The 70,725-nt window shown below is 33.2% G+C and overlaps 7 protein-coding genes across 10 annotated transcripts in view; 5 read left to right on the top strand and 2 right to left on the bottom strand.

Annotated features, from left to right (window-relative positions):
- LOC130806142 (uncharacterized) overlaps positions 1-5,033 on the top strand; it is a 5,293-nt gene extending 260 nt beyond the window's left edge. Inside the window, exons 1-4 of one of the 3 annotated variants that reach the window (XM_057671092.1) lie at positions 1-8; positions 105-185; positions 3,451-3,643; positions 4,594-5,033. The exon at positions 1-8 is cut by the window's left edge and continues 259 nt beyond it. In XM_057671092.1, the coding sequence (XP_057527075.1) occupies positions 132-185; positions 3,451-3,643; positions 4,594-4,724 (378 nt within the window). In that variant the 5' untranslated portion in view covers positions 1-8; positions 105-131 and the 3' untranslated portion in view covers positions 4,725-5,033. Of the gene's footprint in view, positions 186-3,450; positions 3,644-4,593 lie in introns of all 3 variants that reach the window. The other 2 variants (XM_057671090.1, XM_057671091.1) reach the window with 2 other exon arrangements.
- Positions 5,034-7,022: 1,989 nt separating this feature from the next.
- On the bottom strand, positions 7,023-13,131 carry LOC130806204 (ubiquitin-conjugating enzyme E2 variant 1C). Its single transcript, XM_057671200.1, has 4 exons — positions 12,942-13,131; positions 9,557-9,696; positions 8,233-8,358; positions 7,023-7,510 (listed from the first exon to the last, which is right to left on the bottom strand). Exons 1-4 carry the CDS (start codon positions 12,973-12,975, stop codon positions 7,370-7,372), a joined length of 441 nt encoding a protein of 146 aa, XP_057527183.1. The 5' UTR covers positions 12,976-13,131; the 3' UTR covers positions 7,023-7,369.
- A 5,346-nt stretch (positions 13,132-18,477) lies between these two features.
- LOC130806840 (nuclear pore complex protein NUP133) lies at positions 18,478-37,700 on the top strand. 2 transcript variants are annotated; one of them, XM_057672060.1, is made up of 9 exons: positions 18,478-18,880; positions 23,003-23,127; positions 23,223-25,025; positions 26,703-27,424; positions 27,582-27,728; positions 30,476-30,806; positions 30,902-31,001; positions 32,475-32,542; positions 36,508-36,646. In XM_057672060.1, the coding sequence occupies exons 1-8, from the start codon at positions 18,672-18,674 to the stop codon at positions 32,512-32,514; spliced, it is 3,477 nt and encodes a 1,158-aa protein (XP_057528043.1). In that variant the 5' UTR covers positions 18,478-18,671; the 3' UTR covers positions 32,515-32,542; positions 36,508-36,646. The 2 variants fall into 2 exon arrangements, with proteins under 2 accessions (XP_057528043.1, XP_057528042.1); XM_057672059.1 differs by lacking the exon at positions 30,902-31,001 and having other exon boundaries at positions 36,508-37,700.
- Positions 37,701-37,961: 261 nt separating this feature from the next.
- Positions 37,962-47,658, bottom strand: LOC130806841 (short-chain dehydrogenase TIC 32, chloroplastic-like). The gene is made up of 8 exons (XM_057672061.1): positions 47,396-47,658; positions 45,131-45,362; positions 44,892-44,971; positions 44,583-44,736; positions 44,311-44,389; positions 39,222-39,306; positions 38,766-38,812; positions 37,962-38,671 (listed from the first exon to the last, which is right to left on the bottom strand). The coding sequence occupies exons 1-8, from the start codon at positions 47,508-47,510 to the stop codon at positions 38,498-38,500; spliced, it is 966 nt and encodes a 321-aa protein (XP_057528044.1). The 5' UTR covers positions 47,511-47,658; the 3' UTR covers positions 37,962-38,497.
- LOC130806842 (uncharacterized) lies at positions 41,987-43,043 on the top strand. Its single transcript, XM_057672062.1, has 3 exons — positions 41,987-42,132; positions 42,219-42,404; positions 42,524-43,043. Exons 1-3 carry the CDS (start codon positions 41,987-41,989, stop codon positions 42,636-42,638), a joined length of 447 nt encoding a protein of 148 aa, XP_057528045.1. The 3' UTR covers positions 42,639-43,043.
- On the top strand, positions 42,614-43,942 carry LOC130806843 (uncharacterized). The gene is made up of 3 exons (XM_057672063.1): positions 42,614-42,810; positions 42,929-43,027; positions 43,525-43,942. The coding sequence occupies exons 1-3, from the start codon at positions 42,718-42,720 to the stop codon at positions 43,657-43,659; spliced, it is 327 nt and encodes a 108-aa protein (XP_057528046.1). The 5' UTR covers positions 42,614-42,717; the 3' UTR covers positions 43,660-43,942.
- Positions 47,659-59,384: 11,726 nt separating the features above from the next.
- On the top strand, positions 59,385-68,597 carry LOC130805869 (cellulose synthase-like protein G3). Its single transcript, XM_057670685.1, has 6 exons — positions 59,385-60,202; positions 64,725-64,874; positions 65,124-65,252; positions 65,542-65,985; positions 66,610-66,957; positions 67,639-68,597. Exons 1-6 carry the CDS (start codon positions 59,603-59,605, stop codon positions 68,191-68,193), a joined length of 2,226 nt encoding a protein of 741 aa, XP_057526668.1. The 5' UTR covers positions 59,385-59,602; the 3' UTR covers positions 68,194-68,597.
- The last annotated feature ends 2,128 nt before the right edge of the window (positions 68,598-70,725 follow it).

The raw sequence follows: 70,725 nt of genomic DNA, 5'->3' as shown, positions 1-70,725 counted from the left end.
TTTCTTCGGTAGTTAATTATTCCTTTTAATTCTTGGTATTTGTCTTTTTGTTGCTGCTTTTTGTGTGTGATTTTGATCTGATATAGAATTTTTATGATAGTAAGTTAGGGTTTAGTTTGAGGTTTCGGGAAATGAATAAAGAACGGCCGCCTGAACCGCTGGATTTCTTCATCTGGACTGTTGAGGTACTGATTTTTGTGTTTGGATTTTTACTGGAATTTAGGAATGGGATCTTGTTTTTTTTTTTCTACTGTTGATGGTTTTTTCTCTACGTTATTTGTTTTTGGATTGATTAATTTTGGACGCTGAATTTGGTAGCGTATGATTTGTTGTAATGAATTTTCGTAAAAACTATGTTAACTAGGGTCAATTGATGTGATCAGAGCCGTCTTAAACAATCTTTACACATTCTTGATGTTTATTTACATTATCCTTAATGCTTATCTACCGTATCTTTAATATATTTACATTATCCTTAATGTTTATTTACCGTATTTTTAATATCTTAATGCTTATTAATATTTATAATGGGCCGGCCCATTTAAATGTCTCTAACAAGAATTTATGTTACAATTTTAGTATTACCAAATACTAAAGAAAAAATGATCAAAAACTCATTATTATTTAATTATAATGGTAAATCATGTTTCAATACAACTCAAAATCTCCAAGGCAAATATACAATGAAAACCTACAATAATAAAAATAAATTGACTAAACTAATTAAAGACATTTAAAATTAAAATTATAGATCAAGATGATAAAAATAAAACCCTCTTTCTTCCCAAATCCCACTTGCCAAAACCTACTGCAATTTAAAGGCAAAAAAATAACTTAGAAGATTCTGCCATGGGATTTACCCGTTGTTCTTGATGAACCTATGCCACTGGTCAAAAGAGTATTTAGAAAATGAGAATTTCTTTTGAAATTTCAAATACAGAAAACACAATAACATCAACCACCTACCCATTTCCCAAATGAAAATGTTGTGCCATCGTTAGTGTGAATATTCTTATACCCAACAAATCCCAAAAACAAAGTACTCCTAAATACTTACTCCATATCAAAAAATACAATGTAATTTTCTTTGAAATTGAGATTTCGAAGTCATATAAAAGAGATTACTATAAATAAAAGGAATTCACATGATTTACTTACTTGAAGAAAGATAAAATAGCTTTGGCATTTGATAATCACTGAAGCAATGAGAAGAATCTTGAAGAAGAAGATAATCAAGAATAGAAAAAATCAATTTTGGAAACAAGAAATAATCATACAGATAATTACTTACATTAGAAATTTTGGGCCCTCAAATTTTTGGTGATTTTGGGGCCCTGTGCCGGCTTATTAGCCGGCTGGGATGTGATCCTCTTCGTTAGGAATACTTTTTACCAGTGGTTAATGGGGAGAGATTGAATTGCTAATTGTGTCTGAAGTAGTATCATTATCTGTCGAGCTGAATTTGACTCTACAGAGTATTAAATTGTGTAGTTTGGGTACGTTTCTTAATGCCTATTCATGTTAGATATGTCACCGAGGACAATATGGGGTACTCCATTTAATTTTTTTGTTATGATTTGTAGATTACTTTTCACTCCTTAGTCCCGTTAAATTTGATACATTTTGTCAGTTTTCCCTCTTCATGAAATGATTGGATTGTTGGGATGATGTCATGATGAGATAAGAATTTTGATATGTTTAGATGGTCTAAAAAGAGATATGAATCATGTCAATGAAATATAAAACCAAATGTGGCAAAAACATTAAGACATCTCAAATTGAAAAATCTAGCAAATTGCGAGGGACCGTGGGAATAGCTCAATGCCTATACCAAACTTATTGGCTTAGTGCAACCTAGGAGAATGCTTTGGAAGGACTATAGAATGAGGCAATCCTTGAAGTTCTGAAAATTGGAGATAAACCAGAAAAGCTTAAGCCAATTTGATGATTATGGTTCCATTTGGTGTAATGAAAACCTTGAAAGAATTAATTTCTTTTTCCTTAATAAAATTAAGGAAAAGGAATTATTTTCTTGAAAATTCTACTAGTGTCCTCTTTGTTTATGTTTGAAGAAGGTTATGAATATTTTTTGAGTTAAGCATGTAATCATTTGAGGTTAAAATGCTATCCAATAGATTTGTCCTCTAAATAGGTGAATAATTTTTTGCTGTCAGTGGAATAAGCTGTTTTCTTTCCTTGTACGCGAATAGTTATGTTTTGTTAATGTATTTCTTATTTTATATACCTATTAACGATTGGGATACAAGGGGTGTTAAAGCTAGGAGTTTAGAGTGGATGTTCTGAATCAAATTGAGTGTAATATGTTCTGAATCCAATAAAACTTTGAATGAAAATACTTCGTCTAGACCCAATGCTTATCCAATACAGTATAGAAAGTCTAGTGCACTAGTTATTTTCTTCTTAATTGCATCCCAAACCCATTTTTGGATTTTGGATTGAGAAAGTGTAACTACGTCTAGCAGACATCATGTACTAAGATAAAAACTGGAATTGTTGGCCTCTCATCGTACATGAACTTGTGAGCAATTGAAAATTTTAGACTATATATTTTTAATTTCTGAGCTTGACACTTGAAGTTCTTGTTGGAAATACTTCATGTTAGACAAGGAACATCGATAAAATAGTAGGTTGTGGACTTGCATATACATTGGGTGAGCTAATCCTCCTACTACCATATGGTTTTGGAAAACAATGAACCTCACCGAGTGTATGTGCAAGTCAACGCTCTTGACCCGCGGGTTTGTGGGTCCGAGCCCACGGGGTTTCCCATGTCCACACGAGTGGGCCAAGGTGAGATTATGTGACAATTGTCACGGCCTAATAGTTCTTTCGATATGGGTACATGGATTTGTGAACAACTGAGTTTGAGTTTTACATTTTATGATTTCTGGCTTGAGTAAAAGAGGCCAATCCATTGAAAACATAGAATTGTTGAAAAAAAGACTAATTTTGTCGGCTTTTTAAATCTAGTAGCTTGAGATTAATAAGAACTCTTCACTTTGGTTTCTATCCCGTGGTATGATCTGTGCATGCCATTTCAGTTATAATCAACCATCAGTTTACACTTTACTCATATATAAGTATAAAGTCTGTACTTATTCAATTTGCATGGATAAAATGCAATTATAATGAAGTCACCTATATTGTTTGACTGTGTTTGTGTTCACACTCTAGAATTTGTTTGTGTTTGTTTGTTACTGCATCCTTTACTGGTTCTTCTTTGACAATACTATTACTCTCTGTAGCCGAAGGGAAAATTTGTATGCCAAATGACTTTGACTAAGAAATTGACTCAATTTTCAGTTAAGAGTTTCATTTATCTTCACACCTTCTAGCAGTTCTGAAAAGAATGTGAATTCCATTTTACTTCAAAGAATTCTGTAACTATTAGTTCTCAAACGCATAACTCTTGGGTTTCTCTTTTGGCAGGATGTTGGTATGTGGTTAGAAGAAATAAATCTTGGTAACTACCGTCAAGCTTTTAAGCAAAATGGTGTTAATGGAGAGTACTTGGAGGGAATGTCCATGTTTACAACCGAGCAAATACTTAGGTTTATTAGGCGCTGCCACATGAAATGGGGGGACTTTATCACACTTTGTAAGGAATTAAGGCGGATAAAAGGTTTCAATCTCTTCTGCCTTGTTATATTCCCGATCGTAAGTTAGTGCTAGTGGGAGTAAGTAGAACATTAATTTATGAAATCCATCTTGATCACGAGTTTAAGAATTTTTTAAATTATCAATCCGCTACCTTCAATATTTCCTAAGAGCAAAAGAAAGCTACATAATAAGCTTAGCTAAAATGCTTGGAAAACCAATAAGAAATATTTACAATATAGATTATAGAGTGTAAATTTAAAAAATTAACTGAGGTGCAAATCTTTGGCCTTCTTTTCATTGATCTCACCTTTTCAAAAATTATAAAAACCATTATATAAACATTATTGGATGCCGTACATTTGTATACAATATCCAATGAATCAATAAATTGTAAGATGCCTGTTGTTGCTGTACTAGCTTGGTCCATTGTGCTCATGATTGTGGTTAATGATATACTCCGTTCACTGGAAAATTATAACATTCCCTCTGAGAAGGAACATTTGGATGCTCGAGATTGTGTTTCTCTTTCATTTTTGCCTTTTTTAGATGTGTTCACTTGAGTTTTTAAAGTGCAACCCGTCTTGTATGAGACTGTCTCACAGTGAGAAGACCTCGAAATAAGAAGCCTATAAGCTAAAAGTTTCTATTATTGGGCTATTTAACCCAAATATGAGGCATGTCTCACGGTGAGACCGTCTCATACAAGATTTTGTGTTTAAAGTGTGGCAAACCTGCAATGACATTGTTTCAATTATATCTTGAAAAGTGATTGTTCTGTGCTCCAGTCTAGTTCTTTACAACTGAAAACATGGAGTGAGATAAGTATATATCACACTAGTAAAAGGCTCAAGTTTAATTTTACCACAGAAATACAAAGTTTTTGGCCGGCATCAACTTGATTGAGGTCAACAAAATTTTCTATTAGTACTTTTAAGTTAAGGTTAATCTGCTGACGTGTTGTTCATTGTTCAGTGGCGTGTTTGAAAGGCGAGCAAAAGGTTCGTCAGCCATGGTGGGCGCCATCCTGTTTTTCTCCAGTGTTTGTGAATGCAGCCAAGCGAAATAGACAGTGTCGCGTTGTATCACTGAAACTTGAACCATGATAGTGGGCGGTACATCTTGTATGTATATTTTTACAGATTTTCGCTTGGTGAAAAATGATGTAAAACAAGGAAAACTTCAGCTTCTTGTCTTCCAAGTTGAGCATCAATGTAGCGTCAGTTCTTTGGGAAGCACTTTTCAAGGAAGTTTTCTATAAATGTCAATGATTTGTGGTTGTATGATTATGTATGTAGCTAAAGAAGGATGATGATTGCAAAGCTTTTCGCTAAACGTAGAAAATACAATACTGGCCCTGCACTTTGTATCTGTTCCAATTGCACCTTACCACAGTAATGCATTCCCATTAAGTGCATCAGTGTGTTACTCTTTTTTTTATAAAGCATGATATCCCAAATTGTCATTTTTGGGACAGGAAAAGTGCGAATAATGTGGCTACAATCTACCAAGGAAGTTTTATTCAACAAACTGTATAAAATCATAAATTCTTGAAGCTTTATTCAAGGAAATAGACCATAAAGCCTCTTTAAAATCATTATCAGAAAACTTCATCTCCAAGAGCTTCCAAAGATCAAGAATAAGGATCTTTCCTTGCAAAATAAACAAAGAATCATTCGCTTTCTTGTGACTAAGATTCAAAAAAAATGTCAGTAAAAATCATGAATAGATTTATATAAAATCAGATTAAGTGGTAGCCCCTGAAAAGCCATGATAAACACTAATTTAGTTAATGGTTCTCTATTTAGGCCATGGAAGAAGATCTTAAGTTTACATCAATAAAATTGCATTTCACCTTAGTTTTTTTGTTAAAGAAAGGAGCCATAAAACTAGGGGTGCATACGCTTTAGTTTGAATTGATCTGACGCTAAAATCAGACCAAACTAAAATTTTTAGTATAGAAAATTTTCAAATCAAACTCAACCGTTTAAATTCTCCAAATTAATACATTTATTTATGCAAATATTTCGTATTTAAAATTACCAAGTATAATAATTTGTAATTAGTTGATTGCATCAACACCATTCAAGGATATATTACCATAAATAATAACTACACCTTGAAATATAGGCAACAACTTATTTTTTTTAAAAAAAATTATGGTTTTCGATCATAGTAGCATACGGCCTAATGTAGTCAGAAAAATTAAAAATCCGAGACCAGACTGAAAATCGAATTTTAAAAAAAAACTGAGCAAACCATTTAGACCATAGACCAAACAAATACTAAAATTACTTATTGGTCCAATTTGATTTGCGGTTTAGACCAAACTAGCCTACATACAGCTTGATGGCCTTATAAAATTCTAAAATTGCCTTCTCAAAGGAAACAAGGTTAGGATTCTAAGGGTCGTTATGAAGATCATCTTGAGCGTTCTAAAAGGAAATATTAATAGGTAGATAAGATTAATGCAAATTAGGAAAACACTTATGTAAAGTACAAATTGTTGTGAGAGGCGGTCTCTCCGAGAGGTCTCTCCGAAAGACGCAATAAATATATAGGATAAATAGTTCAATTAATACAAATTTACAAGAGGTAAATTTTATCCAAATTTCGACCAATGAGGATCCTTCCACCATAATGAGCAAAATCATGTAAAACACCAAACACAGCATAATGTAGTATAAAGAGTCCCCAAAGTAGCTTTAACTTTTGTTTCCAACACAGCCCAAATAAGCATAAATTTTGATTTCTAATAGTAACCTCTAAAGATCATGTTATTTAATAAGCCAAGCTAAAATGTTAGACGTTGGAAAAATGGGAAGCCAACCCCATATCATCAAATGGGTTAACACTCATCAAGTCACGATGTCCAAATAGGTAGCCCTGACCTTCCTAGCTGACTTAGCATGCTCCACAAGACGGAAGACTTAGGGACCAACACATCTAAAACATCAGAGATAGGAATATCCAACAAGGACAACACGGACAGAAAGGGCATCAAAACCAACTAAACCAGAACCAGCACTCGCAAATTTAGAAACAGAAGCAGAGGCAAGAGGAACACCAGCCTTACCGACAGAATCAGTAGCGCTAACAGATTGTATACTAGCATCAGAAACAGAAATTTAACATTTAGAAGTAAAAACATTTACAAGAGAACTAGGGACAATAAAAGAAGTACCAGACACAGTAGCATCAGATTTAGAAACCAAAACATTTGCAGGAGAAAGATAACACATCCATGTTATAATTGAATTTCTTCAACACCGCCAAAGACTCAGTGTGGATGGAAAGAGAACAAACAGAAATGAAGAGAATTTAAGGAATGACACTGTCAAGATTTTTAAAACAAAGAGGAACAAAAATATAAAGGAAAAACATATTTATATTTATGCTACTACTACAAAACAAATTCTCAACATTGTAAAGATTTAAAAGTACATATTAGCTCAGCAATCAGCATAAAGATTACAAAGACCAGTGGCAGTTCACTAAGATTTCACATTTTAAGTCTCAGTTAAAAAGTGTCGTACACACGAATACGAATTCGAATACACGCTTAGATAGCTCTATTGAAGACAACAAACACGCAATACAGGACATTTTTTCCCTTCAAGACTTGTTCCATATATTAAGAAGACATACTTAAAACAATGTAGTGAATTAGTTTAAGCCTGCCAATTCGGATGCTGTTGTTTCAAACCTGCCTTCTCAACCAGGAAAGATTAGCAGTGAACCAGAGGTTCAACTAGAAATAGGTGCCTTCTGGAGGTTGAACAAGTTTCCGGTTGTAGGGTGCAGCCATTTCTTTCCTCAGCTGAGTAAGAATGTCCTCCATAGTGTAATCTCTCTGCCAATTAGCCAACATTCCAAACTTTTTTGGTTCAACCTGTCATTCAAAATATTACACATCAAACACTCACCAACAACACTACACTACACAAAACATAAAATACAAGACACAAACTTATGCAACAGTTAACCATTACAGCCCATTTAGACACTACATCGAGGCGGAATGCGGATAGATTTTACCTGCCCACTCATTAGGATTCGAGTTGATTCTAAAAAATAAAAGGAACAATAAATAGTGTATATTATACATGCAGATTCCAATTAGTTTACTATATTACTATTGATGAACTTGCTTTAGCAAACTTTCACCTAATACCTAAAGTCAGGTATCAAATAACAAGCTTGGATATCAAAGCTGTACCGGTACGAAATTGATGCAAGAAAGTAAAACAAAAATCACTGCAGTATTATATATAGGAGTGATAGCAATGGTAATATTTTGTATGCATTTCTTCACCCAAAGTTTTATGTTATTATGGTATTTCAACTCAAGCCCAAAGTACATGATCTATCTCACTAAACTTGTTACCCAAAGTACATGATCTATCTCACTAACTTGTTAGTGGTTATGAGCAGAAATGGAATATTTATAATGAAATATAGTGATTTATTATATGTACAGTACACATCATGACATCGTTACAGTAGAAAAGACGTAAATGCAAAACAAGTGGACAAGAATACAAGACTGTAAAAATGAGAAGATCAAATCAGAAAACATTCCACGTCCATCTAGCAGAAGTAACTAACTATTACCACTCCAGACTCAGGATTCACACAAGTCATGCTGATCCGAGTATGGAAGCGCACACTTGGAGGTTTCTCTGGGTAATCTTTGTCGCAGAAGAGCTTCAACTGATAAATGCGGCCTTCATGTACGCTCTGATACAAATGAGCACAAATCTTCAATCAAATATATAATCACAAGAAAAAGAGCATGGAGTAAATCTGAAAATATGATAATAGCAGACACCAATAACTCCTTTTCCAAACAACAATATTAGTCTACAAACACAGACAAATGAACTGAAAAATAAATAAAATAAAACAGAATTTCCAAAACAAATAAAGGGACAAACTATATATAGATAACGTCCCATTACCAGCCAGTCAGCAGAACGAAATGGGGTTGAGCAAAGGTCATGCCCATAACAGAGAGCAAGTTGCAAATTCTTGCACAAGAGACCAAAACTAAGTTTTTCCAAAAAGCAGAAATATAATTTCCAACAATTGATTAATGGGTCCCACGCCTCTGATTTTCAGAAAAAAGGACGCAATTGAGTGGCATTACCCTCTTTGTGAACAGCACATTTAATCAATCCCTATGTCCAATTGAGTTTGCTGCATTCTTTCCATAAGCTCTCTCACATGATAGGGCAGAGGGAGTATATTTCTTCACCATTCTTGCAAACAATAATTACATTCTACACATAAGATCACTCTTCGAATTATGTTCAATTAAAATATGGAACACATAAAAGCCCAAACAGTTTCTCATGATTTGCTAATCTCCTCGTAAATTGTAAATCAAAAGTGGATTATGGTCGATTTTGGACAATTTATTCACTTCAAGTGAAAGCTAGTTATGTAACACAAGTCCTTCCTTAAACTTAATTATCCTAACACTTACTAAAACAATGTGCCATTGCAATGTTGTGATGAATAGAAATTAGCGTAATGCTTGACTCACAAAGGAGTTATAGTTTGTTAGAAAATCTGTTAGAATAGGTCTTTCTAGAAGGGAATCAAATATCAAGCTGTTGGGCCATTATGGCTATGAATACCTATGATGTAGTAATGTTTAGGAGCTTAAAATGAAATGAATTAGACTGTCTTAGGGAGCCTTTTAGCTGCTCGTAATCTGCTCTCTATCTTTCTTAGCTTTCTTGTTTTCTTTCCCTTTCTTATACTTTACTACTGGTTTTCTGCTTCAATCTACTATTTTCCTTCTTACGTTTTGTATTATTGTATTGCACAGCTAGATCTCTAATCTATTACAAACATCTGCTTCTGCGATATTGATGTAGATGATGTACTTGTGTAAAATCAGCCACAAAATGAGATTAGAAATATAACTCACATTATGAGGACCAATTATAGTTCCCGTCCAAGAGCGCATGTAAATATCATCACTGTCATCCATCCCATAGCTCACACTCCCATCTCCAATCCCTTTCTCGCCACATTCCAGTTCTTCCAGCAACCGAAAGTTTCTGGGAACTGTATGACCATATCAACAAAGTACAATTATATACTGTCATTTACACTTTGTATGATAATATAATCGACAATAATCTTAAGAAACCTATATGCAACAGGACCACCCCATAGCATGGAAAAAATAACACAAATATTAAACACAACAATGCTCACACTTGATGGTTAATAAGTTATAACTGAATACTACAACCAACAAATAACTAGTATAACGATAAACTTGTGTTTTCAAAATAAAATCAAACAGATTACCGAAAGGGAAATGAGAAATAGCAGCAAGACTAAAACCCGGCTCATCTATCAATAAACTCACCCTTCCTCTTCAAAAAAAAAACTCTATGTCTAAATCAGAAATAGCCAATGGCTACCCCACGCCTGGTGAGCCCCCACTCTCAAAAAGAGTCACATTGCATACCCCTTCCCAATCAGCAGCAGTGCAGTACCTACTGCCTAGTAGGCATCAACAGAAACAAACTTTTATACCAAACCACTCTACCTATAGTTGATCTTTTCCATGAATATGCACTCACTCAAAATTTTCATTAAAAGAAAAAAGACCACTAAATGCTAAAAGAATACCATATTTCACATAGTTATTAATCTATACAAGTATTACAATATTTCATTATTACTCGCAACTTAATCCCTCTTTAAATTATCCTCTCAAATTCAACTCCACATGACTTTCCCAATTTCTGTGACATTAATTTTGGTTTCACCCCAAACCATAGTGAGATAAACTAAATGCCCATAATACACTCGTAATGAACATCATTGAATAACTAAAAAGAATAAGTAAGCTTGAGGATTGGGTCTTGTCTCAGTTTGAGCAAGTATCACTCGCTCCAAATGAACATCATAGGTTTGATTCTCACATATCCCTTCTTTTCCTCAACCTACCTTATAATTAAAAAAAAAAAAGAATAAGTAGCCTGGATATGTGCTTTAAATCCTAGCTTCATTCCTCATCACAACTATTGAAGTGGTTCCAACCGCACTCTTATCCATATGTAACTTAAAACCCTTCACAACAAGTCAAATCTCAATATTTGACCAAATTTAAATAAAGGAATTATGGAAAATGCACTCATCCTAATCCTTTGCTTGAACTCCCAACATAATTTCTAAAAACGATCTTCATGTACAGTGGCATAGACCTATATTAAACACTTTTTGATATCTATATATGATCAAATGATACAATAATCAGCTTAACACTCTAAACTAGGGAGCATACAAGGAACTCTAATTGTAAGCACTCCATTGTTTTGGTAAAATATGGAAAAAGAGTGTGGGAATCTATTATCCTACCAAAAACTTGATAAGTAATACATTTCTTCTTGTACTAATCTAACTCAATAGGTTATGGATAGTGGATCAGTGGTGCATAGCCAAATTCAATTAGTCACACATCAATACTTCAATATAATAAGTATCCACGTAATTAGTCGGAAATGTAATGAAGAAACGTATATCATTTCTAATAAATGACCTCGTTAAGATTCACAACACATCTCCAAAACCCCCAACAAATTTATAAAAACTTGCATTTGGATACGTGCAACGACGAACTATAGGCTAACATGTAAGGAAGATATAAAGTTGAAACTTCGGGAATCTAAAAGGAGGGCATAGGAAGACATTGAGAGAAGCGGTGAAAAATGACATAAAAATTTAGATAAATGATAGAAAATTAAAATGAATAAAGAAAGAAAATTCACGTGGATACCACTAAAACTAATCTTTTGGTTTATATAGCCAACCTCAATCTTTAGAAACTAAGATTTTGATATTGTTGTTGAATGAAGATTTGCCTGTATTGGATTAAATAAAGGGGTACAAACTAAAAAGTCAAGGGATGATATTGTGGAAGGAATAAATTTCGTGGGAAAGCTTCGTTTCGCTTATGTTCGGTACATTTAAAAATTATCTACTCACCTACTCACTTGTCCCTCTCCAAACTAGAATTCTATGATCTCCCCTCTTTCTTTGTTCTCATGGTATCAATTTCTACAACAAAAATCAAATTCAGGTTTTGTTTCAAATTTCCATGGATTTTTTCTCCTTTTTGTATCAATTAAAATTTCAGTCAAATGAATAAAAGAGTCAAACTTGATTCTCATGTATCACTACCATTCACAATAGTTCGATTAATAGATGTCCACCATGTTGCCACTGGTTTTCATACATACAAGCATCATATTGGTAGAAATTGGAGGTCAATAATCAGGATGCCTGAAGATAAAACTAGCATTATATTTCACAACAAAGACTTAAAAAGATTGAGATGGTGAATAGTCAGTGGCAACGAGTCAGTGATAGTGAGTCAATAGTAATGAGTTTGAGTAGCGAGTTGATGACAATGTCATTTAACATTTTCCCTCATATCCGACTTCTCAAAATCCCGTAACGTTTGCTCCCTCGTTCTTTCCCCTTCAACAACCATTTCACACAACCCCCAAAGGCCCAAATGTCAAGTTAAGCCTGCTCATGAACAATAAGTGTTACTTGCACCTCAGCACCTCCCTCGTCATTCACTAGGCTTGCTATTAAGCATCTTGTATCCTTGTATAAATTTTAAACATATTGAACCCCCTAAACCAAAAACACCATGAATATACTCACAGTAAACCAACTTCGAACTGATTCCAAATTAAAATACAGAGGAAAACATTAACTTTTCAACAGCTTGATGAAGCTCAATAAGTAGCGTTAACATTAAGCATACTTGATTATAAGCAGGAACATAAAATGTAATAAAGTGGCGGAATTGTATCTGTAAAACGCAAAACCTAAAATAGAAACACAGACACGATAAAGTCAACAAGATTCCAATAGGTGAAACCACTTCCAATTTCGACCCCCCCAACCCAAAAAAAAATAATAAAAAAAAAAAAAAGAAACGCTAAAGAATTTAAAAAAAAAAAAAAAAAAAAAAACTGAACTGCTGGTAGTTATCTGGAATCAGCCACTAATGAACAATCAAACAAACCCTATTTTTTGATCTATCATAAAAAACCCTATTTTTGAAAAGCAAAATCCATGAAATGAATAGATCCTGATATTTGAATAAATTCAAAAAAAATCGCTCCATCAAGCCCAGAGAGAAATGAAATCTGATAAAGAAGATGTTAGCAAGAAAAAAAAAAGAGAAATAATCCCCATTGAAGAAGTAAAGAATTGAAACAGTACGAAGATAAATCGGTCAAAGAAAAAAAAGAGGGGAGGGAAAGAGTAAGGTGGCTTACCGACGACGCTGGATCCTGCAGAACCAATCGTCATGATTTAGTTGGAGAATTGAAAATAAAATGAGAATGTGCGGAAAAACGCAAGAAAGGAAGGCGAAGGAGAGAGATATGAACGGGCCTTTTAGGAAAACCACAGCTACCAACGACTGGAAGAAAGAGTATCCAGTTATATGTGTAAATGGAATCTTTTCTTTCATTTCTAAACGTTGGTTCTAATTTCCAAACGAAAATATTCATCAAAATTTAAAAAATAAAGGAGAAATAATTTAAAATAATCAAAATTTTTACTGATTTCTTATAATAGTCTAACTTTTGAAATTTATCTATAAGACGTGTTTGCTAAAAATGCATCAAGGTAACCTATTACATATACAATAAGTCTATTTCCAATCACTGACTTGAGCGTCGGAGAGGCTTTGCGAGAGGTCGCCCCCGGACAAGTAACCTGTTATCTAGGTTGCACTAAAACGGACACGGACACGACACTGGTACGGGAAAACGTCAACTTAAAAATGGCGGACACGGGGACACGAAAATGGTAATATAATAAATATATCAAATTAAAGATAATTTTACAATCTTTCATTTGATATATGTAAATAAACACTTTAAAAACATAAAACTCACATAAAATGCAAATAAGTACCAAATAAACAACATGAGTATTTAAATATAGTCATACACAGCCATCTCATTTTAGTATTTCACTTCACTCCCTCCTTTCTCACACCCATTTGGCCATTTCCTCTTCCCACCAAAAAATGCAACTCCCACACCCAAACAACCCAACCAAAAACACCCACAAAAAACTCAAACACAAACACCCAAATTCTAATTAAATTCCTCAATCAACCCCTAAATCTTCTCCTTCAATCTCCTTCAAATCCAACAATGAAGGTGGATTATTCGTCTGTGATGGCCTGATGGCGTGGTGCGGGAGTGCGGCGGCGGTGGCGTGGTGCGGGAGTGCGGCGGCGACAGTGGAGGTGGAGGAAGAGTTGTGTAGAGTTTTTAGGGTTAGAGTGAAAGAGAGTTGAGAGGAGTGAGAGCAAGAGAGGGAATTGAGACTTTGAGAGGGAAGGGAAATGGGTATTCGAGTCACTGTATCAGTGACTACTGAAGAGTGAAGACTGAAGTTTAGAATTTTTTTATTTTTTTATTTTTTTTTTAAAATAACGTGTCCGTGACTCTTGCCGTGTCCCTTGCCGTGTCCCTTGCGTGTCCTTGCCGTGTCCGCGTGTCCGGAAAAATATTAAAATATTGGACACTTCATTTGGCGTGTCGGACACGGATTTTCGCGTGTCCGTGTCCGACACGCGACACGCCTGTTCAGTGCCGTGTCCGTGTATCACAGCCTGTTATTCGTTTTGTAGGTCTACAGCAGAACCCTTTTCATCTTATTCGGACCTTCAAGGACTAGAACCCTTTTTATCAAACAGTTCCTACTCGAATTTAATTGACCAGTTTTTTAGCAGAAACATTTGGTGTCGTCTGTGGGGATCAAACCCACGACCACATGGCTAAATTAAATTCGAGTAGGAACTGTTTGATAAAAAGAGATTCTGGTATTTGAAGATCCGAATAAGATGAAAGGTGTCAAATTCTATACTCCAACATGCGGCTTATTAGCCCAAGTGTTCTCCAGCTTGGGACTTATTAGCCTAATATGTGGGCAAATTGACTATATTCGGCGAGTGTCCACTCCTATTCGGCACAATTGTTGGGTACACATATGTCTCAACATCATAAATACCCCAAGGGCAAGGACTTGCATATTATCCGGCTGCTGCTATCATATAATAATGATTCGGCCAACAATATCATTTTTAAATGATTCGGCCAAAAGGAGTTGATCTACCCCCTATGAGTTGGCCTTCAATACGTCAGCCACCATTTTCAATTCGGGCCTTGCAGTGCCAAGATGAAGGCCAAAAGTCATTTGGCCCTTAGCTACAGGCTTTAATAGAAGTAATTCGGCCCTTGGTTGAAGGACTAAACAAAAAATAACTCGGCCCCTTGATTCGGCCAAAATAAAGTATAAGTCGGCCCCTTATCAAGGACACTTCAGTTGATCCATTCGGCTTTTTGAACAGAGGGCCTCTAACTTTGGAGAATTCGAACCTGGTGTAGCCGAATCCACGAAATATATTCTCGTTATCTAATATCCTTTCCTCACACAAAGTTCGCCAAGAGTTTACTTTGACGTTCTATGTGCGTGGGGCTAATGTTCTGAGGTCAAAAGACCCCCTGTTTGATGGGCCAAGTCAACATGCCCAATATCCACCAAAACAGTCAAAGCCCCTTAAAACCCGTTTCCAAAGGTGAAATTACCAAAAGACCCTTGGGTGACCCAAGTTAGCTCAACCACCACCCTATAAATACCTTCTCATTTATTACAAAATCAAGTATGCTTCTCAATCCTCTCAATTACTCACATTTAATTTTCGATTTTTATTTTAATCACTGACTTGAGCGTCGAAGAGGCTTTCCGGGAGACCGTCCTCGGACAAGTAACCCATTGTTCGTTTTGCAGGGTTACTGCAGAACCCCTTTCATTATTCGGACCTTCAAGTAGTAGAACCCCTTTTTATGAAACAGTTGCTACTCGAATTTAATTGACTAGTTTCTTAGCAGAAACAAAGTCATTTTGCATAAAAATAAATTAAAAAAAATAAATACAAAATTATTTATAAAAAAATTATAAATCAGATAAGTTTACTTTTTGAGTTTAATTTTTATTTTGTAATATTTTTCTTTTTTTATTTTTTTAGCAATTAACCTGCAAGAATCAGTCATTCAGGCAATAATATTCTTAGGTAAGTAACCCTAAAATTGAAATTATTCATAGATAATGAAAAGCTGGGATATTGAAAAATTAATAAAAGGTTGGATTATTCTGAGGAATTTAAAAAAAAAATCTTTGTAATACAAGTAATAATAAGGTTAATAGTAAAATATTTTATATTTGTTTTAATTGTAAAGAGAATATGTAAGGATGACGTAAACAGAGTAAAATATAAATAAATAGATATAAATACTATTTTTTATAGATTAAATATTTATCGGTGCTCATGCAATGTAAATTTTTTTTAGTTTGGTAGTTTATACTTTTTAAAGTATTGCAAGTATTTATTCTTAAAATGCAAGTATTTATTGTTGAATTTCAAAAAATAAATATAAAATAAAATATTTATTTTCAATTTACTTTTTTGAATTTGAGTATAATTTAACCAATGAAGTATAATTTAGTTTTTAATATACTGTAAGTATTTATTTTGAATTTCAATAAAGTATATAGTTTCAATTTTTAAAATTCTCTTACTAATAGAGAAATGAAATAAGAATGTGACAGCATAATTGATAGTGCATGGAGGAAATTGAATAAACATAATTAAGCTATGAATACATATACTCCTTTTGTTTTTATTTGTTTTTCCATGCACTTTTTTTTGTGAATTTCAATGCAAATTTAAAAGTTAATTAATTTTAATTGTGAATTTTTAAAAGTTAAATAAAAGGTTATAAGTCATTTGGCTCTTTCATCGCAAATAGGAGCAAAATGTTGGCCTTTCTGGAATAAAATAAGTGGCCCTTTATCTACAGATGGGCTAAAGGTTGGCACTTTAAAAGTAACTTTTCCTAAATTAAATTCAACATCATCGTATTCAGTGTATTCCATCCATTGAAAACTATGATTAGGGTCTTGGGAGGGAAGGAGGGCGACATCTCATTCCCATAAAGGAAGACGCGACCAACGAGTCCCTATACTCCAGAAATATCCTCATAAAGAGAGGTTCCTGCTACAAATAAGACTGTGTGACTAAGTTGAGCTGAAATCACAAGCCTACATCTTATTACATAAGCTTAACCCTTAAAACAAAAAAATAAAAATAAATAGAAATACCTAAAACAAAATTTTAAAATATATTTATATAACTAGATAAATAAAGGGTAAGAGAAACATATGAAAAGGTAAAGAATAGAACACCAACGACAAGTTCGGTTAATGGTATTAAATGGTGATAATGAGAATGCTTTATAGTGTAAAATTTCATCAAAAGTTCCATATGATTTCCATGTTAATGAAATTTTGATCACAAAAAGTTTTTTTGTTTACAAATTTTCATTGCCACCTCATACCATCTCTCCCAATGGTAATACATTGGAATGAATTTTATGAAGAACATGAGATGATTGAAGTTGAACAAGTATGACCATCAAAGTAACCAAGAGATTTCAACCAAAATTATACTAGTTTTTCATTTTCATTATCACTGTTTATTACCACTTACTAAATGGGCCACAAAAGGTAGAGAGCGTATCAGCAATTTAAAATATGAATAAGGGGTCTCCAACTACACCTATCCGAGGCTTATCTATTAAATTAAATTATTTATGCAAATAATAAAATTTTTAAAAATATTTATTACTCTATGTAATCAATTAACACAAAAATACCTAAATGTCTTATCAATGAAAAGATTATAAACTTTCTTTTCAAGATTCTATCTTTATTAGTATATTGTATAGAAGATTTTTCTAGTATATATTCATTAAGGTCACAAATTGCTTTTTCATTATTTTATTATATAGATTTTAAAGACTCTATTTGTTTGAATGATAGAACTCAAAACACGTATTAAATTAAACAAAAAATTAAGTAATTAAATTATTAGATTAATTGTCCAAATAATAACTTATATGAAATCGATTTTATTATTCATATATTGTCCGAATAATTAATTAATAAGTTTATAATGATTAAGTTAAATAAATAAATAATCAATTAATTAATTAATTTAGATGTTATTCTAGGTTATAATTTGATGATAGAAATATTTGTTTGTTTATAATTTTCTATAACCATCTAATACTACATTTTCAATTGTAATGCATTTGAATTAATTTTGTGAAGAATATGAGATTGTTGAAAAAGATCAAGCATGACCATTAATCTTGTCAATATATAATATTACCAAAATTACACTAACTTTTCATAATAATTTCCACCGTTTGGTAGCAATTATCAAACAGGTCGTTAACGTATTTACTTATAGGTTTTTTTTGTATGCGAAATACACTAGGTATAATGATGGTGATTTACTTGTAATTTGTTGAACACAAATTTTTGTGAGAGACGGTCTCTTTGAGATATCATTTCTAATTGGATTGTCCCATTATATATTTTTTTAAATATTGTAAGTAGGCATTAAGAATAATGTAAATAGACATTTAAAAAATTTAAAATAAACATTAAAAATATGGTAAGTAAGCATTAAGGATAACATAAGTAAGCATTAAGAATATGATAAGTAGACATTAATTTTTAATGGGTTGGGTTTGAGATACGTCTTTTAAAAAACTAGTTATTTGTTAAATAGTATTATCAAGAGTATAATTTATTTGTAAAGTTTTGAATTTAGATCTAATGTTCATAATAGTATAATAAAAAAGTAAAAAAAAATAATGTCGCCGCACATTTACATAAGCAAACACTAGTCCATTGGATGGTTATTAGCTCTTCCTGTGTAAGTTTAAGCTTCATCCAGCCTTCAAAAAAGGTAAACGTAAACCTTCACACTTTTCCCTCTCTTTCTGCCTACATATTCACCCCACATTTCCTCAAATTCATTACTCATTAGGTTAATACTCCATAGCAGAACCAAAACCCTCGATAAACCCATTCCTTCTTCTAATCTCTCTCTCTATCCAAATTCGATCATCATCAAAATGTTTACTCCTTCAACGAAGAAGAAATCGAACTACAGTTCCTTCAAAGATCGAAATGTCGGCCACCAAATGACGCCGTCCTTCGATTTTTCTCCGACAACTCCGGTTGCTGATAATCACGCTTCAATTAACGACGACGTTTCAATCCATTTTCGTCCCAAAACCGGCACTCCTGCTCCTTGGGCTTCTCGCCTTTCTGTTCTTGCCAGGTTTCCTCTAATTAATTATTCATTTCTCTGTTTATTCAAATTCCTGATTTGTTAATTTTTCATAAATATTCCAGAGTGATTATGGCCTTAATTCTTGTCTTGCATTTTGATGTAATTGTTCCAGTAATCTGCATTAAGGGGTAATACCTGTACTTGTCGTGCTTTAGATGGATGACGGATGATGTTAGTTCATTTGCACCTGGAGTGTGAGGGCAGTGATATTTTGTTTGGTCACACTGAGATAAACGTGTATCATAAGAGTTTCAGAAAATGAAAGAATATACTTCTATTACAATATGAAATTGTTGCTGTATGTAGGGTTGGCATTTCATGTCTTACTGAGATTGGGATCTTGATCTGTAATCTGTATCCTACCAATGCATTTTATTTGTTTGATTGGTGACTTTGTTCACCCAAGGTTTCACTTGATTGAGCTAAGTGTTTAGACTCTTGTAATTGGGGTTATGGAGTATGGGAGGAAGAGATTAATCCCAATGGATTTTCTTGGCTACATTAAGCTAAGGCTTTGGGAATCATTAAAGAAGTTTGTCACCATCAACTTGGAGTTTCATTGCATGTGATTGTGTAGCTTGGAAAGGTTAGGTATGGTGGGAAGTGTATACCAATGGAAGTTTTCATTTTGGTGCAAACATGAAAAAAGTTGATATGACACTGAAAGTAGTGCAAGAAACTTTGAATTTTTGATTTCCTGTGTTCCTTGCTTGATTAGGTACATGGCAAGTCTCCAGAATGCTCCTACACCCTGTTTCTTCTCTATTTTGTTTATGACTTTAGTTAATACTTTTGTTACTGCTTTTGTATATTTTGCTCCTTTTATATAAAGGCATTACGTTAGGCTTGGTTAAGTACTTTCACATGTAGACACAACCACAAAAGTCTCTGGAATACTCTCTCCATTCTCTTCCTTACTCTATTAGTTTCTCTACCATTGTAATTTCTTTATATTTACGAGTTTATGCTCTTAGCCATAATTCTGTAAACCTCGTAAAGTCGTTTGTTCTACTTGTTTATTGCTCATGTGATTTTTTAATTACTTGCACAATTGTTCTAGATCATTAATTGAATCACTCAGTTCATTCCTCAACGTTCCTAAATCCTAACCCTTTTTCTTTGCTTTTGCTTGTTAGTGTAAGGATCACTTCAATATTCATGTAAAAATAAGTCCCCATCTTATCATATCAACCTCGTCATAAACATTTCCAAATTTAATTGTTACGGTGTAAAAACACCGCATCACTTTAAGGGCTATTTCATGGTATTGCCCGATATTTAGTGATGTGACTATTACGTCTACCTCATCACTGCATCACCATTTCGCCGTATCCATTTACACAATTGCGACCATTCCTCCATTTTTGCACTATTAATTATATTTGGTTGTGTATGATTTGCCATGTCATAAATTGTTAGATTTTCAGCATAGCTCTTCATCACTTTCATGAAAATGCAAGTAAAATAAGATTGTTAAATCTTTTCTTGATAACACCGAAGTTGGAAAGATTTGGTCTAAATTTTCTCGATAATCAAGAATTAGATGCCATTGTGAGATGCCTCTTTCATTTTTGTTTTTTTGAATGCTGGAATCAATTTTCTTCTACTTATGGCGATCTCTCGTTCGTGAAATGTATTGTGCGAACCATGTACTTTATGGTGACCACAACAACAGGAACAATGCAAGAGCCTTAATCCCAAAAGGTTATAGTCGGCTATATAAACCAATATATCAGTTCTAATGATTATCCACATGGATTCTTCTTCTCCATTCGTTTCAGTTTTCCTCAATGTCAGTTTGCAAGTCTAAATCCTTCATATCATTTTCTAGTCTTGTTCTCCTAGTTATCTTAGGTCTTTCTCGTCCTGTTATTTAGTCCCTCGAGTTCCAACTTTCTATCTTCATCAGCGATTCTCTTTCATCCTTTCCTTAATATTTGCAGCTACTAAATGTCTGTACTCTTTTTTATACCTTCTTTTCAAATTCTATTCCTTAAGGTATGCCTACTCATAAATCGAAGCATTTACAATGCCACTACTTCCATCGTTCAGATCCTTTCTAAAAGCCCATCGTTCAGATCCTGGTCTAATAGCCATTCGATAAAACACTCCCTTTAACTTTAAGAGTACACCCCAATCACATAATATTTTAGTAGTTGCTCTTTACTTTTTCCACCCACACTTAATTCTGTGGGTCACATCTTGTTGGCTATCCTCACTACTCTAAAATATGGACTCCAACTTAATTTAAAACTTTGTCTTGCTCCAACTTAATTTAAAACTTCGTGACTCCAACTCTTGTGTCCATCATTTGAACTCATCATTTACCCTCTCCCTGGTCTTATCTATTAAAATAATGTTATCAGCAAACGACATGCACCAATGCACGTCTCCTTGTATCAATCAAATTATCTCTCTGGAACCGTTGCAATAAGAAAGGGTCTTCAGGTCGAGCCCTAATGAAGGCCAATTGTGATTAGAAAATCCTCTGTTGTCCGTTTACGTGTTATAATATTCGTCTATTCTTTTCGATACATATCTTGCACTATATTAATGTATAACCTTACACTTTAGGCAACTACCTCTGTCTACCATCGTTGTCAAAAAATTGTCAATATGGGTTGCATTTACTCTTGTTCTAAAAGTCATCTGTTGGCTAGTCTCCTCATAAACTATGTGCTAGCAACTAAGAAATCGTATGAGCGTGCAAAATTCAAAGCCTCTCCTTTTGTATTCCTAGTTTTATGGCCAAAGCCTCCATGAAACGCTCTCATAGCCACTGCGACATACCCCTACGTGCCTTTTCAAATCACCTCTGATATAGATGTTTCTCATTTATCGGTATATCTACACCATATCATCGAGAACTTCCAGAATTTCCTTTTAATTGATTCCTCTATCCCCACTTGCGCTGCATAAACAATTATGACTTTCAAAATCTCTTTATCATATATAAGTTCATTCTTATAATCCTATTGTTCTTCGAGCAAACCCCAACAACATCCTTATATGTTCGTTTATCCATAATAACACCAATTGTATTCCTATTTCTATCTTGTTATGAGCACCTCAATTTATATTCTTGCCTTTCATCTACTATTGTTTTGATCCTATCTTTAACCCATTTTATCTCTTGTAGATATTAAATGTTAATTTTTCTCATTTCCATGATATTCACCAGCTCTGAAATCCTATAAGTCAAGCTACCAATGTTCCAAGATCCCATTCTTAAGCTAGGACTCTTAGTTTTCCTCAACCTGTGATGCTTAAACCCTATGTGCCTTTGCTCATTTGACACTACGCTCGGGTCAAGTGGCACGCCAAATTTGTACGACCTAAGAAGTGCAATGCGTTGCTGAGTAGGATACGCCCCCATGAGAATTGATTTTTTGTTCATGATCATTGGATGTGACTAAGTTTTACCGAGTTGATTATAACAAACCTACCACTCACCCTCCTCCTTTATCCGGGCATCAGACTGGCAATAAGTGATAAACACCGACAAGCGGAGTTATCTGCTCCATGGTGACCAAATTCTTTAAATAAATGCAGGGCTAAAAAGTCTAATCATGTATATACATTTGTATGAGATGGTACGCAGAGCACCAAGACATTTAGAAGTTCTGATGTATTTTTTAAAAGAACTTCTAGATATCATCATATATTTGAATATCTTTATATCAACAATGCTTTTTTTCTTCCCTGTTTTTGAGTGTTTTTTTTTCCTCTTTGTTTAAGAGAAATCGTGATGACAATTTGGTGAGAACTATTACTATACTTGTCATTCATGCTGAAATTTTATCTTGATAAATATTCCTGTAGCCAGATCTTAAATGTTTACTCTTTCTAATGTTTGTATACCATTTAAACGTTTGAATTTACGCAATTATACTTTTATCATTTTGTTTGTTTGTAGAATTTTTTTGGTTTGTACTTAGAAGGCTCAATATCTAGAGGTTCTTATGTTCAACATTTCTCTGTTGTAACCATTTAAGCTTCTGCTTGAATGCTCCTGGATTGTGGTGTCTGTTGTATTTAACTGCCATGATCGTAGCTTTGAAGTGAGGATAAAAGCAAACGCTGACTTATTATTGTGTCTTTACTGTTCAGAATAGCTCCAGCAAAGAAAAGTGAGCATTTGAATAATAGAGACCCACCAGAGCCTGTTTATGTTGGTGAATTTCCACAAGCTGTTCATGCTGAACAAACAAATATCTTGCGGAAGTGTGTCCCAGGTTGATTATTGTACCATGGCTTTTTGATCATAAAATGTTTTCTTGTCTGACCTTCTTTTGGGAGATTGATACGTTTCCTTTATGCACACTGGCAGGTGAAGCATGTATTGCTGGTGGATTGGACAAGGAAACTGCTTTGTCTTGGATGATTTGTGGAAAGAAACTTTTTGTATGGAATTACCTATCACCTGCTGCTTCAAAAAGATGTGTAATTCTTGATCTTCCATCTGATATTTTTGGAAGTACCAGTAGAAAACCATATCTCGGTGATACTTGGTTGCTTTGTGTCATCAATTGGGACAGTGCTCACCATAGTAGCAGTATGGTAAAGCAGTTGACTTCAGCCGGAGTTGTTTTGTGCAATCAAAAAAGTCGAGCTGTTGTTTATTGGCCTGATATATTTTCAGATGAGGAGGCTAGTTTTGTAATCAGTCTTGCATCTCCAGAAGAGCTGGGGACCAATTCCTCAATGGAGCACAGTAAAGGTTCTCTTAGTCAATTGCATGCAGGCAGCAGGCATGATACCCTTTCAGCTGAACCAAGGTCCTTTAACTCCTTGATCGCTTCTACCATCCCTTTTAATCACCATGCTTGTGTTGCACTTGCTACTAGTTCGAATGGTGAACTCTGGCAGTTCATTTGCAGTCCTGCTGGAATTCTTCGTCAAAATAGACATGATGTTGTCACATCTTTTAGTTCACGCAGTCAGATGCCAGGGAATAATAGGTATCCTAGGTCTCTTATTTGGCGTTTTCCATCTATCCCAAAAGGAGAATCTGATAGGCAGTTTTTTCTACTTACTGATCATGAAATACAGTGCTTCAGTGTTAACCTTTCACCTAATCCAACTTTGTCAAAAATCTGGTCCCATGAAATCATTGGCACTGATGATGATTTTGGAATTAAAAAAGACCTGGTTGGTCAGAAAAGAATATGGCCTTTGGATATTCAGATTGATGAGCATGGTAAAGAACTAACCATTCTTGTTGCTATATTCTATAAGGATCGTCTAAGCAGTTCAAACTATACACAGTATTCTCTTTTGGCATTGCAATACAAATCTGGTATTGATGAAAGCTCTATGGTTACGCATGGAGAGGTGTTAGAGAAGAAATCCCCGATACAGGTTGTAATTCCAAAGGCAAGAGTGGAAGAAGAAGACTTCTTATTTTCAATGAGATTGAGAATAGGTGGAAAACCTTCAGGATCTGCTGTCATTATCTCTGGAGATGGAACTGCAACTGTTTCCTATTTTTGGAGAAACTCAACCAAGCTTTACCGATTTGATCTTCCATATGATGCTGGAAAAGTTGTTGATGCATCAGTTTTCCCTGCTAGTGATGATAGAGAAGAGGGTGTTTGGGTTGTATTGACTGAGAAAGCTGGAGTATGGGCAATACCAGAGAAGGCAGTGTTGTTTGGTGGAGTGGAACCTCAAGAGGGAAGCTCGAATGAAAGATCTTTTGCAGAAAAAAAAAACGTTCTAATTACAGCTAGTGTTTCACCTGATAAATCTGATTTAGATGTTCAGGATATGTATGGCAAGCAGAGGGCTGGGTCTACAGGAGCTGCTGGCAGGAATGCTCAAGATGAAGAAGCAGACGCTTTGCTCAATCGCCTATTTAATGATTTTCTTCTGTCAGGCCAGGTTGACGGGTCTCTTGAAAAATTGAAGAGTGTTGGGGCATTTGAAAGGGATGGAGAAACTAATGCATTTGCTCGAGCTAGCAAATCCATTGTTGATTCTCTGGCTAAGCACTGGACAACTACCAGAAGCGCCGAAATAGTTTCTTTAGCTGTTGTAACAACCCAACTTATGGAGAAATTACAAAAACATGATAAATATCTTCTTTTTCTGGCATTATCCAAGTGCCATGACGAATTATGCACGAGACAGAGTAAGCTTCTCATAACTAACTAGACGTTGTTACCTCTTGTTTAATTTAGATCTATAATTTTGTAGTACTCGTGATGCTTACCTTTTATTTGAATTCATTGAGGCTCGAGGTTAGGAAAGAAAGTTCCACATTTGTGTTTGGTTTTGTTGAGACTAATTTGCATGATTCCTAATTCCTCTTTGACTACTTCGATGGGATGTTGAATTTGATTCCGATTCCCTCTTTACCACTCCGATAGTCTTAAAATTTCCCATTTTTTGTTTACTCTTTCCAAAAAAGTATGTTATAATCTTTGCTGAATACTAAAATGATGAAACTATTCTCAATCTTTCATATTGGGAAAGGGTTGTTGAAGACAAATTGAACTGGGTATCTTTCATTTTTCTCTTTAGTCTTGCATTAGAAGGCTTTCTACTTGGAATCTTTGCTTTTGAATGTGTGCCTAGTCGCACCTCCTTGAGTGTGTGCTGGGCTGCATGGCTTGATAGGGTTGGAAAAGGCATGTGTCTTAGAGTATCTTTTGGTCTTGGTCTCAGTAAAAGCTTATTTGATGGTCGCAGACTGGCATCCACTATGTATGTTTTCTATTGTCTTTGTTATTTCTCTTCTTTTAGGTTATTAAGGCTTATCTTTTTTGGCGTTTTTATTGTAAATTTATTTTGGGCATTGGAGCGCCACTCACTCCAAGGCTAAAGCCTACAATTTAGGCTCTTGGGACCCTCAGTGCCTTGAAGTCGTGCCTTTTCAAATTAAGCTTGTGATGGACTTCATGTAATTTTACTCAATAAATTTTGCTGCAAGGAATTGATTGTTATTGCCAGCTAAACCTGAATGACACTGTAAAACTTGTGGACCCTGAAGCCTTCAAATGAGTAGTTGAATTACTGGACATCTCAAACTGCTGTTTCAATGCACAAAATGAAAATATGATCTATGTCTTGCGATGTGAAGAAATTAGGGAGTTTAATAGATGCTAATGTGGTAATTAACAGAGCAAATGCAAGCACTTGTAGATTGGAAATGTTTGTCAGTTCATGGATTGTGATTCAATTTAAAGCAAATAAATGGTGAATTGAGAGCATTTAGAACATGCATGTCTTATGTCTGGTATTGTCAAATATTTTTTTTTCTTTGCCAATAATTCCTGGGTAATTTTGTTTTTGTTTATAATACACTGCCATGAATGAATATATAACATATGAATAAAAAATTTATACTGCATAAGCCAGTGTGCTCTATTCTGTCTCCTTCTCTTTCTGGTGTCTTTGCTTCTTTTTTTTTCACTTCTTTTGTTTTGCTTTTGGATATTCGTGAATAGGTGAATCAATAATTGATTCTGAGTGACAACCTGTGAGTGTTGTAAAGTTAAAGAAGTTATAAACAAATAAAGTTAGAAAAAAATAAAACTAAGCAAATTAGAATAATAAAGCTATTGTACATTTTGAAATATTGATTTGCTGATTGATAAACAAACTGCTTTCCTGTACTTGCGTATTCTTCTTTGTTTTACCTTTGCCCTTCTTTGTTTTGCCTTTGCTCTTCTTTGTTTTGGATTCTCGGTAGTTTGGAATACTTTCCTTCATGTTCCATTTTTGGGTATGAAATAGCCAACTGAGATCTGTCTATGTTTTCCCAGCTGACTATTACAAACAATCTGGTGTGATATGTTTTGTCTAGGACGTACTCTGCAAATCATATTGGAAGATGGAGAAAAGCTGACTGGCATGATTCAACTTAGGGAACTGCAAAATTTGATCAGTCAGAACCGTTCAATTGGAATGAACTCCCAGCACTCAGGTGCTAATGGGGAAGCTTCTGGTTCTCTATGGGATTTAATTCAGATAGTTGGTGAGAGAGCCCGCCGAAATGCTGTACTTTTGATGGATAGGGACAATGCTGAAGTCTTCTATAGTAAGATCTCTAATCTTGAAGAGATATTTTATTGCTTGGAAAAGCACTTGGATTACATTATAAATGTTGGACAGCCATTTAAGGTTCAGGTTCAGCGAGTTTGTGAACTATCAAAAGAATGCGTGACTTTACTCCGCAGTGCTATGCAATACAAAAATGAGCATCATGTTTGGTATCCGCCTCCAGATGGCTTGGTACCTTGGTATAGCCAGCCTGTTGTGCGTGATGGGCTTTGGAGCGTTGCTTCTTTTATGATTAAAATTTTAGATGATACATCTGGCATTGATTTGTCATCCAAGTCAGATATTTGTTCCCATCTGGAGGTGTTAGCTGATGTTGTATTGGAGGCCTATGTTGGTGCCATCACTGCAAAAATTGAGCGTGGTGAAGAGCATAAAGGCCTTTCGGATGAGTATTGGAGAAAAAGGGATGCACTTTTTGATTCTCTCTATCAGCAGATTAAAGGCTTTGTGAATGTTAGGTGCCAGGTTTGTTTTCTTGTTCTTTTTCCTCTCTCTAATTTCATACTAAGCTGAGATTATTTTTGATTTTTCACCCTTTGCACAAAAGACGAAAAATGAGTTTTAGTTCTGTAAAATTAATTCTGAAAATTCTTAATTTCATAAAAACCTTATAATTCTGCAGGATTCTGATGAGAAAGAACAGAAAGAATTAGTTCTTAGAGAGCTGTCATCAAATTTGTTGTCTGTTGCAAGGCGGCATGAGGCATACCGAACTCTTTGGAACATTTGCTGTGACCTCAATGATTCCACTCTCCTTAAAGAGCTCATGGTATGACCTTTATTCCCTTTTCAATAACAAAATTTCAGCAAATTCTGAATTTCTGCATATTTACTAAACATTTCTATTTGCTTAAGTTCATAAAAAATGTTAGTGCTGGACCTTATCTTTCCAGTTCTGAAAGCTCTATCAGATTAAAAGTTTTCAATGACCATATTCTTCTGTATTACTATCCATACTATTGCGCAATGCCATTAAGTGGCTCCCACCTAGGGTGGGGTTTGGGAGGGTCGTATGCACGTATCTTACCCTTGTTAATGATAAAACTAACAAAGAGGTTATTTCCGATTGACCCTTGGTAGCAAATGTCATGTGCAACTTCACATAAATAAGAAGTGTATGTGATTTAATTAACCATTACTTTAGTTCATTATCATCCGAAACCGAAGAACTATAAATGTTTGGCCCCATTGAAATAATGGATATGAACAATTGTTGATGTACCTTTTCATTCTTTTTGCTTATCTTGAGCAAACTTTTTTTTTTTCATTTATTTCCTTTTCTTTGACTTTTATATTTCTGTTTTTTTTTTTTTTTTTTTTTTTTTTTTTTGTGAAATGGTTTTTCTGATTGTTTGAGTTCAAGTATTGTGACTCAATATTATTTCTTATGTTTGACCATCCAAAATATGCTGGCTTTCCTTGGTATATATGGTTATTAATCTCAAAGATTTGATATTACTCTAAACATTACATGTACTTGATACGTTTAATTTATATCTATGTAGTTTCCTTAAACAAAAAATACACTTAGCATTTTGGTTTCGTTTTTGTGCATGTACACGTGTATGCATACATATGCACACATAATTTACTTGCTATTCACATATACTTTATTTTCTTTCTTAATTACCATGTTCTAGGTGAAATATTGAAGTGTTTTTTTCTCACGTTCAAGGTTTATTAAGTTTCTTGAATTACCTCGGAATATCAGACTTAAGATTACTGTATTCAAAAGCTTAGTTTATAAGGCATGAGGCACCCTAAGGCACTAAAGATCCATAAAGTCTAGGCTGAGAACAAAGCATGTAAAACAAGTTAAAAACCTAAGAATAAAACCAAGCAAAAGAGAAATGACGAGGAAGAAGAGAAATAAAGAACAACAGTGTATATATTACTCATGGGTGGGCATGTCTAATTTGCTTCTGCTGAGGTTGAGAACAAAAGGGGCTTTAAGGCTTTGGTGCTATAGATCTCCGCTCGAAAAAATAACCTCAACTTCCTTCTCAAAGTGCTTGACCCTTCGTTTGCCCAAGGTGCCCAACTTATCACCTGCCCAAGGCACTCTCCTTAGGTGCGCTTTTCAAAACTAATGTTCAAGAAGATGACGAGGATGGTAAATTTGTCAAATTTTCATAGAAGTTTTACTTAAGAGGAAACCGTTTACCTTTAGAATGATAGTCTGTAGATGCACACTTTTTATATGTTTATGGATGGAAGGACATATCAAGTTATGTTGCTTGTACTTACCACTTTTCCTAGCTTTACCGGTGTTGAGATGACACCCCCTTGACTTGAATTGATAATTTGTGTCTAAAAACTTGTAGAAGATGAAAGGTTTGGCTATTTTCACGACATCAGAAAAAGAAGTTGATATAAAGGGCACCCACAATCCCTGATCTAGTGGCTTATATAAGATGTTCTATCAAAAATTCCATCAATATAAGATCTAGCCTTCTAGGGTAGCGGCCATAGGTTTGGACTTTGGAGAGCAAAAGTGGTAGTTGACTTTTCTTATTAATCACCAAGTTAGCTAGATGACAACCCGGAAAAAATGAAGGATTGTGGAAGATTAGAGGAAGACACTAATTTTTGTAATTAGGTTTTAGGGAATTCCTTTTTTTTTTTTTTTGAAGCTTCTTTCCTAGTAGTTGTGTTAAATAAGTAAAATGAATAAAAAAATTAAGGTGAAGGATAGAATCAAAAGTAAGTTTTATCTATTTTTTATTCTTTTGAGGAAAAGATAAAAAATAATTAGATCATGAAAGTTATTGATATGCTTGTGTACATATTATAAATTTGGATAGTTATCACTTGGGTCATAATATCATCTAGTTAGGAATAAGTCATGTTGGACCGTGCTACCTGTTGTATCGATGGTTTGAAAGTCGAGCCCCTAACCATAAGATCAAAAATAAGTCATGTTGGTTGCTTGGATTAATTCCCAAGTCTTACCTGTTTCGAGTTAAAATATTATAATTTAGGAGTTAACATATTAAGTGATGTCTAAAGCTTTCAGCCACCTTTGCATCTTAGGGTTTCGATGAGTGGTTTTATCTTTTACTGAAGTAATAATGCATTTAATGCTAATGTTTTGCAATCTTTATATTTCTCAGTCCTTCTTTTATGTTCCCTAGAACTTTCCTAAAGTAGGCACATCCAAATTGTGTGGTAAAAAGTAATATATGGACTGGCAGTAGTATTTAGAGCACCTTGTCCACTATTTCTCGAGTATATTCTGTGTATTTTTCTGGAATAAAGAATGATTATTGTCTGTTCTTCATAACTGCTTGATAAATCAGGCTTCAAAACAATTTTAGTCATTTCTTCCTACTGTTGTGATCATGGTAGTAGAACTCCATGCTATAAAACAGAAGGCAAGAGTATGAAGATATTTGGACCAGAATAAAACTTTACAATTAGCTAAACAGTTTTTTATTAAGCCTTTTCCTTTTTGTCTATTATGTCTAGTGTGTATATCACATGGTAGAAACCTAAAATATGATTTTCTTTGTGCAGCATGAAAGTATGGGACTGAGAGGAGGGTTCAGTTATTATGTGTTCGAGCAATTGTACAAGAATGAACAATTTCCTAAACTTCTGAGGTTAGGGGAAGAGTTTCCCCAGGAGCTTATGATTTTCCTGAAGGATCACTCGAATCTTCTGTGGCTTCATGAAGTTTTTCTTCATCATTATTCCTCCGCTTCAAAAACTCTTCATGCTTTGGCTATTTCTGCAGATGAAAGGTTGTTTTCAGCAGAAGAGACAAATATGGAATCTAGAAAAACAGACTTAACATTACTTGAAAGGAAACGTCTCTTACATCTATCTAAGATAGCTTCTGCTGCAGGTTTGCCTCTGTCTTTCATTGTTTAAAAACTTTTATTTTCTTATAATTGTAAAACGCCTTTCAGTATTTATAAAATTTACCTAAACCGATACTAGGTAATTTTTTGGCTGTCAATTTGTGGTTTCAAGAAAGAGCTATGCCCTCACTTCTATTAGAGGAAAGGATTCTGATCATTATAAGTTCTCTCGGGAAAAGGTAATTGAGACCTGAGAGATATATTAGATAGATAACAAGTTGATGTGTATGACAACATATAGTTATCGTAGTGCTTTTGATAATTCTACCTTGATGTGTATCCATATTGAAGTGTTAAATAATTAGTACAAGTGACTGATTGTAAACTGGAGACTGATATCTGCTTAAAATAATGTATGTCTTGATGAAGATATAAGCAGAGCTTTTTATAGGTACATAAAATTTTGTTCATCAACAAAGCACCAAGAAAAACTCAAAACAAGGCTCGGCTACCACAGATCGGAACCTTAGCCATAACGAGAATACACAGATTGGAACCTTAGCCATAACGAGAATAAGCAGCAGCAAGGAAGGTCCATAACAAATTACGAATTCTGAATCCATCTAGAATCTACCTTAGACACATTTTTCTTAAAAGCAAAGCTAGACCTCGTCCTAATCCCCATTTGGATCTGTTGTTCCACTCATGACTTTCTTTTTCCATAAAGCTAGATTTTGTACTTAGCAAATCCAAGGAAGGACCCTATGAACAATAGAAATAAACTTTCCTTCTAGTGAAAGAAGAGTGAACTTTAGCACATCTAGCATTCAAAGCCTGCACGGAAAGCCTAACTAACTCAGAATGGTATTCAACCAGGTAAGGCCAAAGGGATAGCGGAGGAACAGATAATCACAGATTCAGGCTGATGTGCATACCACGCTCCTCAGAATCCAACACTTCCCATTGTTTCAGTCTATTCCTGGTCTTAGTCCAAACAAGAGAAAGAATAATTTTGTTGGAACTGTCACTCTACACCACACTATATTGACTCAAGAAGGGTGAGGAGGATTCAAGGATAAAAGTCTAGATATTCCCCTAGTATTATTAGGCCAAAGCAAGATTTCGTGATCTTTAATCATGTTCTTCACATAACAACCCAACTGGAATTGATATTAGGGGAGTAAGTCCACCAATCTCCTCCCTTGATATATCAATCTAAGCCAGAGGCTTTCTTTACCAGAAGCCATATGACTGCTTTGCAACAATTGCAACATTTCTAATATAACCCACTCCCCTATGCCCTAGCTTTTTTAGGAGAGAAAATTCTATCACTTTACACTTGAAGCCGCCCAAATGCGGGTTTTGTCACATATTTACAATGCAGAAAATATTGGTTTGTTTTTTTTCAAATCTCTTACAATGCAGCGTATGCGATATGTTGCGATGCGGCCATGTTTATATACTATGTTCTGAGGTGTATTTGGATGGGCTAGTTTGCACTGGTCTTTGATAGATTTATATGATCGTTAGTCTCATGTCATCTAGTCCTACTCAGCTGTCTTATCATTACCTAAGTTTGCTGTAGTTTGCTTCTTGATGGTGTGTTATAAGCTTCTTGGGCCTGTAGCTCAGTGTATGTACTACCTGTTTATTTGGATTTATGTATCTTGTACGCTTCTCAAATCAGAAAAATAATATACACAATCTTGCAGGCAAAGATGCAAACTATGGTGCAGAACTAAAGCGTATTGATGCTGATTTGAAGATATTAAGGGCACAGGTATCTCTAGATGCACTATGACTACTTCACATGTTTCTTTGTGATTATATGAGATTAAATTATGCATAGAAATCTCATTGAAGCTTGAAGGACAGCTGATGAGCTAAATACAACTACTTTTAAGTTTTTGATGTATCACCGGACGGACATGCTGGGTGATACAAACTTTGAATTTCGAAAACACATTGGGGATGAATGATCGAAGGTTTGAGATGTGTTTTAAGGACTTCAGATAGATGGAGAGGGGAATAAGAGAGGTAGGAGCACAACTTGGGGGGGGGGGGGGGGGGGGGAGGGAATAATTGTATAGAACAACGCTAAAGCCTTGATCTTTAAAGATTAAAGTCGACTACATGAGCCGATATATTAATTCCAATGGTCACGTACATTGATTCTTCTTTTGCATTCATTTTGATTTTCTACCATCTTAATTTTTAATGTCTAAATCCTTTATCTTTTTCTCCACCCATGTACTCCCAAGTCATCTTCGGTCTTCTACGCCCTCTCTTTATGTCTCCCAAACTCCAACTATCTATTTTCATTACGAGTTCATTAATACGTCCTTGTACAATACATGTCCAAACCATCTTGAACAATTCTCTTTCATCTTGTCCACGTTATTTGCAACTCTAGAACCCTTTCTTATTTCTTCATTTCGAAATATATTCCTTAAGACATGCCCACTCATCCATCGAAGCATTCATATTTTCGTTACTCATATCTTCCTCCTATGATCCTCAATAAAATTTTTCAACATTATGATCTATATAGTAGCATTGGTCTAATGGTCATTCGGTAAAATTTTCTTTTAGCTTTAAGGGTGCACCTCAATTAGATGATATTCCAATAGGCAAACTCCATTTTTTCCACCCACACTTAATTCTATGGTTCATATCTTGTTGGATATCCCCATTATTTTGAAATATGGACCTAAGGTATCTGAAGCATCCACTTAGAGTGATTTCTTTCCATTTTAACTTTTAAGTGTCTCTCGTTATCTTGTTTGTGCTGAAGTTACTCTCCATGCCTTAATTTGAAACTTCGTGACTCCAATTCTTGTCTCCAAGCTAATTCGACTTACCTTGATTCATATGCCTGAAAGGCTTTTTCAATCGAAGCTAATCAGCTTTCAGGAGAAAGAAAATTGTAAGACAAGAATAGTGAATTTAAACTACCTAAGGACGAGCCTAAATTTTAAGATTGAAAATTCTAACTTTAAATTATGTATCTCAGGATGGCGCCTTGTTCTTGCTTCACACGTCCATCTGTTATCTTACACTTGGATTGATTCAAACTGTTCTAATCTTGTAACAACATTTTTCCAGTTGTACATTAAAGTTCAGATTCTTTAGTTGATTGAAGCTTCTCACGCCTATCGACTAATTTTTCCTTGTTTTTTCTGAACTCCTTTGACCAATTAAAATCAAGTATTTAAACTTTCAAAAATCTTTAGTTGTGCAACAGAAGGTCGCCAATTCTTCCTATTTTCGTGCTTTTTGACTTGTTTAAATACTTTTTTTTTTAATTGGGGTATATGGTTTTCAAATTTGTAGTTGAACTTTGAATCGGTCATGGTTAGAAATAGGAAATGGATGAATTCTTCAAAAGGTAGCCATTTTCTTAAGGGAAATTATCAATGGTATCTCTGCATTTTTACACTTTATCATTGGTGCCCCTATTTTTTACGATTATTTATGGTACCCCAGCATTTAATGCTAATTACAATCGTGACATTAATGATGATTTTGCCGTTAGCTAACCATGGTTACTTTTTCTCGCTTATAAACCAACCCACCATGTTTCTTCCCAGTTTTCTGAACCTTTCTTCTTCTTTCCTTTTGATTTTGCTCTTTCTCTCCATCCATGGCTTCCTCTTCAAAGTAATCCTTTATATGCATCCCCAAAAAAGAGCAATACAAAAGAACAAAAAGTCCCACATCTTTTATATGCATCTTTTGCAGCTTCACCATCCCAAATACAATAATTCCTTCTCATTTCATCAATAAATTCGAAACCTCAACTCTTTAACTAACAACAATAGCAAAAAAAACCCTTCACTAAAATGAACTTTGAGCAAAACACCTAGTTGAATATAATGTAGAAATTGCTTCTGGACAAACAAAATACACAAATTGAAAAGAACTCAAATGAGAAAAATTGATATTGAACGCACCATTAGTGTAATAATTGAACACCAAATTGAAAAGAACCCAAATAATTGAACACTATTAGTGTAATAATGGAAAAGAACCCAAATGAGAAAAATTGATATTGACCTAGTTGATTACAAGGAAGATGATATTGAACTCACCATTAGTGTAATAATTGGAGCTTCAGCAATGGAGGAAGAATAACAGGTCCTTGATGATGAAGAAGGAAGCAACCAGGTATGGTCAACCAATGTGATCATGATTTGGTTTAAAAGAATTTAACAGCAACATAACGGCAAAAACGTCATTAATGTCACAATTGTAATTAACATTAAATGCTGGGGGTACCCTTAATAATTGAAAAACACAAGGATACCAATGATAAAAGTGCAAAAACACAGGGATACCATTGATAATTTTCCTTTTCTTAAAGGCTTTTAGAAACCTTTGATTGAGCTCTTCATCTAACCCACATCTAAAATTTCAGGCTCAGTTCAAGCTCACGTGTTATTCTTCTTATCGCACTTTTTTCGCACCCCATCATTGTCCACAATCTAGAATTGCATTAATCCAAATGGATAAAAATTGCGCTGAAAGATGGAAAAAATATAATATTTGAACCTAACTTTATTCGATCAAGACTCTAGACTCGAGAACATGATTAGGACTCCATTATTGGCTCTAGAAGCATAGACCATGAAAACTAAAAGCTTGAATTGAAAAACAAAGACTAAAATTTATAAAACAAACACAAAAGATCAAAAGACCAATATAAGAAAATGAAATGACGAAATCTCGAACCTTAATGACTGATTTGATAAACACGATTAGGACTCCATTATTGGCTTTAGACGCGTACACCATTGGAACTAAAAGCTTGAATTGAAAAACAAAGACTTCAATTTATAAAACAAACACAAAAGATCAAAAGACCAATCTAAGAAAATGAAAAGACGAAATCTCAAACCCTAATGACTGATTTGATACACATTTTAATGAGCTTCAAGAATATTCACGTTTGTGTTCATCAATTGTTGCTCAGAGATTTGACCCCCATGATTGCTGCATAAAATACTCAAAGATGATGAATCAGGATCACCATCATTTTTTTATTTAAACTTAAACTACATCACTGAGTTTTAAAATGAGCGTATGTAATCCGTTTATGAAACCTGATCCAAGTTGTTCATGGCTTTGTCCATACTCACTCCCAAATAAGCGGATGCATTCCTAATTGCCACCTTACAAAATTGTTCATTTCCCCACCTGAGAAAGTCAAAAGTAAAGAAACGGGGATTATCAAATGTATTTTTGGACAAAGTAGGATGTGGCACCATGGAATAAAAATGAGGACATTTCATTACATAACAGCTGCTTTGTAACCAATTTTGAACGTACTGTTGCGAAATCCCGTTATGTAACCTTCAATTGGAGTAACAACCATTATAAGTTGCTATTTTTACATGCTCGCCATTATAATCTTCATTAAATATGTATTAGGCTCTAAAAGGTTCATTTATAAGCTTTAATTTAAATATAGCTCTAGAAAACTTGAATTACTATGGAAAAAATGAATATTTTTAAAGTTATCAATTAACATTGGGATATCCGCAAAATGAATTGTAACATCGGGAGGCGCCGCGTCGGCGACATTGTGAATGTCACCCCATTGCGCCGACATTCGCGAGTTTTTTACTATGTGGAACTTGTCTATCAGCTAAATGCTTGTATAGTTGTGTACTTGTTTTGCACTTGTTTTGCTAGTTAAGATGCAAGTATCTGGCAGACTAATAGTAACAAAATATCTTACTGCAGGAAGATATCTTGAAACTACTTCCTAATGACATAGAGAAGCAACAAATTGGACATCAACTCCTCCCTCCATGGAATCTTATAAGATTGTGCCTCAAAGGTCAAACACCAGAGCTGTTGTTAAAGGCTTTTGACGTGTTTGCATGGACGAGCTCTTCCTTCTGGAAATCCAACAAATCACTTCTAGAAGAGTGTTGGAGAAGTGCAGTAGATCAGGATGACTGGGAAAAGCTCTATCAATTTTCCATCGCAGAAGGATGGAGCGACGAGGATACAATGCGGGTTTTGCGGAAGACAATGCTTTTCCAGGCAGCTAGTAAGTGTTATGGACCGGAATCAGATACATACGAAGGGAGTTTTATTGAAGTATTACCACTGAAGGAAGAGATGAGTGAGGTTCCAAGTATGAAGGATTTTGGTTCTGTTGAAGGGATCTTGATGCAGCATAAAGATTACGCAGAGGCCGGGAAGCTAATGCTGACTGCCTTGATGTTGGGTGCTCAAGTAGATGATGAGGAGTCTAATGGGCCTATTCCCATGGACTAGCTTTTGGATGACTTTTGTTATGTAAGAGCAACTACGAATGCAGTAAGCTAGGGTTAACATCCTATAACACTCCAGTTAACATAGCTATGATGTATATAAATGAGCAATTGAGCATCCTGTTGTACCTTGAAAGGTCTTTTGAGTCGGACAATATAATTTTGTTTTCTAATCTGAGTTGTTTGGTTCACTGGAGAAGGCATCATCCATCCTACTTCTTGGGATTGGAAGGACACCAACAGAGTTGTTTGGTATGCATCAATTATCAATTAGATGGAAAATGGTAGCAAATTGATTGGATGGTTTGAATTGAGGTGACCATAGCCAGTTAATGGGCGAGTCGAACAGGATGTGGCATGGGCAGGATGCAGGACGGATCCGATGTGGGCATTATAAATTGCGGGTTGTGGGGTGGTTTGTGGGGCACGTGGGTATTGGGTCTAACAATTTTTGATCGCTTTAGCAACCGAATAAAAACATTTGATTAGATTACTGGGAACAATAATCTCCTGAAAGTTTGGGAAAGAAAAATGAGTTTGGATAACAAATAGATCTATGGAGTAAATAAATTTAAAAAAACTATGATGAACTCTTCATTTCATCATCTCTTCAAATGTCCAAAGAGTTGACCCTGATTTTGTCATCATCATTCGCACTTTATCATCATCATTAATCACTGTTTTTTTTTTTTTATTTCATCATGTCTGATTATATAATGTTAGTATTGCCTCATTTTTTTGATTTGTTTAACTACTATTTTCTGATTTTCCCGGATCATCATCATTATTAAACTAGAAGAAAATCTAAATATTTCAATCCCAAACAAACATAACTCTTAGTACTAATCTAAAATTAAATCAAAGAAAAAGTGTCTACAATTACGAGGAAGGGAATTGAATTGAAACAATTGAGAGTAATTGGTAATGTCTTTTCCTTTCCTCAGATATAGGCCATAATTTATTAATGTTAAACAAACTTATAATATCTCAAATTCATAATCACTTGAGACATTCTCAGTATCAAAAGAGTTTGAGTCATCTGTTAAAGCATGTTCATCTAAAGTAGTTTCAATTACATCGCCTTGCTTCTCATTCTCTTGCACAGCCACTATCCGATCATCACTATCCCTTGTCAATATTAAGGATCTCGACGGCTATTACAATCACTGCTGATCTAGATTACATCTTCTGGAGTATTATTATTGTTCCTAGCATTCAACATAGGTTTTGGCTCCAACATCAGCTTATGAGCCCTGAAGTCCTTCATTACCCTTGAATGGGTTTGATGCTTGGAATTAGAGGCTTGGTCATCATACTCTTCTTTCCTTATGAACTTCTTGAACTTGGAAACAAAACAATCTATTTAAGGACTAATGATTTCCGTTCTATTTTTTCTAATCAACACTTCAATTCTACTCCATCCTAAAATTCAGTAGATTGCGTGAAGATACTCAATGGATAGTAGGATCTTGAGTGAGCTTCTGGCTGAAGTCCCATAGTTTCTTTGCCAATTCAGCGTCTCCAGCTTGGGAGGTTGGTTGAGCCATGTTACTATCCATGAAATATTTTCCACTTACACCTTTAACTTGGGGATGCAATGCTACATAACATGATGTTGCTGCGCCCTGTCAAACATTTTAACCACAGATTCAGAGATAACATCATTGATCGTCTAAGCATAAAATTTGTCGGTCTATCATAAACAGTCAAGGTGTTTACTTGCTCAATATCTTTAAGTACAAGTTTCCCAAGAGTATGAATCAATCCTGCACAAAAACAGAGTGGATGTGAGCATAGCAACTAGCAAAAATACACTTATATACAAGAAAAAAAGTCCCATTATTGTATGTATAAGGAAGTTATACGCAAGAAAAACCTTGAATAAGAGAATTCAAGTCATGTCAAAGATATGAATGCATTTGAAATCATCAATACTTTGACCATTAATTTTGCGACTGCTTCTCTCTCTTTGATCTAAAATATGAATGCATTTGCACTCACAAAATAAATAACATTCCTCAACAATATTTTGATCAATATCTTATAAAAAAAATCGCGGTCAAGGTTAACTTTAGAGAATAGGAGTGACTTTGAGTTGATGTCAAAGCGCCTTGACGTGCTAGGCAGGTATATTGTATAAGAAGGCATCAATTAGAAACTAAGCTAAATCTTTACCATTGATGAAACCATGGTGACGCAGAAGATTAGTAGTGATGGATCCAGGATGAATTGAGTTTACAGTGATCTCAACCCCCTCTTCCTGTAAAAATAGAGGGGGGAAAACTTAAGACACGGGATTGATAAAGGCATACATGTTCCTAGTGATGTACAAAACTAATTGATACATAACTCCATTTAGGTTACTTCTTTTCACTACTACAAAAAAGGAAAAAGAGAACCCCTCAAATATGCCTAAGAGAACTCCTCAGGAGCGTTCTCCATGTCACAGTTCTCTTAGCCTAAGAGAACGCCCCTTTTTTAGTGTTTTCTTAAGTAAAATAAAAGAGAACATGTGGAACAAATAGGCGTTCTCTTTTCTTCACATAAAAGAAAACTTGCACCTTATGGAGGTGTTCACTTTGCTACTTGTAAAAGAATCTACAACCCCACCAAAGAGAACACCTGCTTTAGGGAGGTATTCTCTTTTCCCTTACCAAAGAAAACTAGCAATTACTGGAGGTGTTCTCTTTGCCCCTGCCAATAACTACTAATAAAAAAGCCGTACAATTGCAATTTCCTTTTATTTTTAAACCACCATTTATATGACAAAAGACCTATATTAATAAATAAAAATACTAATACGATATAATTTGTACTAATCCATATATACCATTAAATATACGCGTTCATACATGCTATACCAACAGCAAAAATTATAAACCATTTCATCATATAATTAGACTAGAATTCAACTATACAATTATCTTATTCCAAAAGTCAAATGTCATCAAAATTCTTCATGATTTCTAATCTTTAATACATTAAAATTTTACTAACACAACTTATTGCAACAATATGTGTCAAATAACAAAAATTTGAGCGAAAATTTCGGCAGTCTCCTTTGTATATAGGACAACCCCCAAATTGGGAAACAATGAAATACATCATAACATGTCTCAATAACTTATCAAATAATATATTCCCAAAAAAATCAACTGCCCATAAATAAAAAATGTCAACTTTGAATCACACTCTCCCAATCTATAATACTTCTATCAGGGGTGATTTAGAGGCTTGTATGTAGTCAACTAACTCTACTTTTGGTAACCATCTTGCTGCTAGAAACATCACAACAACATGTAATCATAAGACCTATAAATTGCAGCCAAGAAAGAGAAGGTGAACATTGATGCCGAAAATCCAATCCATTAATATTACATCCAAATGTCATTGTGTTTCTATACCAATATCATAATGTTTGATATAAATTTATGACGAACACTTACCTCCTCCAAAATCAATTGTTGCCTACTTTCAATAGTCTCAAGTATATAACGGCATACATAATATCCACAGTATTTGGCGTCTTGAGGTTGACGAGGACACTATTACAAAAAATCAAAACAAACAAACGATGAAAAAATAATTAGAATATAGAATTTGTCATAAGTTTAGAACATGTCTAAACAAAAAAAAAAAAATACTATAAAAGAACCTTACTTTTAGTTTGTTCCAACCAACTTTAGGATTCTTTTTAATTTTTTTGAGATCTTTTCGATGGACCATGCTAAACTTCATAAGCCCCCTAGTCATTTACATATAAAATGATTAAATAGATAGAACCTAAATAATATATCAAAGTAAAACCATTTACGATGCAATAGTATAGTACTTACTCATAAATAATTTTACGAGCATTTTCATGCACTTTATTTTCCACATCAGCAGGATCTAACCAATAAACCAATCCCTTCCATGGACTAATAATTGCTAACATCCAATGCCGACTACACAAAGATAGCATTCATACTTGCAACTCAATATCACTAAAGGGGATTCTTTTGATGAAAAAAAAAACATTATTATAATAATATAAGACAACCACAACAAAAATCTTGTCACTTACTTTTCGTAATAAGGTGTCATGAATAATTGGTTTTTGTTCTTAGCATTATTACGTGCGAAAATGCTAGCCAAGTAGTTAGATCGATCCTCTTCTTTCTCTATTGGTGATAATGGAGAAAGCATATTAGCATCACAAAAACCATACATTCCGGAGATACTTTCTTCTTGATAAGATTCACTCAAATACCTTGCAAATCATAAGAAAAATAAATAAATTATAACTTTAAAAATAAAAAAATAAAAAAATGGAGTTTTAAGTTACTGACTTCATAAAAATTGAAAGGTGCCCTACTCCTACTTCTCGTTGATAACACCAATCAAGCATGTCTATGTAATCAATGTCAACAGTATGCTTATTGCGGAACACAAAGTCTGGTATTTCTATAGTGGTTCTTCACTTTTTCTCATTGCTAAAGCTTCAAATTTAAAACTTTTTACCAAGTTTGTGGTCAGCTTGGCACGATCTTTATCAGTGATTTGGTACTTCCGATTTGATGATGAAATTGATGAAAAGGTGATTTCGGAGATGGTGTGATGAGTTTGTTTCCATCATCTTGCTGTGCAGCTGCGTCTTTAGTTTGAAAATAGGATGAAGGTGAATTTTGAGATGCTGAGATGGAATTGTTTGCATCTTGCTTTTGTGCATCCTTAATTTGAAAACAAGGAGACGCAGCATCTCAAACTTCACCTTCATCCTATTTTCAAACTAAAAACGCAACTGCACAGCAAGATGATGGAAACAAACTCATCTCACCATCTCCGAAATCACCTTTTCATCAATTTCATCATCAAATCGGAAGTACCAAATCACTGATAAAGATCGTGCCAAGCTGACCACAAACTTGGTAAAAAGTTTTAAATTTGAAGCTTTAGCAATGAGAAAAAGTGAAGAACAAATCACTATAGAAATACCAGACTTTGTGTTCCGCAATAAGCATACTGTTGACATTGATTACATAGACATGCTTGATTGGTGTTATCAACGAGAAGTAGGAGTAGGGCACCTTTCAATTTTTATGAAGTCAATAACTTAAAACTCCATTTTTTTATTTTTTATTTTTAAAGTTATAATTTATTTATTAATTTATTTTTCTTATGATTTGCAAGGTATTTGAGTGAATCTTATCAAGAAGAAAGTATCTCCGGAATGTATGGTTTTTGTGATGCTAATATGCTTTCCCCATTATCACCAATAGAGAAAGAAGAGGATCGATCTAACTACTTGGCTAGCATTTTCGCATGTAATAATGCTAAGAACAAAAACCAATTATTCATGACACCTTATTACGAAAAGTAAGTGACAAAATTTTTGTTGTGGTTGTCTTATATTATTATAATAATGTTTTTTTTTTCATCAAAAGAATCCCCTTTAGTGATATTGAGTTGCAAGTATGAATGCTATCTTTGTGTAGTCGGCATTGGATGTTAGCAATTATTAGTCCATGGAAGGGATTGGTTTATTGGTTAGATCCTGATGATGTGGAAAATAAAGTGCATGAAAATGCTCGTAAAATTATTTATGAGTAAGTACTATACTATTGCATCGTAAATGGTTTTACTTTGATATATTATTTAGGTTCTATCTATTTAATCATTTTATATGTAAATGACTAGGGGGCTTGTGAAGTTTAGCATGGTCCATCGAAAAGATCTCAAAAAAATTAAAAAGAATCCTAAAGTTGGTTGGAACAAACTAAAAGTAAGGTTCTTTTATAGTAATTTTTTTTTTTTTTTGTCTAGACATGTTCTAAACTTATGACAAATTCTATGTTCTAATTATTTTTTCATCGTTTGTTTGTTTTGATTTCTTGTAATAGTGTCCTCGTCAACCTCAAGACGCCAAATACTGTGAATATTATGTATGCCGTTATATGCTTGAGACTATTGAAAGTAGGCAACAATTGATTTTGGAGGAGGTAAGTATTCGTCATAAATTTATATCAAACATTATGATATTGGTATAGAAACACAATGACATTTGGATATAATATTAATGGATTGGATTTTCGGCATCAATGTTCACCTTCTCTTTCTTGGCTGCAATTTATAGGTCTTATGATTACATGTTGTTGTGATGTTTCTAGCAGCAAGATGGTTACCAAAAGTAGAGTTAGTTGACTGCATACAAGCCTCTAAATCACCCCTGATAGAAGTATTATAGATTGGGAAAGTGTGATTCAAAGTTGACATTTGTTTGACATATTTTATTTATGGGCAATTGATTTTTTTGGGAATATATTATTTGATTAGTTATTGAGACATGTTATGATGTATTTCATTGTTACCCAATTTGGGGGTTGTCCTATATACAAAGGAGGCTGCCGAAATTTTCGCTCAAATTTTTGTTATTTGACACATATTGTTGCAATAAGTTGGGTTAGTAAAATTTTAATGTATTATTAATGTCTTGCAGTTTTCCCCTGGGGCTCCTTCAACTTATTCTCAGGAGAGCATTGATCAAGTTCGAGATTTATGGATTTCTTACGTTGTCAAACATAGGCAACAGAAATTGGAGAAGGAAGCAGAAGATTTGGATGATGTGTTATAAGATCATATCGATGGAAATTATTAAAGATTAGAATTCATGAAGAATTTTGATGACATTTGACTTTTGGAATAAGATAATTGTATAGTTGAATTCTAGTCTAATTATATGATGAAATGGTTTATAATTTTTGCTGTTGGTATAGCATGTATGAACGCGTATATTTAATGGTATATATGGATTAGTACAAATTATATCGTATTGGTATTTTTATTTATTAATATAGGTCTTTTGTCATATAAATGGTGGTTTAAAAATAAAAGGAAATTGCAATTGTACGGCTTTTTTATTAGTAGTTATTGGCAGGGGCAAAGAGAACACCTCCAGTAATTGCTAGTTTTCTTTGGTAAGGGAAAAGAGAATACCTCCCTAAAGCAGGTGTTCTCTTTAGTGGGGTTGTAGATTCTTTTACAAGTAGCAAAGAGAACACCTTTCATAAGGTGCAAGTTTTCTTTTATGTGAAGAAAAGAGAACGCCTATTTGTTCCACATGTTCTCTTTTGTTTTACTTAAGAAAACACTAAAAAAGGGGCGTTCTCTTAGGCTAAGAGAACTGTGACATGGAGAACGCTCCTGAGGAGTTCTCTTAGGCATATTTGAGGGGTTCTCTTTTCCTTTTTTGTAGTAGTGTTTTATCAAGTAAGGGCACAAGTACCTTCAGTCGTTTTGCAAGCTCATTCGCATGCAAAATGTTGGCAAGCTTTGACTGCCCATAAGCCTGTAGGCTATTGTACCTGCAGTATTTGGAGCATAGAGTTCTAGTAAAAAGTACAATAACATCCCTTAAGAGTAAAAGGCTCTTGCGCATTGAGCAGTATGATATTTTCAGCAGGGAGCCTTAGTATATTGACATCCCGTTTATTCTGTCAATAGTAAACATCAAATAACACAGCAGCAACGAAGAGATCTCAACTAAAAGATACTTACCCTGACTCATTGTTTATTCCGTCAAAGCGAATCCCTTCTCTATATGCGAATCGATGAGCCTCTGAAGAAACATTGATAATCCTTCCTTCTTTATTGCATTTACCGGAAGTCGTTTTCATAGCATCCAATAAGAGATTCGTCAAATGGAAATGACCTAGTGAATAAAATGATTACAACAAGTATTTCAGTTCAGCATCATGTGGAGATATTTTTTTAAAAATCCAGAAATTTCTGAAAGGGATAATGTATTAAGAGACAAAGTAAGGGGGAGAGAAGAGAGGATAAATAATGAATGAGTTAGAGATTAACCTAAATGATTAGTTGCAAACTGAAGTTCTATGTTGTCTTTAGACAACTTGAATGGGGTGGCCATAATCCCTGCATTGTTACTTAAAAATATTTGACACCATTACTGGTTGCATATGAAATTGTGTAAATCTCCAATGAAATTGATTAAATTGAAGCCACTGGAATTACACTTTGCCTATGCAATTCAACAATATAGAAATTCAAATATGATAAGCATTCATGGAGTTCAGTTTCCTCACATGAGTATATTGAGGGGTAACTCCAAGGACATGAATTTGGATGCAAACTTTTCCACTGATGCTAATGAACTGAGATCCAACTCCATAACATCAATTTTAGCAGCAGGAATTTCATTCAGTATTTTCTCTTTGAGATCTTTCCCGGCATCCACATTTCTAACAGCCATAAAAACATGGACTCCACGGAGCGCAAGAGTCTTTGTTGTCTCTACTCCAATACCACTTGTTGCACCTGAATTTTAAGTTATAAAAAGCATATAAAAGTGCAAACTGGCATCAAACTATGGTTGTAGTTGAGACAAAACATTGGATTCAATTGCACTAGTTAAACATATTGCAATAACTTCCATGGCCACCAAACTCATTCATTCAGGTGTTCTAAGAAATCAGTAATCCCCCTTCATTTATAGTCCATACTACTAAGATTCCAATATAACACACTAAAAGATCACAGTGGTGAGCGAACATGAAAGCCAACCAGCCGTTAAGGGCTAAGCTTATATTTGTAATAGTTTTCCCTTTATTGTCATAGCCTCCCTTTACCATCGTTTAGCCTAATAGACTACCTTAACCTTATATATTTATGAGCATTTCAAGTCTATACTACTGTTTATTTCTCATAGCGGTGTTCAATATTTAAAAACTAAAAGAAAGTACTTCTATGTAATAGTGTTGACAATTGCAAGAGCATCTTGAATATCTATAAGCCTAGCATTAAACATGGACCTTATAAAAGCATAAAACACATTTACAATCATATATTTTTTTACTATTAGTTTAAACTGTAATAGAACATGATTGAAAACAAAATTACTTTTGTTAATACTTCAGATAGTATTAATTTTATTTTCCACAAGCACACCATTAATATAAAAAAAGTATATAAAAGATATGTGTAATGATTGCACATAAAGTTTTAGGGAGATTGTGTTCAATGTGATTGTTATCTCATTAGTAAAATGTCTCTACCTTCATTTGGTTTAGTCTCACCTTATGGGAAACTCTTTTGTCATGCACCAAATGATACTCATTTGAAAACATTTGGCAGCTTATGTTATGTATCTGTTCTAAAACCCACCATAAAAAAGTTCCAACCTAGAGTAGCTCCAGGGGCGGATGCAGCGTGATATTGTCACTTCTAAATCCAAAATAAAATCATGTAATATTATAGAGATTCACCCAGATCACTTGGTAAGCGCCTTGTTTGATATCACTTAAATCCGAAATGAAATCATCTAATATTAAAGAGATTCACCCAAATCACTTGATACGCGCTTTGTCTTCCACATATTAATTACGGACATCACTTGTTTTTAATTTAGTACTTTGACATCACTTTTTTTTTTTGAATTCACCACTAAGTAGATTCTTACATATTTTTAGGATATCCTAATGGACAAAAAGTTGCGAAGTTTATATTCTCACCTCAAAGAGTTCTTCTGTATAGAGATAATGTCTTAATGAGAAATACTTTTCTTATCACTTCTAAGCAACCAATCAAACTTCTCTTACACCCTTCTATCTACCATTATCTACTGCCAGTTGCTATTCACATAGAACCACTATTCCTACTCATAATCCTTTCCTACAAACGCCAACTTACAACCTTGCTTCATTACCTACTTCATAAGTGTCTCACTTGCCACATTCTCTTATCTCCTCTAATTTTTCAATCAATATCTCTATTACATCTCAATATCTCATCATCCCTATGATGGTTCATCAGTAGTTGATCTATCTACTAATATTCCATTAGAACAAGCACCTCAAAGATCCACTAGACCTCACAAACCTCCACCTCATCTTATAGATTATGTATGTAATGCATCAGTTTTGACAATTTTTCTTCTGCTCCCCTCATAAATCCTTCATTGCATCTTTTTCTACTCATAAAGAACACGTGCAACGACAAAATGTCAGCCAAGCCATTTGATAGTTAGTTAGACATTTGTTCTAATCAGATTTAGTTTGTTAATGCTTTCCTGTACTATAACCTCAAGATTCATGATCAATTTGATATTGAAGATGATGTTCAAGGACAATGGTAATATTAAAGCTTCCCAAATTCATTAATTTAGCAAACCTATAATTTAAAACAAGGCATCTAAAGTTTATGATCACAGTACTTTATCAGGCCCAAAATCATTAATTAATTAGAACTTCTTACCATAACTCACAGCAAATCATAATCTTTAGGGTTTAGATCTCGTAAATTAAAAAAATACAACTCCACCCGAAAACAGAAGAAAAGACAGAGAAGAGTACCCGTGACAACAGCTGTGAGGCCATTTGCATCAATTCCTTCAGTAACTTGTTTAGCAGTAGAAGCAGCTGAAAATCCAGATGCTCCATTTCTGGTAAAAGGCCATATTTTCATCATTTTTTATTTCTACGAATTTCTGTAAATTTCCAGATGCCTGAAATTTCATACAATTCCAAGGGGCTTTTGCACCATTTTGTTTTATTTCTATTTTAGCCCTCCACAAAAGGTTAAAGAGCAAAACGACTTTGAGCCCATTATGTGAGAGACGCTCTAGATGTGTTTTATGTTCAACCCAATTTGTTTTATTTAAAAAAAAAATAGTCGGTCTGTTGAGAGATTGTTTTTTTGGCACAACTTATTAGTCTTTAATGTCCACTTAGTGTATTTTTGATGCCTACTTATATTATCTTAATGCCTACTTACAATATATTTAATGTCCTCTGAAAAAGTATTTAACATGCCTAATTATAATATTATTAATGCCTACCGAGAAACTTAGTCTACTAGCCTACTTACCATATTCTTAATACCTACATACAATATTTCCAATGTCTACTTACAATATACTTAATGCCCACCACGTAAGTACTAAAGTACTTACAATATTCTAAATGCATACTTATAATATTCTTAATGCCTACTGAGAAACTTACTTTATATTTTTCTTTTTGGGAAAGCCTAATTAGTTTACCTTTTATCCTCTTGCTTATCTCGTTTCTGTTATTATTAGTTTTTGTTTTCTTTTTTATAGTTGGTTCTACTTATTTATTTATTTACAGGCATTTAAGTTATGTTTCCTGTGTAGTTACGTCTCTTTATCGTCTCGAGCCGGGGGACTCCTTTGGTCGTGCTCTGCTTTATGGGTATGAGTTGCTGCCGTCTTTCCCTCCCCATACCCTGTCCATAGTTTTGTTGGAAATAATGCTAAGGAATTCTTGTGGAGGAAAACTCTTTATCCTACATTGGTGGGATAATGATGCTTTACTTGTATTATATATTGGACGAAAGGGATTTTGTCCCACATTGGTGGGAGAAGTGAGTTTTGTTTGGTTTATAAGTGTGTGTTTATACTTTGATGTTTGATATGCTTTCCTCTTTGTTGTGGGCTAGAAAGGGGCATCCTCACGCGCGCGCCGCCGTTTGACCGGCTCGAATCATGACACGTGTGCGGTGTGGTTACTTTTTGGGCCAAGAAGTAACTGACGTTCCAGATTTTATGAGCTCAGTCAGTTACGAAGCCCACAATGTCTTTTGACTTCGTCTTGTAACTGCCGTTTGATTTCCTCCACGAATTTAATTCGTGGCTTGATTTCCTCCAGCAGTTACAACTTCTTTTTCTTTAAATTGCTGGTTTTCGTGGCTTTTGATATACAGAGAAAAACACTTTCTTCCTCTTCTTTTCTGTAATCTTCTGTTTTCCTAAAAACTGTTCTGAGCATATTGTGAGTTTCTAATCTCTCTTTTTGAGTGCACATTAAGAGAGATCGCTATGTTAAATCTTGGGGGGCAACGCCAGTTCCGATTGCACCATAGTTGGGGCGAATTTTGCTTCTAAGACAGTGTTCCTAACACGTCACAACGTCTTATATACATTAAGCAAATCGGCCCACATTTTATCTTGTTTTCTGATTTTACAGTACTTTTCAACTTACAAGTTTTTCTATGAGCGGGATACACTAAGTAGGATGATGATGATTAAAATAACAAGTTTTTCTTCACACGATTCAAAATAACTGCCTTCATTTATTTCCTTCGGTTGTAATCATTCACAAAACTACTTCATTAAAAAAAAAAAAATCAAAACAACGAAAAACAAGAGAGGAAATCAAACAGGATTAAGATGGAAGAATTGACGATTGAAATTGATAATTTCACAACTTAAAATCGCTCCATGAAGACTGTTTCGATCTTGCATATTCCTCACATCATTCAGAGAATGTTAGTACAATAAGGACTATGAGAAATGGGATTGTACTCTATTTATTTGCATATCTTTCTGTGTATGTAATGACAACAATAACAAAGTACATATAAGTCTTTCAAAAAATACTATTACATTCTAGAAGCAATACAATAACAAACTAAGGATAACTGTCTTATTAAAAGTAAAGATGTTGCATTGTTGTTGTAACAAACTCTACAGAGCATAGAGAATCTTCTAGAAAAAGAGAGCAGGAGTTGTGTGCTCAATACTCCCAAGAATGTAATGAACAACGTTTCAAGTTTTTAAAATTTTCAAATCCAATATGTTTTCAAAATTTTTGTTGATGCTTAAATAGGATTGTAAAGGGAAAATTTGATGATCGAATTTGATGATATTAATAGGAATGTTGATAAAGAAAACAATATCATTTGTTTGCATGAAGTTGATGAAAAAATCTATTTTGATTTGTAAAACTACATAATATAAGTACTAAAAACACCTACTATAAGTACTAACAATGTCTTCTGGAAATATTGTGAACACCTGCTACTATAACTAGTACATATGCACACTATAACTCTTTAAATTGCCTACTTTGATAATTAAAATAACCTACTATAACAATTTAAAACACGTACAAAATCATTTTTCAACGTCTGTTGCAAAAATTGACTACTATTTTTAGTTTCAATGATTAAGAATGCATTCTAAAACTGAACTAGCTAGTTTCAAATTCCTACAAAAATATTTTAAATGCCTATAATATTTGGTGAAAATGCCTATTTTATTTTCGAAAGATCAATTACAACAATTAAAAATACATACCATAACCATTAAGAATAGGGTAAATTGTCAATTATAAACCGACATTTGCTTGATCTGCTGAAAATAAACCCTCCTATTATTTATTTTTAAATAAACCAATCTATTAGATATATTTGCAAAAATTAAACCGACTTATTGTTTATCATCTTTAAAGTTTCTTTGTAAATCAAGAATTTAGAATAAACGATAGTTGAGTTTATTTTCAGCAAATCAAGCAACTATTAATTTATTTTTTACATTTTCTCTTTAAGAATATCCACAACACTAGTTAATACACAAACTAGAACATTTAGGAACGTCTACTATAGTATGTAAAAACCATTAACAGTTTCAAATGTCTTCCAAAACTATTTCAAATGCCTAATAGTTAAATATTTACTTCATTTTAGAAATGCACCAACTTCAACATATAATTAAAACATCTATTTGTTTTGTTAAAATATCTTCTATAAGTACTAAAAATGCCTACTATATCCAATTAAAATACCTAGTATCACTAATTAGTCCCTATCATAAAACAACTACTTTGTGCTATAAAAAAGCTACTATTAATAGTTTAAAGGCCTACTTTTTGAACAGATCTTTCTAGATGCTAAGCATAGATTATGCTTGTGGCACATATTGAAAATGTCGTTGCTTGTCTCGGATCATTAAAGTCAAATATTAATTTCAAGGATGCTTTCCACAAGTATTTAATGGGGTGTAATAGTGACGAAGAATTCAAACAGTGTTGTTGGGATAACATGGTCACCACTTATAAAAAAGACAATGAAGAAGTTTATAAATGGGTTGATCATTTGTATAAAATACAACACAAGTGGTGTACATGCATGTTTGAGCAAAAATATCTTTTAGTGGGTATATTATCTTCACAAAGAAGCAAATCGACAAACAATGTACTTGATTTTGAGGCCAAAAAGACCAAAAATTTAACACAATTTTTCAAAATTTTTGAGATATGATAGAATGATAGAGAAAAAGAGAGATCGATTTAGAATATTGCTCAAGAACAAATCCATCATCCAATTTTTGAATTGTTGGTTTATTAAAAAAATGCATTAAAGGTCTATATTGCTAATCTATTTATAGATTTTGAAAAGGAGTTAAAACAACTATATTATGTTCTAAATGAGAGGTTATACGGCCTGAGGATTAAATATTTACAAGTAGACAAATACATACTTTGATTACTCAAAATACATACTTTTACTACTATAAATGCCTACTTAACCTGTTTAAATGTGTAACATCCCCATAATTAAGTCTCATTTTAAAATATTTTACCAAAAAAACTAAAATCTACTATGGGAGTGTACCGTCGCATCTATTTCTAAGACATAAATATAAGGCTAAACAATTATAAATAACTTAGTAAAATTAAACCTACTACAAGTCTTAAACAAAGTTTGAAACCCAAAATATAAATCTTTATAAAGGTTAACAACCGAAAGAACTTTCAGACTGAGAGATGACTATTAATAAAACTAATTTACTAGGTAAACCTCATTCCACGATCTCCACATGATCATTAACTTGCAAAATAAGATGGTAAGAAATATAAGGGAGAAACTCCTAGCATCAGGAAATTGAGTAATTCCAACTCTATCATCTAAAATAATTATGTTTGAAAATAATTTAAGAAAATAATATATACTCCCTCGATTCCTTAATGAAGTACTCACAAGAAATGTTCATGGAAACTAAGAAAATAAAATCTTTCACAAATCATAACTAATAAAAAATATTTATATAAAGTTAGCGGAAAACATGTGGGGACCAAGAATATATAGATGTTAAAATGAAGTTAGTGGAAAATATATGGAGACTATTAGGATTATTAAAATATTAAAAATGAGGATGAATAAGGTTATTTTTGTCCAAAATTTGCAATATTAATAAAATAATTCTTTATGGGAACAACTAATAGAACAATGGCAAATAAGAATTAGAGTATCAAAAATCAATTTGTGCAAATAAAGTGACATCATATAAACCAATTATTAATTGGTATTTTAATAATGACTATCATATTTTTCAATCATTAATTTGAAGGAATGAGAATGTCAGTAGGTTGAGGCTTTACCCCTACACGGCTACACCTACTGCAATAAGAGGTCGTCACCTCAAATAATTAAGGCCAACAAAATAGTCTCAAGATACCCTAGTGTGCACACCCCTCTTACTTGGATTACAACAAATCAAAAGAAAATCAGACATCGTTTGTATAAATCTCAGAAAAGAGAACCTGTCAGCAACTATACTATACAAATAGGGCAACCTGTTCAACACCCCTATACTTGGATCACTACAAGTCGAACGACTTTGTTTCCCTCATGTTTTACTTTAAGTAATTTAATGTTTTTAATAATTAATATGATAATTTGAAAATTACAGCTTTAAAGTTAGACACTTTTGCGAATTACAACCTCAATATTTGTTTTTTGAGAATCACAACCACCAAAGTAATAGTCTAAAACGTTCTAGCTAAATCACACAATTGCGATCATTTTGGTGGTCGGAATTCAGGTCAAATGTTCAATTCTACGATTTGGCTTGAATGGCGTTGACTTTGATACTTTGGTTGATGTAATTCACAAAAATAAACATTAAGAATGTAATTATCAAAAATCTAAACTTTAATGCTGTAAATCGTAGATTATTCTAATTAATATTACATGACATTCCAATATTTTTATTTCCGGAGACAATTATAGTTAAAGCCTTAAACTTGTTAGGGTATATCTTCCAGCTTGTAATACTAAACTTCACAAATGCAGGTTTACCCTAATATGTTCAATACAAGAGTATTTGGGAGTGCGCCCCACAGCTTATTGTAACACCCCGAGATTCTCTGACGTCATTAATTAATATTTTAATAACTTTTGGGTATTTTATAATTATATTAAATTAATTTTGAAGTAGTTTTAATAAATTCCTTTCGTATATGAATTTTAAATATTAACATATATTTATATTAAAAATACAATTACGACTTCTAAATAAAGAGGTTTGAATCAAAATAATTATTTTATTGAAATGTGTGAGCACACGAAGGTGAGTTTCTTAGTTGGGCCTCGCAAGAAGATGAACCTAGGTAAACAAATAAATAAATAAGTGTGTAAATTAAATAAATAGGATGAGTTAGGGTTTAAGGGGGTATTACTCCCTCCCTCACTCAATCACGCCGTCCACCTTCCTCCTTCTCCCTTTCCCTCTTTTCTCTTCTCTGTTTCTCTTACTCCCCTCTCCCTCACGGCCCATCTGCAGCCCTCGAGAACCACCGCAGCAGGCCGCCTAGCAGCAGTAACTGGCTGCGTTTTCTCTTCCCCACGACAGCCACCAGCAGCCGGCCCAATTCCTCCCTCCAAGGGCAACTGCTGCTGCATTTGCTTCCCCTGACAGCAGCAGCGGCTGTTTCGGCTTCCCCACCGTCACCGAGCTCCATATACGACACCATCACTACAATAATTAACTATAGTTTCAGTGTTTCACCTCTTGTTCTAGTCCCACCATTGTAAGCCACTTCTTCTTCCATTGTTTTGATTTTCTTTTACTTGTTTCTAATTGCAATTTTAACAAAGTTTATGAGTTTGGTGCTGATTTTTATATGATTGTCATTGAATCTTGTTATGGGCAAGAATTTGATTGATGATTTAATGTACTTATGAATGGGGATTTTGAAATGTGAATGAAAAGTGTTGAACTTGTATTATTTTCATTGAATCTTTTGTGGGTAAGAGTGTTTGATGAATTAAACATGTTCATGACTTAGGGTTTGAAGGTTGATTTGAAATTATGGGTTGTGTGTTGATTTTGTATTAGTTTCTTTGAGTCTTAGTATGGGTAGTAAATTAATATGTTATCTTTGAACACGAAACGATTAGGGCTTGGATTTAGAGATGAAATTACCAATGATGTGTGTGTTATACTATATTTTGGTGATGATTGATTAAATAACTTTAAAAGTCGTTTTAAGATTTGGTCGATTGGTTATTGTTGTGAAAAATTAGTAATGGTGATGATGTTAGTTGACTATGAAAGTGATTTTGATTGATTAAATTGGGAATAATAGTTACTAATTGTTGTAGTTTGATTGTTGTAAATTACGAATACCCTTATTAGGTTGTTATTGAAGTTATAGATACATGATATTAGTAAGCCAAGAGCATAATGTCAACTTATCGTCGATGGTTGCTAAAGTTAATTTTTCGTGTTGTTTTGACTGTAGTTCTTAATAGCTTTGGAGAATGTAACAAATTATATCTCGATACGATAACTCTAAGGTTTGCCTTATCGTTATATTAATGTTATATTAAAATTGTAAGATTTAGTTGTGATTAGTTATTTTTGGGTAACGCGAGCCGATATGCTCAAAATTAGTTAATGTAAAGAAACGATTCACACATACTTTTACTTTAAATTGATGGAAAGACTTATGTTGTGTTGAGTTAATTATTTTGACTTGTATTGAATGAGTTGTGTGCGTGCTAGAGTAATCGGAAACTCATGTTGAATGGGTGATAGCGGTTACTTTGGTATTTAGTTTGGTATGGCAAAGTAGTTACGGGAACTTATTAGTTCTACTCATAACTTATATAGGTGCCCATTTTGTAAGAGGAAAGTAGAGCTTTAGTCGGGAGATTTTGTAACTTTTGATCGTGCAGTGACGCTTACAGGTACGTATACGCAGTAACTAACCCTTATATGCAATTTGCTTTAAGACATTATTGTTTATTTTGATAGTATGCATTGTATCGAAACTAGGAAGTACTAGTGAGTACACTTTATATGAAGAGCTATCGACTATGAAATCCTTGCGCTTAAAATAGTTTAGAGAATGAGAGTGTTAATAGAAGGCGGGAACCACCCCCTTATTTATTTAAGAATTAGATTATGCCTTAATTGGAGTTGGAATGACTCCGTTATAGGTGAATTTCCTATTCTATTGAGTGGCTCAGTGGGTTTTGGCGCGCTGCTATCCCAGAGCACTCATTAATAGTTGAGAGTGGAAGTTATTCCCATTTGATAAGGTACTAGATTACGATTAGCTGGCGTGACTCAACTGGATTATGTCCGGTTGTTTTATTAGTCCCCTAGGTAAGGTTCGACGGGACCACCGTAAGGGAGGTATGAGCATGCTTGGGTCATTGGGCGCCGGGAGGCCGATAACGCCCCTTGACCGAGGTGTTACAATGCGGGCCTTGCAAACCCCAATATGGTGGCCTCTTCACTGGTTTAGTACCCCAGTGTGTTAGTTTTTTCCGAAGGTAGGACCCGTGGGGGTCAGCTGGAGGGGGCATGAGCTCATACTTTGCCAATGGGCGCCGGGAGGCCGATAACGCCCTTGGCCATGTCACTATGCCAAGAAGTAGAGAAAAGATCCACTGATATAAAGTTATTCAGTGATAGAAAGTTTATTCGTTGATCGAAAGTTATTTAATGATAGAAGGTTCATTCTTTGATAGAAAGCTTACATTGATAGAATGTTTACTCTTTGATAGAATATTTACTCATTGATAGAACATCTACTTATTGATAGAATAGTTTATACTAGTGAGAAGTGTGCCTAAGTTAAGTTATCTCAAGGGTATTACGGACTATGATCACACTTACCTTAAGATAGACATGCTCTATAAGGTCATGTGTTAGGTATTTTGTTAATGCCTTGGTCGAGTTAAACTATGCGTGTTTTGCAAGATTTTATGTTTGAAAAGAGAAGCGTGAAGACCTGCATTCTACCCAAGAGCACATGGTTCGGGTTGGAAAGCACGTAATGAAATTAAGAAGTATAAGTGGCCGATAAACGGTTACTATCTGTGCTGGCATTTTATGAAATCATCTTATGTTGTTTTATGATATAATGCTATCTAATAGTTGGCCTTATTATAATTGATGCTAGTTACTGACGTGTACGTGTTTGTGTTTATGTTTGTTTGTTGATGACTTTCTATGATTGTCCTGCTATGACACATTGGCCTTTGGTCTAATGCCGAGCAGCAGGAGGATCATAGACAGGCGTAGCAGGTACTGGAGCTTCTTTTGCATTGCATTGCATTTGGGGAGAGTGATGAGGGCGAAGCATAACTTGTGTCATACCACTGTCTTTCGATTTTGTAGCTCTTGTTATCTTTTGTAAACTTTGGTTGTATATGTTTTGTTATGAGACCTTGTGTCCTCCCTCGTATATTTGTATTTCCGTTGCGTAGTTTATAACTCTGTATGGTTGTAAGGAGTTAAGTCTTTTTAAAACGCAAACGTCGACATTGTAACCACGATCCATGCTTGGCATGTTCATTTGAGAAGTCGGCGACGATTCATTCCGCCGTGACATAGTTTTGATAGGCCGTTGGTGCCTTTACTTTATTAGTTTCTAAATAACTTTTGTTTCTTTTTCTACAAAGGCGCACAATTTTAAGGTAGATGCTGCCGAAATTTTCACTCACCTTTTTAAAAGTTAATATTTAACGTTTACCGAGATTTTCTTTCCTTTTCTTTTATGTAACACCCGAATTTCCTCCCGACCTTTACGGTTTTGGTTTCGTTAAGGGGTCGGAAATTCTGGGGTGTTACACTTATATTGTCATTTAGAGTGTATAATGGTTATCGGAAAAATAAATTAATTAAATCAAATAAATTAATTAAATAAATAATAAATTGAAATATCCCAAAATTATATAGTTACTAATTTTGTGGAAAGTGTTCTTTATGGACCGCAAAAAGGCTCGCGGGTCGCGAGTTATCAAAAGAATGTTTCTATTTTGGAAAAAATACAATTCGGGGATCATGACTTTCTTCATTGGTCGCGAGTTTGCAGGTCGTGAAGTTTTTCACTGGTCGCGACTTTCGTGCTGGTTTTTGCAATGTTCGTTTTAGTCGATTTTGGTAGTTATGCTATAACTACCTACGTTTAATATGGTTATATTAACTGAATATATTGGAATTGATTGATTTATGATCGACTTTGATTCGTGAATCAATGTTGCCGTTCATGAAGTGATATATTACTTTATGAATGGTTGTATGCTTTTCTATAAATATAGAAGGCATGTTGTCAGTTATTTCACACATGAAACATACACGGAAAATACATGCATATTTTCAAAATTCTTCTCCTCTCTAGCACTTTACATAGAGAACTTGTAATTCTCGATTGTAAATTTCCGTTTCCTTTTCCATTTGAGTTTTCTCATGTCGTTCTAATTTCCTTGTGCTAGGAATTCAGTGAAATTCTTTGTATCTCAACATATTTCTGGTGTACAGTCCCAAGCTTCGTAGTAGGAAGGAAATGATGTTTTAGGAAGAGAGTCTCATCTAGAATTTATATCAAGTCACATACAAAATCTTCTTGTTACTATGTTCGATATATGGTGATTTCCGATGATGAAATTCACATTTGGTGTATGTTAAGAAAATGTTTGAACTTGTCATATATTTTTTATAATCTACTAAATTTATTTAACTTTATTTCATAAGTTTAATTATTAATTTAAAGTCACAAATTACAACACAACTAGCTCAAATAAAACAAGATTAGGAAGAGAATTTGCCAATATTCGCACCTTTGTATTCTTAATAAACGATTGAGTTACAATGAGGTTGTAGCTTATCTAGCAAGGATTCGAGTCAATTTACGACCCGTTTGGTAGGTAATATTATACAGTGGTAATGGAAATGAAAATTGTGTAATTTTGGTTGAAAAATCTCTTGCTACCTTGGTAGTCATGCTTGTCCAACTTTAGTTATCTCATTTTCTTCATAAATTTTATTCTAATGCATTACCATTGGGAGATGTGGTATTAGGTGGTAATGAAAATTTGTAAACAAAAATTTTTTGTGATCAAAGTTACATTACCATGGGAATGACACGAAACTTTTAATGAAATTTTACACTATAAATGATTTTCATTACTATCATATAGTACCACTAACCAGACGGGTCATTAATTTGTTGAAGGTGTTTTTTAAAATTTAAAAGATTATGAATTTTAATTAAATTAATTATTGAAATTTAATTTTTAAATTTTAGTAGTTAAGTATGTAAATTTATAAAAATAAAGACTATTTTCACAAAAAAATCAATTTAAAATAAAATAACATAAATAAGTAAAAGGTAAATAAATTGACATGTAAATTTCTACATACTGACATACACTGTTTCAAATTACCAAAACATATTTCCAGGTCACCAATCCACCGCAATCTAAGGAAAACAAACCGATCCCAAAATTCAATCAAAAATCTACAAATACTATATCTTATGTGATTTGAGTGCATAATTAATGTGCGTATTTATGAGTGATTTATGGAATGAAATCCTATGAGTGACTTAAATGGATATATTAAGTTGTGACTTAGTGTTTGTGATTTATGATGATGGTTAAAGTGCAGATTAATTCATGAGTTATGAAGGTAATAAAGTAAGACTTAATCATGAAAGTTATGAGGCTTAATGGAGAAGTTGAAAAGATGCTCTACTATGCTAGGTCAAACAAAGTTGTCAGAATGCCCTCTGAAGGCCGCTCAACTGAGCGAGCTCCAGGGTGGATCGAGCGAGCAAACAGAATGTGTCCAATAGCTTCCTATATCCCGTTTGACCAGGCCGCTCGATCGAGCGAGCCTCTGCTTTGGTCGAGCGGACCTTCTGACGTTCCTAAGATGCTGTTTTTGACTCTTCAAGTCCTTGGAGCTGTTTCATTGTTATTAATTCTTAGCTTTAATGTATTGAATGTTGATTAGTGTGATCTCTCCTATAAACAGAGAGCTTATTTGTTCATCCAAACACAAACCTCTAAGCCAAAAAACATAGCCTTTGCATGTTCTTACATCATTTGTAATACTTCATTGTAAGAGTTGTATTTCTCAATTGTTACAATATAAACAAAACACTACACACTACGGAGGACGTAGCCATCATTGGGTAAATCTCCTTAAATCTTTGTGTTCTTTTTGCATTGTTTTATTTCTTTTAAACATTGTCAATTCATTGAAACTTATATCCGTTCATCAAGTTACTTCGAACCTTACGATCTTTGGGTAACATTAAAGGTTAAGTTTAATACTTAGACTCTACCCTCTAATCAAACAATTATTTTCACTAAAAATTCAGACCATAAATGGGGAGTAATAATCAAAGTACATTTCAAAAATAATACTCCACTTGTTTTTCCTAAAAATAAATACGAAATCAAAAGAGGACGAAATCTGACGTAGATATAAAGTTGTATAAATCCAATCTAATGAGCGTAAAATATAGGATTAAAAAATGAAGAGCCAATGATAGTGAAGAGTATTCTGAAACGGCAATAGTAAGCAACCATCAAGTTGCTGATGAATATGCTATTTTAGATAAACTGTAGGTCTCACTATCAAATACCAATGCATACACTCCTGACCCATTTCACCACTCATTAGTCAATACTGTCCCAACTATTCACAAAAGTAGTGCGACCTTTCAACCACCATGGCCGCTACAACCACCACCACACTTCCACTCCACACTCACAAACTCCTCCGTCGAGCCACCTTCAACCGCCTTTTCATTGTGGTTTACGCCATTGCGTTATCATCCTTTTTCTATCACCACATATACACACTCTTCAATTCTTCCTTCTCATACTCCCTCATCCCTTCCTTTCTACTGCTTCTAGCCGATCTCGTCCTCGGATTTTGGTGGTTTTGCACTCAATCTTTCCATATCCGCCCTATTCGCCGGTACGAGTTCATCGATAACCTCGAAAAAATGGTGTTGAAAGAAGGAAAGGAATATCCGGCGATTGACATCTTTATATGCACTGCGGATCCTTACAAGGAACCACCGATTGGGACGGTGAATACGGCATTGTCGGTGATGGCGTATGATTATCCACCGGAGAAAATCTCTCTTTACTTGTCTGACGATGGTGGGGCCCAACCTACCCTTTTTGCATTCTTTGAAGCTGCCAAGTTTGCTCGCCATTGGTTGCCTTTCTGCAGAGAAAACAGTGTTGTGGAAACCAGTCCTGAAGCTTATTTTGCTTCCGATTTCTATGATACCCATTCACCTGACGCTCACAAATTGAAGGTATCTATATTTTTCTTTCTCTGACTAATTTAGGTATTAACATCTCAAAGCAAAAAATTAATTGGATTATTTCTCATGTTGGGTAGTTTTTTCTGTCCATACGACTATACTCTGAGTTCAATTTATTTCAATCATTCTTATTCAATCAATTATTAAAATCATTTTGATAAAATCAATTGTAAATGATCAAGTAGGTACTACTCCTATTTATTAAGAAGATAAGATATGGAGTAATCGTATACTGTAATATTATTACTTTATTCAGCAAATTGCGTCCATTGTTGATACAAGCAGGTAAAAAATGGGTCAATAATCTACTTTTATATAATTTTTACTGCATCTTACTTTTTACCTAATACAATATGTTATTTTAATTATTTATATATTGAATTATACAAATTTAAAAATCATAAAAATTTAATATTATGAAAGTATAAGATTAGACGATTCAAACAAAATTCCATTTGACTATATTTTTCTTAGACATTGGCCGCAATATACTTCCTCTGTTTTTTTCTTTACTTGCACCCAACGACAGTTTCAAGCGCCTCAATGCACTAATTTAATCGATAATATCTCTAATTATACACATTGAAAAATTATAGAAATTAAAAATTAGTAAAATTCACATTAAGACGATTCTAACAAGATCCCACATGATTTTGTTTTAACCAATACATTAACGACAATATGAAAATTAAGTGACATTGATGAATAGTGTCAAATTGTCCTTTGGTGCAACTAAATAAAAAAGGAGGAAGTATAAAATAAGCTTAAACAATGAATTGTGTCAAAAATTAGTATGTAGCGAGTATTTTATAATGAAGGAAATATAAAATCTAATAAATGCGAATAATTTCATAATATGCTCGCAATTTGCTATGATAGAGTATATAGTAGTCTCTTCTATTCATTGATTTAGAAACATTTTCTTATTGGGTCAATTTATTGATTATGTTTCATTTTTATTTTTCTCATCCTTTTTTATCCTTTTACCTTTACTATAATAACACAACACATAAATATGAATGTCTTTTTAAGGAAATAGAGAGTTTTCCACGCACTTTTAAGTGGTTCTCCACCTCTCCTGGTTTTTGTGTAAAACACAAATGTCCCTTTATCTATGAATCAGAGGGAGTATTATTCAGCTCTGTACCACTGTACATGTAATGCAGCTAACTGTAATTTGATAAATTTATATTATTATTATTATTATTATTATTAGTATTATTATTATTATAAATACAAAAATAAAAAATTATATTTTACTATAAAATTGTTGAAATTTGAGATTTTAATTTTATTATATAGATAAAATTAATTTCTGAAAATACATGTTTTGAACTAGAATTCCATCCTATTGGAGCAAGTTTTGAGAAAAAGAAACAAAAATAAGCACTCACGCACATGTTTTCATATTCAACCCTTTATTGTAGCCTTATATAGGTATAAACTTTATCTCGAGAATCAAGAGATTATAATTTATAGCTAGATAATTTTATAGCGGTTCACATTTTTAAAGGCACACCAAAATATTTTTTCTAACTATTTATTTTTTTTGATATGAAATTTAAGTTATTAATTTTTGTTACCAATTAAAAATTTACAATAAAATATAAAAAGAACAAATAAATTTTTTTTAAAAAATCGTATTTTGATACAAATAAAAAAATGCTTTTCAATAACTACCAATTATCTTGAATTTAATACAACAATTTTACAAATTGTTATTGTATAAAATTTATTATAGTGTATGCCTTTAAAAAGTCAATCAATCAATATAGAATTATCTATTAGCCTAATTCATTCTCATATTACATGTACAAAAAAAAGTTGGCTAATCGTTATCTACAATATTTTCATTAATTGTTGAGATTTATTTTCGTTGGATAAAAAGAAAAATAATATAAGACAGAAAATGCATTGGTAGAGAGTTGAAAGTATAGGTGCAAGTGTAACGCATCTTTATTGATGGTCCATTTTTTCTTTTTGCTTTTATGTTGCTTTACTTTATTTTAATCATAGAGGTCATAATTGGATTAATACTAATCTTACTCAAACTCAATCCTTACTATTTCAGAGTTTCAATACAAATATTATTTTTATATGTGTCACTTATGTTTGACCTTTTAATTTAAAATTTTTTTATTGCTATCTTTGATTTACTATTAAAATTTTTGAATTTCTCAGTATTTAAGATTAACTGTCGAATATATGAGATTTAATAATTAGTTGATAGATATATTTATTTTATTAATTAAAATTAAAAAGTAAACTTTCATAAATAAAAATCTTTATTTTTTTGTCTCATCAAAATTGTAACAAAGTGTTGAAAGTTGAAATCCTACCAAGTTATTGGGATAGAGTATCATGTATTAATAGATTCATGAGTGCGGGGTTCGAGACAGACGGCAATCAAACTCACGTGGAATGACAAAGAAAGGTTAGAACCCCATCAGAAATAGCAACCTATCATAATCCAAATATGGAGGTGGGGGCTGATTGGTGCATTTTGTTATTATCTATATAATTATAATATAAAGCCAAAAATAAGAAAGTAGTCAAGGTTTGTTCGTTTCGATAATCTACGTTAAAGGCGCCACTCCCATGACCCATCAACAGACTACAAATATTTATTTCGATCTGTTACATTAAAATAACATTATTTATTCTAAAAGCTTTCACAAAATTGAGTTAATATAATGCAATTTTAATAGGATAGACATCCCTGAAGCTACATAGCGCTTGTCGAAAATGCAATATTTTGTATTTTTAGCTTTGACTTTTCTTAATAATATAATATATAGTTTTAAAAATGTAAAAATATAACATAAATTACTATAGCTTCATGGTTGGAGTAACACATTTGTAATTTAAGGTTAAGGGATTGAATTTTAATTTAAATTATTATTTTTTTATAGACTAATAAATTTATATTATAATGCCATTACTCTTTATTTTTCATAATTTCACATTCATCATTTTTAGTGTGTGTTTTTATATTTTTACTATCTTAATTTTAATATTTTTTGTAGACGACTAGGCAAATATATGGAGTCAAAAAAATTTAGTTTTTTTTCAAAAAGGATAATTATCTAGGAAAGCCTTAACTCTATTTGTTAAGCATAATTTTTGCTGAGTTCAAGTTCATTTCAGTCTATATGCATTTAAAATTTTTATAGTTTAACTAGTTTTTATATAGTAAATACTTTATTAGTAATTAGTATATCGAGAATTTGACCCATCTAATTTAAAATCCTAGTTTTCCCGGACATAGACTATACAAACCAAAATTATTGGTTCAAACTTTAAATCTAGACTTGTATTTGGGGTAAGGCGGATGAGCTTAGGCATGCTAAATAAATCAGATTGGGTCAGATTTGTATTCGGATCTATATAAATGACGTCAAAAATCTCTTAATCGAAACCCAACATGTTTAATTAATTAAGTTGAAAATCATAATCCCGACTTGATTTGTAACTGATCAGGCTAGTCTGATTTTGACCCATTTAACCCGTTTTGAGTTTTTTACTTGTACTTGAGGCCTTGAGGGACTATATCTTATTTTATTTCATGAGTTGTTTATTTTGTATTTATAATGAAAAATAAGAATGCATTAAATAAATTAAGTTCATGTTATATAGATGGGCATGACTTGAAATTAACACGTATAATGATTTATATAAGTTTATTTTAGGTTTAAATTTTTGACCTTAACATAACCTATTTGATAAACAAATCGAGTTGGGTTAACTCTTTTAATTAATTGAGTCAAAAATCTCAATTCAGTTCCGATTAATTTTGAGATCATCTCATGGTGACATGATCTTGTACAAAATATGCTGATTTGGGTTAGGTTAATGTCGAGTTAATAGGTCGAATTAGCTATTCCTGGTCGTGAGTGAACCCCATTTTTGTCAAACCCATTTTACTATTTTACATAAAAAAAAATAAAAAGCAATAACACATGTATTGTAAAATAGTAAAATCCATCGATCAAATTTCAAATCATTAAATTATTTCTCATTTATTGTTCTTGTTTATTTTTTCATATCGAATCAAATTTCATTTTTCATTCACATCTAGTAAATAAATAAAGGAAAGGAGAAATTGTTAAAAAAAAAATATTAGTTCAATCTACTGTAAAAAAATTCAACTATTGAATATTTTTAAATAAATTCACTATTCGGTATAATTGTTGAAATAAATCAATTATAGTTTATTTATAAATGTTTAATCACAAAGAAGCCTTAAAGATGTTTGTAAACAGTAAGTGAATTTAATTTTTAGCAGATTAATCTAATAGGTGAGTTTATTTAAAAATAAATAATAAATGAGTTATTTTTAGCTGATTAAACAAATATTGATTTACTATTGACAATTCCTCCTAAAAAAATAAATACTTTGGTCTCATTGCTTATTATTTGTCTATAATTAAAATATTTTGTATCACATAATTGTTTTTAAAAAGAGATTGACAATATAAATATAATGCGCAAAATTTTATTTTTGAACTTGCAGACTTTATACGAGAGTATGAAATTTAGAGTTGAAAATGTAGTCGAAAGAGGAAAAGTTGAGGAGGAATATATTGATAGTGAAGAAATGCGGTGCGCGTTTGCAACATGGACTAAAGAGTTTACCCGACACGATCATCCTACAATTATTCAGGTTTTTTACTTATTACATCACAATTAACAGTAATTTTCTCAATTAATTTGTCTATCATACTAAAATAATAAATTCATTATAACATTTTAAGTCTTATATGGAACATTTACGATTCATAAGGTGATGTAATCTCGTCTGGAAATACAGATTTGCTAGAGCTTTCCATAGACAATGGATTATAAATTATAAATTATAAATTATAAATTAAAAATGGAATAATAATTTCAGCTTGTAATGTTTGAGTTTCAGATTTTGTTAGCTTCGGTGAAGGACAGAGACGTTAGTGGTAAAATGATGCCAAACTTAATATATGTCTCTAGAGAGAAAAATAAGATCCATCACCACCACCACTTCAAGGCAGGAGCCCTCAATACTCTCGTAAGTTTTTATTTTGTGGCAAATTTCAGTACAAATATCTTTTACAGGGTGTTTGGTTTAGGTTAAAATAAATTGTTTTCTTATATTTGATTGTTTGGCTTGGTAAGGGATGTATAATAACAAATTTCAGTACAAACATTTTAAGACAATTCTTTTTCTTACACTTTCTCGTTTTAGCCTTAAATTACGTTGATTAAAAGTTTTGCTAAACCAAACACCCCTTAAAAATTTTTTTTAATAAGTTTTATTAGTTTTGACTTTTTGTAACAAAGATGTTTTTTGGTTGAAGGTTCGCGTATCGGCAATTATGACAAATGCACCAATCATCTTAACTTTAGACTGCGACTCATTGTCTAATGATCCACAAACCATTAAGCGAGTTTTGTGTTACTTTTTGGATGAAAAAACTCAACCCACATTAGCATATGTACAGTTTCCTCAAATATTTAATGGGCTCAACAAAGGGGACATTTATTTTAGTGAACATAAACGTCTTTACCAAATCTATCCCTTGGGAATGGATGGGCTTTCTGGCCCAAATTATCTTGGAACTGGATGCTTTTTCCAGCGACGTGCCTTCTTTGGGAGTCCAACATCTTTGATTCAGCCCGAAATCCCTGAACTTCATCCTAATTACGAGGTCAACATGTCCTTTGCTTCACCTGAAATGCTCGAATTGGCTCATTCTGTGAGTACTTCCTACTTCGAAAAGACATCCCAATGGGGCTTAAATGTGAGTTCATTAAACTTACTTGCTTGTTTATATATACTTCGTTCGTTTCATTATACTTGCTACACTTGACTTTTTAAATGTCAATATGCGATCAAACGATTCAAACAGAATCCAACTTGACTATATTTTTACTTACACATTAGCCGCAATATATAAAATAAGCTTGAACGATGAATATTGTCCATAATTGAAATGTAGCAACTATTTCAGTACGGAGGAAGTATTAAATTCCTTTTCTTTTTAATAGCTACATTTTTAGTTCTTATGTTATCCTATAAATTTTTTTTCTTTTAAATAAATATATATACTCCTCCAGTCCCACTTTTTACCCCAAGCGCAATTGATGGAATATTAAGAAAAGTAAATAAAGTTGTATTTTGTGAAAAAGTGAGAAGTATGTAGTTGAAATGAGATTGAATAAAAAAAATGAGATAAATTTGATGGGATAGAGAAAATATATAATATGAATAGAACATAAATCATTATTCAGTAAAAAAATCAACAATATTTCTATTGATATTAATTAAGCAACATATCCTTGGTGATAATTTAAATAAATATTCTTGGAGTCAATGTCTGAATTATTGTTTGTTACTAATGATGAATCATTGTTTGAGTATACAGTTGGGTCTTCGATATGGGTCAATGTCTGAGGACTTTCATACAGGCTATCGGATGAAATGTGAGGGATGGAGGTCCATGTTTTGTTACCCAGACAGACCAGCTTTCTTCTGTGATTCACCAGTGACCCTAAATGATCTGTTAAGTCAATGCAAAAGGTGGAGCTTTGGTCTACTCGGGGTCCTACTCTCAAGATACAGTACCTTATTCTTTGGAATTAAGAAAATGGGCCTGATCATGAGCAACACTTACTCCCACCATGCACTATGGCCCATCCTCTGCATTCCACTCACCATTTACTCCTTTATCCCTCAACTTGCTCTACTTCAAGGAATTTCCACCTTCCCAAAGGTATTTTTATTACACATTCTAATAACACAAATTGTTATACGAGACGATTTCTGAGACGCATCCTATATATGGATTAAATAGCCTAACTAAGGAGTAATAAATATGAGTATATATGGACTCTTTCTTTTAAGGCTGTTTCATCGACACGGTATCTCTAGCTAATCTAATAAATAATTTTGTTTACATGTTTTTTGATTTTAGGAAATAGAATTACTTGCCCAAGTGAGATTATTGAATTTGCCATATTCCAACTAATATTCCTGAATACAGACAAGATTTTTTGATATCATCAATGTAGTGGGTTGGATGCTTTTTTAAAGGTTGACAAATTAGAAAAAATGAGTATATTATGTTCATACAAGAGTGCTTTACAACCTGCATATTGCCCATAGAAGAATACATTAGGACAATATATGTGGAGTGTGGACAATCTTTGAATTGACGTTCATAGTTTTAAATTGGTACCCTTACTATACTTAAAAGGGTCGAATAAAAGTGTACATCGACTTTGTCAACAATGATCTCTCATTGATTTTGGTTCATATGATGGGATTATGGGTTTGGCAAGAAATGCCTAATCAATAAGATGAAGTAGTCCAATAAGTCACATTTACACCACAATAAGCTAAATTAATGAAATTTTCATGTGAAGACTAATCAGTGATGTATTCAATGTCACAGATTTCAGACCCATGGTGTATTATATATTTATACCTCTTCATTGGAGCATACGCAAAAGATCTCTTAGACTTTGTACTAGAAAAAGGAACATTTGAAAGGTGGTGGAATTCTCAAAGAATGTGGATGATATGTGGACTCTCAAGCTTCCTCTTTGGGTGCATAGAATACATCCTTACTTCCCTGGGTATCGCAGTACGAGGATTTAACGTAACCAGCAAACTACAAGACGATGACGTGAAAAAGAGGTATGATCAAGGTATTTTTGAGTTTGGAGTTGCTTCACCTATGTTTGTTCCTATGACAATAGCTGCCATAATCAACTTGGTTTCCTTTGTTATGGGATTAATTGGGGTGATTAGAAGAGGCATGGGAAATATGGAAGGACTAATTCTGCAGATTTTATTGTGCGGTTTTGGAGTGATTAATTGTTGGCCAGTTTATGAAGCAATGGTAATTAGGAGCGACATTGGCAAAATGCCCATCAAGATCACGTTGATAGCTATATTTATAGCTTCACTTACATGCTTGCTTGTTTGTGGGGAGTACCTTTCATAAGAGCATCTACAATGGTTGAGCTAATCAGTTTGTTACTAAAAGATTGTTTCGATCTTCAAAGGAGCCTCCAACTAATGCCAATGCCAATGCCAATACCGTCTGATAAATCATAAGTGCATGATTGTGACAAGTTATTTTGTCTTTGATAACATAATAATTTCGGTTGTAAAGTTCACTTTTGGAATCATAATATTCAGTAGTCATTGGGATTGAAAGAGTTGTTGGTTACGTTTTAAATTCGTGAAAGGAGAGGTATTGACCTCACTCAAAGATCACAAGATAAAGTTTAAGTGACGTTTATTTTGTGTCATTGTGTAGGAATTAAATAATGCAAGTTAGAAATGGATGACAATAATAAATAAATAATCAAGACAAAGATTTTAAGGTGGTTTACACGTCAAAGATACACTACCAATATTACAATGCACTATTGATTCCCACACAATCAATCACAAATATGTGACGTGTCCTTTTTCTAATTACACTAATACATAAGATTAATTTTCTTAATCTTGTTCTTGACCCGTAATCCTAACAATTCCAATATAAACAATGGCAATTATCAACTTACAAAGAGATGATTGTATTGAAAACTTGATAATGTAATTTAGGCAGTTAAAGATTATGCCTGGAATGAGATAAAACGTACAATAAACTTATAAGTTATAGAAAATGTGTTTAGAACAAGAGTAAATAGTCTGACAAGGAAACTAAATTATTACTTTAGTCTTTAGTCCCTCTAAGGAAAACAATAATGCACTAAAAAAATTAGTGTTATCTTCATTATTCATTCACAATTTTCAATATTACATCTTCATCTACACCATCTTGTCATATTTTTTCAAAATGATCACAACTTTATCTTTATGATATTTTTTCACTCTATCGCTTTATGTATACATAGGAATGAAGGGGAGACATAAAATTTACCAAATTAATCAATTTAATACTCTTTACATTGTTTCTCCATTAAATATTCTTCTGTATTAGTTGCCTGTATTTTATTTACTTTTGAAGCAGTATTAAAATCTATAAAATGTTTAAATTTTTTATCAAGTAATCTATAATTCACCCCTTTTTAGTTGACCATTCACCATATATTTTTAGCGGTGTTTGAAAAATTCTCTTACAAGTTATCACAACCTTGCTTCAAGGAATAAAACAACAATACAACTTAAGTAGAATTACAATTTGAATGTGACTTCCTTAATTATCATTCCCCTAATGTGCCCGGGTGTAACTCATGAATTACACGCAAGAGTGGTAATATAATATTTCTTAAGTTGGCGAGATACAAGTGTTATAAGATGTGACTTAAAATTAATAATCAAATTTATAAAATAAAGTCATATAAACTTAGTAAATAAAAAATTATATATGACAATTCAAGATCTATGCGTATTTACACCATTGAGAATTTCAAAACACCGATCTTCAAACACAAAAAAGGTAACAAGAAAAGTTTTGAATGTGACTTCATATAAATTCTAGGCGAGATGCTTTTTCCTAAAACATCATTTTCTTCCTACTACGGTGCTCCGGAATATGTGCCGGAAATATGTTCTAAGATACAAATAATTTCACTAAAATCCTAATACAAGGAAATTAAAATGTTATGAAAAAACTTAGACGGAAGAAGAAAACAAAAATTACATACCCCACATGATTTTTAATAGTTATTTAAAATTTTATACCCCTTAAAATAGCTTCTGGAACATCATATAATTTTTATAATATTTTATTCAGACTCAAATAATTTTAAACCTATTTTATTCTATTTATCGATAAAATATCTATACAAAAAGTAAACATTATACATGACTTTTATAAGTTTGATTGGCCTAATAAACATATTATATGCCTTTTGGAACTTTGGTATAATTTTATTAAGCTAATTATTAATTATTTACTAATTTATCAAATTAATAGAAAATGTTTATTTATCAAAAAGTGTAATATTGTTAATTAAATTTGGGTAAAAATAGACCTATATCAAAAATTTTTAATTATATTAATAACCTACTGCCTTATAATATAAAATAAGTTTAACTTAGATGGTTTATAAATTTTACGGATTTAAGACACCATTTAAATAACGGTAAATACTTAAATTATCGAAAATAATCGTAAGATCGCTATAAATTCGCAAAACCAATTATAATTTGATGGGACAACCTTAAATTCATTTAAAATAAGGTATTATAATGACTTAATTAATTTGGGCCTTGCTGGAGAATTAATATGTATTTTGTAAATCAATTATCGATTTTATTACCGGTAAAACTATCTCGTATTTAAGAAAATAGTGTTTTATGAAATCTTCTGTCATAATGATTTTATAGACTTATGAATTATATTCTAGTTCTTTTGAATGAATTTCAAAACTCTTTTAAGTTATATTTACTTTAAGAAGGATTGAAATGAAACATTTTAGGGTTTCCTTGAAAAATCGTATTGAACTTTAATCACTTTTGTTACGATGCATTTTCATACATGCTAGTGATGCCCAAAATAATACAAAGGTTATGTTTG

Source organism: Amaranthus tricolor, chromosome 2 (assembly GCF_026212465.1).
Source record: "Amaranthus tricolor cultivar Red isolate AtriRed21 chromosome 2, ASM2621246v1, whole genome shotgun sequence".
In the NCBI taxonomy this organism is placed as follows: domain Eukaryota; kingdom Viridiplantae; phylum Streptophyta; class Magnoliopsida; order Caryophyllales; family Amaranthaceae; genus Amaranthus; species Amaranthus tricolor.
Note: the sequence above shows the minus strand (reverse complement) of the source record. Positions and strands in the feature narration are given on the sequence as shown.

What these genes read in the sequence shown, in the direction of transcription:
- LOC130806842 (XM_057672062.1), top strand. Translation starts at nt 41,987, where the DNA reads ATGAGAAAAAGTGAAGAACAAATCACTATAGAAATACCAGACTTTGTG. An exon ending in CACCTTTCAATTTTTATGAA is followed by an intron (nt 42,133 to 42,218) that starts GTCAATAACTTA and finishes ATGATTTGCAAG; the next exon opens with GTATTTGAGTGAATCTTATC. An exon ending in ATGACACCTTATTACGAAAA is followed by an intron (nt 42,405 to 42,523) that starts GTAAGTGACAAA and finishes ATCTTTGTGTAG; the next exon opens with TCGGCATTGGATGTTAGCAA.
- LOC130806843 (XM_057672063.1), top strand. Translation starts at nt 42,718, where the DNA reads ATGACTAGGGGGCTTGTGAAGTTTAGCATGGTCCATCGAAAAGATCTC. An exon ending in TTGGTTGGAACAAACTAAAA is followed by an intron (nt 42,811 to 42,928) that starts GTAAGGTTCTTT and finishes TTCTTGTAATAG; the next exon opens with TGTCCTCGTCAACCTCAAGA. An exon ending in AACAATTGATTTTGGAGGAG is followed by an intron (nt 43,028 to 43,524) that starts GTAAGTATTCGT and finishes AATGTCTTGCAG; the next exon opens with TTTTCCCCTGGGGCTCCTTC.
- LOC130805869 (XM_057670685.1), top strand. Translation starts at nt 59,603, where the DNA reads ATGGCCGCTACAACCACCACCACACTTCCACTCCACACTCACAAACTC. An exon ending in CTGACGCTCACAAATTGAAG is followed by an intron (nt 60,203 to 64,724) that starts GTATCTATATTT and finishes TTGAACTTGCAG; the next exon opens with ACTTTATACGAGAGTATGAA. An exon ending in ATCATCCTACAATTATTCAG is followed by an intron (nt 64,875 to 65,123) that starts GTTTTTTACTTA and finishes TTTGAGTTTCAG; the next exon opens with ATTTTGTTAGCTTCGGTGAA.
- LOC130806841 (XM_057672061.1), bottom strand. Translation starts at nt 47,510, where the DNA reads ATGATGAAAATATGGCCTTTTACCAGAAATGGAGCATCTGGATTTTCA. An exon ending in TCACCATGGTTTCATCAATG is followed by an intron (nt 38,813 to 39,221) that starts GTAAAGATTTAG and finishes GTTTTTGTGCAG; the next exon opens with GATTGATTCATACTCTTGGG. An exon ending in TACTTAAAGATATTGAGCAA is followed by an intron (nt 38,672 to 38,765) that starts GTAAACACCTTG and finishes AATGTTTGACAG; the next exon opens with GGCGCAGCAACATCATGTTA.
- LOC130806204 (XM_057671200.1), bottom strand. Translation starts at nt 12,975, where the DNA reads ATGACGATTGGTTCTGCAGGATCCAGCGTCGTCG. An exon ending in TGCAGGATCCAGCGTCGTCG is followed by an intron (nt 9,697 to 12,941) that starts GTAAGCCACCTT and finishes ATGGTCATACAG; the next exon opens with TTCCCAGAAACTTTCGGTTG. An exon ending in TGAATCCTGAGTCTGGAGTG is followed by an intron (nt 7,511 to 8,232) that starts GTAATAGTTAGT and finishes TTTGAATGACAG; the next exon opens with GTTGAACCAAAAAAGTTTGG.
- LOC130806840 (XM_057672059.1), top strand. Translation starts at nt 18,672, where the DNA reads ATGTTTACTCCTTCAACGAAGAAGAAATCGAACTACAGTTCCTTCAAA. An exon ending in CTCTCCTTAAAGAGCTCATG is followed by an intron (nt 27,729 to 30,475) that starts GTATGACCTTTA and finishes TTCTTTGTGCAG; the next exon opens with CATGAAAGTATGGGACTGAG. An exon ending in TGAAGATATTAAGGGCACAG is followed by an intron (nt 32,543 to 36,507) that starts GTATCTCTAGAT and finishes ATCTTACTGCAG; the next exon opens with GAAGATATCTTGAAACTACT.